This window comes from Quercus suber, unplaced genomic scaffold (genome assembly GCF_002906115.3).
Source record: "Quercus suber isolate HL8 unplaced genomic scaffold, Cork oak 2.0 scaffold_91, whole genome shotgun sequence".
NCBI lineage: Eukaryota > Viridiplantae > Streptophyta > Magnoliopsida > Fagales > Fagaceae > Quercus > Quercus suber.
This window is the reverse complement of record NW_027069556.1, coordinates 929,709-1,001,797: the sequence shown is the minus strand read 5'-3', so window position 1 is coordinate 1,001,797 and position 72,089 is coordinate 929,709. Positions and strand designations below refer to the sequence as shown.

General features: G+C 34.3%; 4 protein-coding genes and 1 pseudogene across 4 annotated transcripts in view; 2 read left to right on the top strand and 3 right to left on the bottom strand.

Annotated features, from left to right (window-relative positions):
- LOC136067923 (uncharacterized) overlaps positions 1–5,349 on the bottom strand; it is a 9,418-nt gene extending 4,069 nt beyond the window's left edge. The window contains exons 1-8 of the mRNA XM_065774378.1: positions 4,893–5,349; positions 4,743–4,781; positions 3,520–3,611; positions 1,936–2,185; positions 1,623–1,742; positions 1,474–1,549; positions 864–1,072; positions 568–676 (exon numbers count right to left, since the gene is read on the bottom strand). Coding sequence (XP_065630450.1) covers positions 568–676; positions 864–1,072; positions 1,474–1,549; positions 1,623–1,742; positions 1,936–2,185; positions 3,520–3,611; positions 4,743–4,781; positions 4,893–5,042 — 1,045 coding nt within the window. The 5' untranslated portion in view covers positions 5,043–5,349. The remainder of the gene's footprint in view (positions 1–567; positions 677–863; positions 1,073–1,473; positions 1,550–1,622; positions 1,743–1,935; positions 2,186–3,519; positions 3,612–4,742; positions 4,782–4,892) is intronic.
- An 11,422-nt stretch (positions 5,350–16,771) lies between these two features.
- LOC112025691 (protein DOG1-like 4) lies at positions 16,772–19,373 on the top strand. The gene is made up of 2 exons (XM_024058372.2): positions 16,772–17,268; positions 18,927–19,373. The coding sequence occupies exons 1-2, from the start codon at positions 16,852–16,854 to the stop codon at positions 19,200–19,202; spliced, it is 693 nt and encodes a 230-aa protein (XP_023914140.1). The 5' UTR covers positions 16,772–16,851; the 3' UTR covers positions 19,203–19,373.
- Positions 19,374–35,180: 15,807 nt separating this feature from the next.
- Positions 35,181–40,002, top strand: LOC112015334 (uncharacterized). The gene is made up of 13 exons (XM_024047719.2): positions 35,181–35,588; positions 35,678–35,751; positions 35,862–35,942; positions 36,782–36,910; positions 37,006–37,092; positions 37,380–37,433; positions 37,594–37,684; positions 37,771–37,841; positions 37,936–38,005; positions 38,237–38,289; positions 38,658–38,751; positions 39,232–39,329; positions 39,659–40,002. Exons 1-13 carry the CDS (start codon positions 35,324–35,326, stop codon positions 39,746–39,748), a joined length of 1,257 nt encoding a protein of 418 aa, XP_023903487.1. The 5' UTR covers positions 35,181–35,323; the 3' UTR covers positions 39,749–40,002.
- A 2,206-nt stretch (positions 40,003–42,208) lies between these two features.
- On the bottom strand, positions 42,209–59,547 carry LOC112015331 (peroxisomal fatty acid beta-oxidation multifunctional protein-like; annotated as a pseudogene).
- Positions 59,548–62,749: 3,202 nt separating this feature from the next.
- On the bottom strand, positions 62,750–66,810 carry LOC112015340 (protein PEROXIN-4). The gene is made up of 6 exons (XM_024047728.2): positions 66,704–66,810; positions 65,877–65,915; positions 65,407–65,526; positions 65,208–65,336; positions 64,234–64,363; positions 62,750–63,057 (listed from the first exon to the last, which is right to left on the bottom strand). Exons 2-6 carry the CDS (start codon positions 65,880–65,882, stop codon positions 62,969–62,971), a joined length of 474 nt encoding a protein of 157 aa, XP_023903496.1. The 5' UTR covers positions 65,883–65,915; positions 66,704–66,810; the 3' UTR covers positions 62,750–62,968.
- Between the last annotated feature and the right edge of the window lie 5,279 nt (positions 66,811–72,089).

Here is a 72,089-nt window from a genome sequence, read left to right as displayed (position 1 = left end):
TGCTGAGACATTGGAGCTTTAAGCTTTAAGCGTGCTTTTAACAACACTGAACCAAACTCCCTTAAGGATTATTGAAATGACACTCCCTGCCCAAACTTTTTTATATATGCCACTGCCCCCTTGTGGTTTCTATAAATGCAACAGTTAAGTTCATTCCCTTATAGTGTTACTTCACTAAAGAATATTCCTTTGTTTTTTAAACAAGATTCCTACTCATTTGTACAAACCTCAAGGGGCAGAGTTTTATTTATACAAAATCTCAAGCACCTAGTTTCATTTCTCGTCCATGGTATGGGTAGGACTCTCTTAAAAAAAAATGGAATTTTTTTAAGAATGTCATGCATGGGATTATTTGTCTCATTTATACAAACCTAAAGGGGGGAGCGTCATTTTGTCCAACATTTGGGTCAAGGGAGGTTGATGTAATTGATCCCCACACCACACCCCCTCCCCCCCTCTCAAAAAAAAAAAAAAAAGAAAAAAAGAAAAGAAAAGGGAAACCCAAGCACACAAAATAATTGCGAAAGAAAATAGAAGTACAATGCATTGGAAACCACAATTACTTACCAGGAAATCCACATATGATATCAGTTGCTATCTGCATCCCAGGCACAAGGTCAGTCAAGGTATCAACCACAGTCCTAAACTCACTCACAGTATATTCCCGATTCATTGCCTGAGATAATAAGAGTATTGAACGGTCAATTGTATAAAAAACCAACATGTACAGGAATTCTAGGCAATAATAGTTGATTAACCTCAAATTTATAAATACAATTTTTTGAAGGGGGAGAGATCTCAGGGAGAAATATAAGCATTAGCAGCAATAAAAAAGATGGTGTCAATCTTCTGTTAGGATTTACATTCAAGACGGCATCACTCCCAGATTGAACTGGTACATGTAGAAACGAGTACACACATGGGTGACGCAAAACCTCTGCTATCTCTTTCAAGTGCTCAAGAATAAAAGGAGGATTTGTCATCCCAATCCGAAGCATTGTGCTTGCATCAGGAGGAAGCTCAGCAACAAGAGCATTCAACAAAGTTGGAAGATTGACCCCAATGTCACGGCCTAAAAATTTTCCAGAAACCATGTTATTCAACAAAAAAAATTATAACTGGTGTCTTAATTTTTCTTTTAATTAGGTAGTAATTTGTCTACCTCAGGCCTAAAAGAAGTCTTATGATGTTAAAAATGAAAATGGACATAAAGAAAATGTTGAGTATAGCATTCAAATAAAATTCTCTGCGTAAGCATTTAACCTGGAACGCTATAGCTCAAGCAATGTAACAATTGCTCCATATTATGTGAAATTTACATATCATTTTACCTATGATTAATACAAACTACTTTTAAAAACTCCGATATAATCTTCATGAATAGACTCTGCAGAAACAGAACTTGCTTCATATTGGCAAATACTTTCACATGGTTACACAAAAAATGGTGATAGAAAGATCACTACAAATTACCGTAGGCTCCAGTATCTTCACTGCTCAACCATATCTCCTTAACTCCATCAGCTATTACAGTATTTACACGCCCGACCTGCCGCATTAAACTTCATATAAAATCTAAACCTAACTCAAATAAATAATGAACACCCATGTCATGAACTTACAAGGCTATCAATCGTGTAGCTCCCTAAATGACCACGAGCATGCTTTGTCTTGCAATAAGTGCAAGCACCTAAACAACCAACATTAATTGGAAGAATCTCGACAAACTTGTTCTTTCTCACCTGTTAAAAAAATTAAGTTAAAGGCTACTCTCTAAGCCAATTCAAGGGAATTGTAACAGATCCAAAGCCAGCCTTTTAGGAAAACAATGAAACCAAAGAAAAGCCAACAATTTGATAGAAATGGATTAAAATAATTAAAAAAACCTTGAACACAATAATGTGATATACAGCAATAGAAATCTACAATTCGCACCTTTGGAAGGTCAAGAGCAGGCAATGTCTTGCGGTTCAAAAGCCGCACCTCATGACCTTTCAGGGTCTCTTCCACAACTTCAACCACACGGTCAATTTGCTGGACTCCAACTATGCTGACCCCTTCAAGCTCTTTCAAGTCTCGACTTCCTTGTGGTACACATCCAGCCACCACCAGGGGCTTTTTGGCATTTTTGCATTTTGCTATTAGAGTGTCCATGGCAGACTGACTTGGGGATTTAACTGTGCATCTGCATCAGTTAATGTATATCAAAAGTTTGGTGGTTACAGGCAAAGTTTAATTTTTTTTTTATTGGAAGGTTATATATATATATATATATATGGGCAATGAGCCAATAATCTTACCGTCCACCTTACTCTTATAAGGGGAGGTGATGATGCCATTTGAGGCAAAGCTCATTGGTGGTGGTTCCAAGCAAATTTGACAATAAATGTTAGAATCTCAGGAATCAATCAGTTCAAACAAATATTCCTACTTATTGGAAACTTTTTTTTTTGTTTCAATTTCTCCCAAATAATGCCCATAATTAGTATTTCTTTCATATTTTTTTGAAATACATTCAAGTACAAATTGCATTATATGTACCTATACATTTGCACATATGGATATCTATGTTGACTATGCATGTATAAATGCTGATCAACCCTTTTGAAGTTCCAACCTTATCATCACATTTTTCTTTATTAAAGTTTCCTTGAAATTCATCAAATTAGCATAGAACTCTTTCACATGATTGTCGATTGTCAATTCTAAGACCATCCACAAGCATTAAATCATTTAAATAAATCACATGACTATTAAGTAGGTCATGTGACTAAAAGTACACATAGATAGTTTTTTAAGGTGACACATAGTGCATTGGAGGAACTATCCTCCAACCACACAGCGACTATTTTGGAGGAAAACTCTGCCCTGTCCTTTTGTATTTGATTTAGGGTTTCTGCTCTGCTCAGCACCATCCCTTCTAACCTAATTTGATGAATTTAGGTTAGAAGGGATGGTGCTCTGCTCAGCACCATCCCTTTTCTATTTGATTTAGGGTTTCAGCTCAGCTCAGCTCAGCTCTCTCTCTCTCTCTCTCTCTCTCTCTCTCTCTCTCCAAGTTAAATACATGTGTTAGTAATGCACAAAATATATTACACTTATTTCTACATGCAAGTTTTAGCTAAAATTGATGCATTGCAAATACCAAGTATGTCTACACAGTAGTTGCAAATGCCAGTAAAAAGATATTTGATGAGATAACATTAACCAAAGTTCCACTAGGAATAATATATACACACACACAAATGTATGTATGTATGTGTTGTGAAAGGTGAAGTAGTGAGCAAAAAATCCTTTGGGTGGTTCTGTACTAAATTTTCCTAATAAAAAATATTAACCATTTGACAACTAAGACATATGACCTTGATGATTCTTTATGATTCCAGCAGCATTCAACCACTCTTTGAAGAACTTAAGGTTTGCTACAAAATATGAAACTTATAGATATCCTCAGAAGAATTGTAACCAAAAAAAAAAGAAGAAGAAGTTAAATATGAGGGGGAAAAAAATGATGCTCACGTATTAATCAGCCACAGGTCTGCTTCCTCAGGACTGTCGCTTAATGAATAACCAAATGCAGCAAGTTGACCAGCCATATACTCACTGTCACTCTGAGACAGCAAAAATAATGTAGAGAAAACAATTAACAAGATTTAAAAAAAAAAAAAAAAAAGAAGTCAGCACAAATACTTGTTGATGAATGAAGTAAATGGAAGTGATACCAACTTTGATCTCATTAAGATATCATTAACCTTGGTGCATATATATATATATATATATACATAGATAGATACCAGTACTACAAGGCTGGTAGGAAAAAAGGGAGATAATTAACCACTGGAGCTAATTTATACATGAAGTTACCCTTTTCGTGCATTTAAATAAACACTTTCTCTACTTTAAAAAATAAATAAATAAATAAATAAAAAAACATGAATTCATTCATTTGCAAAACCTAACATTTGTCTGTATAATATCTTTAAAAATAATAATAATAAATAAACCTTTTATTCAAAAGGCCCTACCTTGGTGAGGTTCCACGTCATTAAAAAAAAAAAAATCTATAGTTTGATTTGAGACTACATAGATTTCGAACCATTATCACCTAGAATATTTCCTTGCACGTACTCCTAACAAAGACACAAATGTTTCTCTAATCTTTAATATCAGCTATACCTCTTTCCCTCCTTCACAGATCCACGAAATGAATGCAGCCAGCAGCAGTTTCCTTACATTTTCCATATACATGACCAAAACTGCTTTAAAGAACTTCCACATACCCACCAAAAGTGTTCTCAACTAATTCTCCTTGTCGCCAAAGAGCCTTGTAGCTCATTGGTTGGCACCTCCTGGTGTTTCCAACAGAAACATCCAGTTTCAAATCCCCCAAACCCCCAACCATTGAATTATAAAATAAATAAATAAGTAACTACTTCTCCTGGTCACCTGATAATCTTACTTACTAGTTCCACTACGTGCCCAAAAAAGTTCATAATAGTAATGACATTTTCTGATACTTTATCTACAATTAGCTTTAGAATTTTTCATAATGTGAAAATATTTCATTTCTGATAATCAAACTGCCATGGGCTTAACACCACCTGCTTTCCTCCAATATCTTTTCCATCCAGTTGTCTCACAAAAACATTAAGGCCCTAATTACTATAATTCAACAGCAATCTCTCCTGCAATTAAAAAGGCCCTAATTATGCACTTAAGCAAGTGGGTCCAAAAAAAAAAACCTGGTTGTGTGAGCACCCAAAGGTCTTGATATATATTGTCTGCAAAAAAATAAAAACATTTTAAGAAAACAAAACAGGAAAGATTTAATTTAGATAAACGAGGTTATAGTAAAGATAAATAGATAAGAAGAGAGAGAGAGAGAGAGAGACCTGAATGCCAGGGATTTGAGAGAGTTTAGCATTAGGTTTGGTGGGGTTGTTGTTTTTCTTCTTGGGCTTGAGTCCAACAGAAGACAATGGCAATCGAAAACCAGGAGGAGCACCACCGGCTCCGACGACCAGATCCTCTATGTCTTCCATTATTTACTGTGTTAATTGTTAGGCTTACGTTTATATTTATTATATATATGGCTCCAAATTGGGCTCAGTTGGTGACTTTGGTTTAGCTCTCAAACCCTTACATCACTTGAGTCGAGCCTGCCTAACTTATATGCTGGGTTTGCAAAATCCCAAAAATAGCTTTCCACACGTTGGGTCAGAGTACAATTTTTTTTTTTTTTAATAATAATTTGATAGTTACTGTATGCTGGTCGGATTAGGCAGGGTGATGAATTTCGACCAATCTGCCATTCGCAAGTTCGAAAATTTCCAAACCGCAACGATGGTTTTAGAAAATTTTCTTAGGATAGTTATTAAAATACTTAAATTATACAAAATTTAATAAAAATAAGACTTGAATTTATCAGCATAAAAAAATATAAAATAAAAACACGCAAATAGATGAAATTTTATAATTCCTTATACTAACAAATTCAAAATGCAAAATCTAATTGATGAGAGATAAAGTGAGAATTGAGAATGTTAAAGTAAAAGAGTATTTGAAATGATGAGAGAGAGAGAGAGAGAGAGAGAGGAAACTTATTGCGAGTTGCGACTACGAGACGAGCTATTATGATTGCAAAACTAAGGAGCTAAGGAGAACTTTTTCTCTTTTTTTTTTTTTTTTTTTTTTGAGAAACAAACACACACATACACACACAAGGGAGAGGGTAAGGCACACCACAACTCCACTCAAAAGCCATGGTAACTTTTAAAGGAGGGTGGAGTAAGTTATACTACACACAACACACTCTCTTAAGCAATGTGGGACAATTACCCCTTTTTTTTTTTTGAGAAACAAACACACACACACACACACACAAGGGAGAGGACAAGGGGTTCTGGACTATTTTTATGAAATTGGCTGTACAAGTTATGGATGTGAATAATTAGAGGTTTTATTTTTATTTTTATTTTTTTGAATGGGCCTTTTGTTGAATATTTTATTCATTTGTAAGTTTGGGCTATTTTTGTTGTTCCTTGGGCTAACTTTTAGAGTTAAGCTAGGGACATAATAAATTGTCACAACATTTTCACAACAGCTTAGATGTTAGTCCCTCATAAATCAAAATAAAATAATAAAATATTAGATTGAGACCAACACAATTAAAATGAGGGTGTTGTGAAAATGTTATGTGGTTTCGTTGTATCCATAGAATTTTGTTGTTATTTAGGATTTTTTTTTTAAGGGGTTAAGAATTATATTTGGGGAGTTAAGATTATTTTGTTGAACAAAAATTCTTGGAATTCTCAAGTCAGAATGTTCAATATTATTTTTAGGGTAGACAAAACATGTTGTTTAAAAATAAATTCAAATCCCATTGGAAAGAAGGCGTAGTGTCTGAGAAATCAAATCATAAAGCAATGATAGACATCTTGAACGCCACATTATTGTATGTAGAACAAATTGTGATAACATTTGAAGTGCCCTATGAGTCCTCAAAATGGGACAATATAACAAAGGCAGGAATATTATTTTCATCCTTACATTTTGACCCTATTTCCATTTTAGCCCATACTTTTTTATTTTACCGCTTTTAATCCCTAAATGAAAAAGGCGTTCTATTTTGGCCCCTACCGTTACTCACTTAACATAAATATCCTACATGGCAAATGGAGTGCACTATTTGCACAATAAATACTGACATGGCTAATAAAATAATAATAAAAATGCCATGTCAACCTCCCATTTTAAAAAAGAAATTAATTTATAAATTTTAACAAAATAAAAAAGAAAAACAAAATTAAAATCCAAAAAATTCATGAATTTAGATATGAGTTCATCTTTAACAATAACTCTAAAGAACACAAATCTAGATTTAAACATAAGAACACGTGCCTAGATGTTCTAGCATTTTCTTGCCATTTCTTATCAACCAAACACAAAAACACAAACACAAACCGATTATAGCAAGAACACAAACCCAATAACATATCTTTCTTGTCAACCAAACACAAAAACATCAAACACAAACCCAAACATCAACAAGAATACAAAAACAAACCCAGTAATCCATCTTCAAAAAACCCAAATTCAAATCCAAACACAAACCAAAATCTGACCCCACCCATCACTTGAACTAGCCGACCACCAAGCCACTACCTTTCTCTGTTCACAACCACCAACAACCTGCAATTAAACCCATTTCTAGTAAACCCAAAAGATTTAGAATACCCACAAAAAGAGCAAACCAAAAAACACATCAATCATCAAATCTCAAAGCTTAAAAATTCCAAAACCAAACTAGAAAATTCAACCCAAAAGCAACCCAATTTGCTTACCTCTAGATCAAAACGAAGAGATGTGTGTGAAGGACTCGGCAAAGAGGAAATCGGAGAGAGCATAATCAAAGAGCTAGCCACCACCACCACTATCAAAGTGTGGCAATGATGTGGTCGACATGGTGGAGCCTCCTTACTTTGTGGTGAAAACACTGGCCACCAACACCACTATCTCTCTCTCTAATTTCTCAGATCAAACCAAAGAGTTGTGTGTGCTGTGTGCGTGTTCATGGGTATGGGTTGGTTTCAAGAGAATTTATGGGTGTCTAAGTGGGTTTTGAGTGCTTGTTGTGGGAATGGATTTGGTATTTTTGGTTAGGTGTTTTTTATTTGACCGTGGTTTGGGTTCTGTTAGTTGACTGTGTTAGAATTGCTGAGCTTGATCATAGTTTTGTATGTGTTTTTGTTTGTTTGGTTGCTAAGAAAATGCAAGAAAAGAGAAGAAAATCTTGAATTTTTAATTTTCTAGGCAACCTTGTTTTGGGAAGAACACGAAGAATAATCAAATATTTTTTGAAGAAGAAATGAAAATTTTATTTTAAAATAATTAAAGAAAATGAAAAATAATGACATGGCTTTTTTTAATATTTAAAATGTTGACCTGTGTACTCCGTTTGTCATGTAGGCTATTTTTGGTTATTGAGATAATGATAGGGATCAAAATGGAACGATTTTTTATTTTGGAGACTAAACGCGGTAAAAAAAAAAGTAGGGACTAAAGTGGGAATGGGGTGAAAATATAGATACGAAAATAGTATTTCCACCTATAGCTCAAAAATGTGTGAAAGCTCTATTTGCCTTTGCCATTCCATGAGTCTTTTCCTTTTTTTTCATATGACATCGCCACTCCTTTTAGCTACATATATATATATATATATATATTACTAGTTAGTGTAAAGCTGCCACTACCGTTGGTGATCCACTTACCTCCAAAAAGGCAAGTTGGTTGAAAATTTGAGCAGTTTTGGCTCAATAGATTGGATGGATAAGTTTTTCTTATGTGTTGTATACTTTTGAGGTATAATTTTTCACACCTGCCACATGTGCAAATCCTATTTGATCTCATTTATCCACTCACCAAAGATACCCCCAATAAACTCCATAAATTATTTTTTGGGCCCCCCACAAATATTTTTCATGTCATTACTAAATTGGGCCACTGATTAAACCATTATCATAAAGCCCAAAACCACTTACCCTATCAGCAAAGCCTAACAAACATGTTCCACTTTATCCAAGCCATGCCCAAAAATCCATGGCAATCTTGGCAATATTTATCAAAGCCCAAGATAATCACTTGGCAACATTTATCGAGGCCCAAGATAATCACTTGGCAAGATAATCATTTGGCAATATTTATCAAAGCCTAAGATAGCCACTTGGCAACATTTATCAAAGCCCAATCTAGCTACTTGACAGCATTTATCAAAGCCCAAGACAATTACTGTTTGGCAATATCTAAAGCCCAAGATGATTACTGCATAACAATATTCAAAAGCCCAAGACAATCACTATTTGACAAAAAATTATTTAAAAGTCCAATATCATTTGGCAAATATTATTATATAATCTTAAAAAGCCCAAAGCTAATAATCTTTGGCAAATTAAATTTGCTAGCAAATATATGTGCCCATGGAAATTATAGACCATGGCAATTATTTATATCATATTATTTATGCCATGAAACTTACCTCATAAAACCATGGTAACTATTTATTTTATGTAAGACTATTCATCTTTTCAAAACTCGTGGCAAACATACATAAAGCTCATTGAGAATTATGCATTTGTGTTACTAACATCTAAGCCCATAGAAATTATATTTAAACCATATGGCGATTATATTTATTTTACGAACCCATGGCAAACATATAAAAGGCCAATGGAAAATTATATTATCAAAGTAATTATTTATTTTATAACTACACTAAATAGTAAAAGCCCATGTATATTATAAACCCATTGCAACATTATTCAATATTCATTTTGTAGGACCCAAGAAGTAATATCAATGGTGCAAGCCCAAACCAAAAGCTCACAAGGACAAAGCCCAATCGAAATATTATAACCCATATGTCAAGGTCCAACAAGATGACCAACAAATGGCGCCCACGCATGTAACTAAAACAGCTGAGCTAGTTGCTACTTAGTTTCAGCATAATCAGATGACAGCTGTAACTCGTTGTAGGCATCCCATTTAGCACCTATTGGAAGAGGGCAAAATGATCTTGAGATTTCAATGATTACAACGATATGTTCGTTTTCTCAATTGGATGGTCGGATTGAAAGATATCGCAAGATAAATTTTTAATGGTTTGCATGCATTTAATTAGGTGAGACCCATCACACTGGATTAATGGAAATTAATTTTGATCGGTCACTAGTTAATTTTAATTATGTGAATTTTTGTGATTGGTTAAGTCTTTTTCTTAAGATGTGATTTGTTGCATGAGATTCTAATAAAAGGCTGATAAATATTAAATTTGGACTGATAATATGATTTTTAAATTAACTATCATTGAGAAAATTATTTTAAAAGTTGAATGATCATTCTAGAATAAAGTTTCTCATGAAAATAAGTTCAAAACATGTCCAAATACATTTTCAAACTCAGAAAAAAGCTGAAAAAGTGTCAATTTTTTTTTTTTTTTGGAGGATTTAGCACTTCAAGAGTGCCAATTGACACTTGTGAAGTACCGATCGGCACTTTAAGAGTGCCAATTGGCACAACTTTAGCTCATTCTTTTGGGTTTATTTATCCAAATTTTTTCTCACCCAAATCCATTTTTTGAAGATAAAATTCTTCAATTTTGTAGTTGCTGACTTTTTAAGCTGAGTTAGCTTAATTTTCAAGATAAAATTCATCTATTTCCAATTGGCACAACTTCAACTTATTCTGTTTGTTTGGATATATGTTAGGTTTGAATACATTCTAAGCAACCCATATTGGACCCAACCTAGCATACCCAATCCAATTCCATATCCAAACTCAATTCTCTTGGAACTCGATCTATCTTGGCTACATTTCGATTGGTTTTGCATTTTTCAGTCCGTACAAGCCTATATATTTCAGCCAACTCCATTCCATGTCTCTAATCAAGTTTTACTTCATCCTATTTTATCATTTATTGAAGATTCTACTTGTTTGTGTGCACCATGAAAACTCAACCTAAGTTTCTCTCCTTCATAACTACTTTGAGCTCTCCCATGACATCTGTAGGGATAAGGGCCCAGAATTATGTATTAGGCCTTGGGCCTTATTCGAGGACGTTGGCATGTCTGAGAAGAGATAAAAAGTTATGAAGGGTTCCAGTTTAGAGTCTCCTAAATAAGAAATGAGTGGAAGATGGTCTGAAGAGGAATTCCTTCTCGAATATGATAGATATCGCTCAGATGTGTACTCCAACGATTAAAGTAACCTCCATAGAAGCCTCAGTGATAGGAACGTGCGTCATGAACATACGAGAAAGAAGAGAACTCAAAAATATCTAAGAAAAAGTTTGCTACCACTGCATTAAATGCACTGCAACTACTTTTCCAGTCGCATTTATGGGAGAAAATGGGCAAATGCCCCTTTCAAAAAAAAATTCAACATTTTGCCCCATTTTTTCAAATTAATTAGGAAAATGCCCATCTTTTGAAACTAGATTTTATTAAAATTGAGTTATTAAAAAAAAAATTCTGAAGCTCTATAACGGCATTTTTAAAGAGCCTATAGTAACGTTTTAAAGGCCTATAGTAATGTTTTAAGGACCTATAGTGGCGTTTTGTAACTCGATTTCTATAAAGTCGAGTTACATGCAAATTTTTTTCTTTTTTTAACTTATAACTCGACTTCATGGAGATCAAGTTATAAAACGCCACTATAGGTCCTTAAAACGTCACTATAGGCTCCTTAAAAACGTCGCTATAGGGCTTAACTTGATTTTGAGAAAATCGATTTTCAAAAGAAGGGCATTTCCCTAATTAGTTTGAGAAAGAAGGAAAAATGCTGGATTGTTTTTTAAAAAAGGGTAAAGACCAATTTTTTTTCCTGTATTTATGTGGAGAAGACCCCTGACCAATGCTGCTTTGGCTACCACAACTCACAGAAAGCCAAAAAGGGTGTCTAATGGGATGAGCACTCAAGTAAGGGCTCAAATGATCAACAAGTATAGGATCAAGATGGTATAAGGGGAACTATATAATGTAAGAAACCTTCCATGAGGAAGGGATCGGAAAAATAAAGAGAGAGTACTGTAGCAATCAAAATTGTATTTGTACCCTATTGTTATTGATTTATATAAAAAATATCTCCTCGGATAGTGAATAGATCTAGCTCTATTTTCCTTGTTCTTGCTTGATCATCTTTTAAATCCATACTATCCGTTGTCAAATTCATTAGAGCCTAGTTCTCCAACCCAAGCTCTACAAATTTATTGTACTGGGCTCACTGGGCCAAGATCCCATACATCTTGGGTTTAGGCTGCAAAATGTGTCCCTACAACATCTATTAAGTTTCTCTCCTTCATAACTACAGTGTGCACCATGAAAGAGCTTATTTGATCACATTTTATACAACTAGTCACTATCTTCTCCATCAACAAATAAGGTGACTAGTCCTGACAGGTCATCTACCATTCCTATCTCCACAAATCAAAAGGACAATTTGATTATTTCTTTCATGCTCTCTAGTATCAAACCTAGTATAAGGACTACTTTGTTGCATCTGTAAGAATAAATGTTCCTATTTGATAATGTATCCATTTAATAATTTCATATATGTTATGGTTTAATAAGATATTACATGTCCTTAAAATATTGATTAATGAAAAAGTAAGTTTCCTAAGTAACTCCAACTTTGATGGGCAAGTGAAGGTTATAGATACAAGGAATTCGTCCTCTCTCTACCTATAAAAGAGACATTCAGCTATCCCATCACATACACTGAATAGTTAAAGAGAAAAGAGGGTCAAGTGAGAGAAACCAATCCTATAAGAATTAAGTAACTTTTATACTAAGACTTGATCTTAAGAAAAGTTCAGTAATAGATCAAGGTAAGTTTTATAATTAATTTGTGTAGTTGTGAAATCATGATAATTCAAGATCCTAGAATTTATATTATAGTTGTTTACAATCTAACAACATAAAGAAAACATTTACACATGGTATCAGAGCTTGTGTTTTAGAATTATCATGTTTTCCATTAAAAGATTTATAAACAATTATAGTTTCCATTATCATGACTGTGATTTTGGATTTGTGAAAGCAATTAACATATTCTATATGATCATAGATCAAGTTTGGATAATATGAACTTTGTTTTTAGTTAATGAATTTGGGGGATTACAGATTTATACAATATTTGGTTGTAGTTTATTTAATTGTTTCTTTAAAGATTAACAACTTTAATGTTTAATATTAAAAACTCGAATCTTAAAATTGAGAATATAATATCATCTAACACTCATGAATAGTTATGGTATAAATTCTTTTATACTTTGAGATTGTTAGTTATTGTTCATTATTAATTTTTTCACCTTATGCTCACTTTTAACATGCAATGAATGTTAAATTGCTAAATTTAGTTTATTTAATGTTGTAATAAACTACTAATTTTATCAAGACCATAACTTACTGTTCTATCAAGTATTTCATTGATGTCTTTTATGAAAGAAGAGACTTATTTGTTTCAATGTAAACATGTATGGCACAAACTTTTATATTTGTATTATGGTAATGTATTCCATTAATTTATTGTTTATGCAAGGTCATTAATTTTGATTTGGAGTCTGTATTTTGATATGTTTTAGTAGTCACCAAAGTGGCCCAATAAGAAAGACGCATAGATAACAAGTCAAAATAAATGTAATTTAACACATATTCCCTAGTGTTAAAAATTAGTGACTTTCAAGTGATTAATAAATTGGAATAGGATAGTTGATGGATATTCATGGTTGAGATTGGAACGGATACCCAAAAGTAACAGACCAACTTAATTATGAATATTTTATTAATTAGTCCTATTAGGTGAAAGAGAATCACCATAACTGTTTAATAGTTTACCATAAGAATAGCCCAACAGTGATCATGGTAATACAATTTATCATTGTTTAAACATGTGTTTCATTTTGATCATTCAAAATTCTAGTGGGGCCAGTAACTAAATTACTCTTTAATTTAAAGATAATTTCTTCTTTTAGTCCTACCGTTAAAAGGGAAATTTTGAAAATCCAGGGGCGCTGGCCCCCTAACTTCGCCAATGCACATGTATATTGTCCAATTTCATGGTCTAAATTATGTCAATTAAAATAAAGGTGGGGTTTTGGGAATTAGGAAGGTGGAAGATACAAATTTAGCCCCCTTGTCCAAACTAGGCTGGTCTATGCAACAGATTTAGATAAAGTTTAAGTGTACATTCTCAAATCAAAATATTTGAAAGGCAAACACTTTCTTAAGACTTCCTTGTGCAAACAAAACTCTTCGTTATGAAAAGGGATTTGAAAAAGATTAAAAAATGTGCATGCTATTACTAATATAAGGATTTCCTAAACTTAAATCATGATATATGATTATAACAATAACTCTTTCCATAGCCTTTATTAAACTACTATTATTTAAGTGGCTTCCTTGATTTGAATTCCTCATTTTTTAGTTCAAAAATACCCCTTACACTCCTATGTTTAAATAGAGAGTAAAGACAAAATTAAAGGACAATCCAGTAAAAATACAACTCTAACTCTCACTAAAATATTGCCTAAAAATAGGACAACTTTCCTATTAATTTTCAAATTGATTTATTCACTTATAAATTAGATTTTCAAAATAAAAATTATATATATATATATAAAATTAAAAAAAAAAAAAAAACAGTTTTTTTTCTTCTACAAAATAGGACCACTAAAAAAAAGGCCTCATCGCACCGCAAAGCACATTTGATGAGGCTAGTTTTCTATAATTTGTTTATTAATACTTGTGATTGGATATAAAATTTGCCCAGACGTGGGGTCCAAACTCGACACACAATTAAGTAGTATTGAAACAAGTTTTGTTTGCATGAAAAATGTCCAAGAAACGAAGGTGGAAAGAGCAAGCACCTTTAAAGACAACAATCAAATTGAAAATCTGGGTAATTAATTAGGAAGGTGCGAGGAAGCTCCAGGGTATCAGAGCCTTGTGACTTAAAACGGTAACACCAGTTAAGAAATTTGTTCGTTCCAGTTAAATTAGCATTTCTCGGTTTTACTTCCATGCATGAAATTTACGGCTATTCAACACGTTACACATGAAAGTGTTTTGAACAGCAAACAATGTACAATATGTAGTGCATACTAACAGTCTTCAATTATTGAACAATTCAAAGATTTATAGACACTGACCTCCGGCCATTTGCAGAAGTGGGAAAAACCTTGATCAAATACCTGAGCAGGCCATGTAAGCAACAGGGCAAAGCCCTTGAGGTATTATAGTTTTTTGACTGGTAGCCATATGATCTATATATATCTCAAAAAAGACATCTAATTCGCCACATATATAAGCAAACATAAAAATCAATTGACCCCTTTTCACTTTCCTCAAAAAAAAAAAAAAAAAAAAAAAAAAGACCCCTTTTCACGATGCAAGCTTGGGCCAATTGGCCCAATTATTCAATGTCGCCACTACTTCTGCACATACTCAGCATGAATTTTCTCTTTATCACACATTTGAGTACAATTTTTAATAAATGCTTGCTCTTTTTGTTTATTTAATGTGTGAGAATAAATTGGATTAATTTCACGTTATTTGGGGGAAACCAAGTTTGGATGATGAGAAATAAGGCCACTTTTGAAGAGAGGCATTGTGATCCAATACCAATGGCATGCGAGAGAGGCCAACGGAATCTTTGCCATCCAAAAACAAGCAAGGAAATTACGACAAGAAACCACTCCCAATCCCTACTAAATGGAACCTTCCACTCTATAGGTTGGATCAAAATTAATTTTGAGGTGGCTATACGAGAGTTCTGGGTGGTATTAGTGGTAGTTTGTAGTTAGAGATGAAAACAACAAAATCTCTCTCATGCTTGGACAAAAAAGAAAATCCCAAAAGGAGACCCTTTATGGGGGACAACGGCGCTCTATATATTTGCAGATGTGTGCATTTGATCTAGGTTAGGTTGTAGATAATTAAGGTTATATATAAGGGGATGCAGTCAATGTTTTTCTTTCTAACAAGAATCATTTGAACCTGCCATCTTGGACTATATTTCCCATAATTGATGAATTTTCTGTTATGTTAGATAGTTTTAATTATTGGTCCATCTTTTTGTTAGAAGAGATGCTAATTTTGCCACCCTTTGTTTGGCTAACTGAGCTTTTCGTTGTAACAAGTTTGGCTCCTTTATTCTCTCTCAGCTCTCTCAAGAATTGTTTATGAGAAAGCTAGTTTAAGATCTAGAGTCTGTTTGGATACAATTGATTGCTGAAAATTAAAAAAACTGTAGCAATATAATTTTTTAATGTATAAATAATGCCGTGGGATTTAGTTTTAAAAAAAAATTTGCTAAAATCCGAACTTGCGGGCCCCGTAAACAATATACAGAACCCACACAAAAACAGCAAACGCCAGCCATGGGAAAATGCAAACGCTATCCAAACAAAGGCCTAATCTTTCTTTTGTCTTTATAAATGCATTTTTATTCCGGAAAAAAGAAAAGAAACTCACTTGCTAAAGTCTGGCATAGAAAGTTGTATGTTATAATTAAAATAAATAAATAATAAATATGAATGTATAAATGCCATTTTCAAAAAAAAAAAAAAAAAAAAAAGGAGTAGGGATAATCATACACTATGTATTCGGTTGGAAAACATGATTTCACAAATTGTGTGGACAACTATGTGTAATAAGCCGTATATAACAATAATTAACTTTCAAAAAAGGCTTATTTATGTTTTTTTTTTTTTTTGGATAAATAAAGATAAAATTTATGTCGTGTTCAAGTTTATCACTTTTTATTACTATTAAATTGTAATTTTAGAAGGATATAACATATCAAATTAAAAAAGTATTAAAAGTTAGTTAAACTCATTTTAGAATATGATAATGAAGCCACCCAGTTACTTTTTTGGGTACAGAAAATTGTGTATTTGCATGCTGTGGCAATGTGGCATTGATGCATTATCATGCTAACACGAAGAGGAGTATTGTGGTGGTGGAGGATTACTGTAAGAGCAACCTTAATACTGTCTCCAAAATTCCGACTGGTCGTTTATTCAGTTTGACTCGATATCTATAAATTCTGTTAGTACTAAAACTGCTCTAAAAATAATAGTGACCGATGCTGGAAAGTGTGACCATTTTTCTCTCAACCACGTGGATCTCCAAATCATGCATGCATGACAAGTGTTTACCCAACGTGTAGGCAAAGAGCTATTTTATACTTTGTAGTTTTCTTCTGCAGAATAGAGAATAAAAATTCTTTATCTCTCAAAATAAACAGAAACACTAAACTGAACGAAACCTAGAAAAGAATTCTTCAAATCCAGACCAAATGAGCAACTTCACATTCACCCACTTCTACGAAACCTGGTTGGAGCAATTGCACAAGCTGGTGAACCAGTTGTCCTCAGCTCCAAGACCACCCTCTAGCCCAGACCAACACCAACACCTGGTCCAGCTGGTTCACAAGGTGATGTGTCACTATGCTGAGTACTACAAGTTGAAGGCACAGGCAACCGAGCGCGATGCAGTGTCGGTGTTGACGGCCCCATGGGCGAGCTCGCTTGAGCGATCGCTGCACTGGATAGCTGGGTGGAGACCCACCACGGCGTTTCACTTGGTGTACACTGAGTCATCCATTCGGTTTGAGTCCCACATCGTTGATATCCTCCGCGGCTTACGCACTGGTGATCTCGGTGACCTCTCCCCCTCTCAGTTCCGCCGTGTCAGCGAGTTACAGTGTGAAACCGTACGTTATGTTACTTTATCTGAGTTCATTCTTGCTCAACTCTAGGACACACCCATTATGCGATATCAGGGGCGGCTTTACGTAGAGGTCAGGGCGGTCACTAGACCAATCTGACCTAAAAAAATACAATTATTATTTATAAATTTTAAATATTTATAATTTTTTTATCTTTAGAATAGCTATGTGGTCACCCTAAATTTTTTTCTTAGGCCCAATATAATTAAATTCTAGACAAAATTTGGTTACGCTAAATTTTTTTCTTAGGCCCAATATAATTAAATTCTAGACAAAATTTGGTTACGCGCATGGTTATATATTAAAGCTACAACTTTATTTACATTTTTTTTTTATTGAACGTGAATTTTAACAAATTTACTATTTAATTACATTTTCTTCTTAAATCCTTCTTACTTGCAACATTTCAAGAAGATAAAAAATCTATAGTTATGTCGTCAATCAAATATTTAAATTTCAAATTTTTGTAATCTAAAATTATACATAAAAAATAATTTTATAGATCGAATGACAAATAACATCCTATTAGCATGAAATTTTAACATGTTTTAAGAATATAGAGAACATGCAATTTATCGATTAGATTTTCAAAATATATAACAATGTTAATTCATTTAGTGAGAGTGATTACAACAAAATTTGTAGCCAAATTTTATTCTTAAACTTTGGTCTTCCTAACAATATATTAGTTCCTTACAAATAAAAATAAAGTCCAAGAAAAATTTTATTTAACTGAACTTTTGAAAAGATGTAACTTGCAATATTGATAAAGAGACTATCAAGTAACAATTTCAAAATAAAAAATTTGTAGAAGAAAATTATAAGATTTTATGCGTTTGTTTGTTTTTTTTTTTTTTTTTTTGGGTGTGTGTGTCAAGGTATGAAATTCTCTTTTTATTAGATTTTGTATAATTTAAGTTTCTTAAGGACCACTCTAAAAAAAATTCTTGGAGCCACTATTGTGTGACACTCTAATTTCTCGTATTTCTGGTGGATCATACCAATTAAACTACTTTTTTTTTTTAATCTATCTTCCTGATAGATCCTACCCTAAACTTAATTAATAGATCTATTGTGAATGCAAGAGGAGTGAAACAATATCACGTCATTTGTACTCCAACTCTCCAAAAGTACCACATCATTCTAAGTCCAAATCCACAACATACAATATGCTTTAGTGTTGGCGTATAATTTTGCACCCATTTCTGCTTTCTCATCAAGTACCTGAAATGGTCTTATATGTCAATGTGTTATAATTTAATCATAAGTTGACACACAAGCATGTTTTGAAAAAATGAGTGTAGATTTAAATTAAATGAGAGTATGTTTGAGTCAAGTTAACACGTACGTAAGCATGTTTTGAAAAATAAGTATAGGTTTGAGTGTGCTAGATATATAATAATGCTTTATTATTTAAACTAATTATGTTTGATTAATGTGTATGAGTGAATTTTCCTTCTTCTTCTTTTTTCTTTTTTTTTATACCAATTATTAGTAACTAACCTATTAGAACCCTTTCCCCTCTCTTTTCTTAAAAAAAAATATATATATATATATATAAATTTAGCTGTTCAATCAATATCTTTGTGAGTTGGTTTGGTAATGGTTGGGGTAATTTTATTAACATGTCCCAGTTGAATTAGGTAGAGGAAGAGAATGCTATAACGGAGGAGCTATCAGAGTGGCAGGATGGTGCTAGTGAGGTCATTGGCGAGTGTGGTGATGAGTTCGAGAAGAAGATCGGACGGTTGGTAAGTGTTATTAAAAGGGCTGATGATCTACGGCTGAAAACGGTCCAGAAGGTGGTTGAGTTGCTTACCCCACAGCAAGCTGTTGAGTTCTTGATTGGAGCCGCTGAGTTACAGTTTGGGATCCGTGGCTGGGGGATCAATCATGACCGGCGGCGTACCAATTTTTGAAATTCCTTTTTCAAATAATTGTTCTGTTCAAACTTCAAAGTGAAAAGTGATCGATATTTGCGGCTATTCTAATTCAACAGCATCAAAGTGTTTTGTACTGCCGACAATGTTTACACTGTGTGTACTACCGGGTCTTCAATTGAACAATTCGAAGATTCATAAGATTTGATTTGCCTTGTAATGAGACATTTACAATTGACAATGTCCTCCACTTTCAGAAGTTGGAAAAACCTTAATCAGTATCTGAGCAGATCATGTACGCAACAGGCAAAGCCTCTGAGGTAGGGATATTCAACTGGAGACGATATGATAGTATATCTTTTTGATAACTACGGGGAAATATGGAGAATAGACGGATGTCTTTATTAAAAACATTAAAAGGTGCCGGTTGAACATCATGGCATATGATAGATATATTAAAAGATATCTAAAACACCACATTTATAAGCAAACTTAAAAATTGACCAAAATTTACTTGCTATATAATCTACAAAGATTGTATAAATGCTATATTCAGAAAAGGGCCCTAGTTATGTTGATTCTTCAACCAAAAACATTTCTAACAAGGTGACCTAGGTTCAACTTTCTAACCTAGGGGGAAACTGCAGCTGCATATCACTGAGACACGTTAATTTAATTTGAACTGTTTCTCTCAGTAGCTACAACTCTCTGTCAGTATTTGGTTTGATCTTCTCCCCATTCCCATTGGGCAACCCAACCTTCGATGACAAATCTTTGTTATCAGAAGTGACTGGATGGGCTCTTGAAGACGCTTCAGCACTTGCCGTAACTGGAGACTTTGTAATGCCATTGCCATAAGCCTCCTTGTGACTTCTCGCTTCACTGCCAGATTTTACATTTCCATTTTCTACAGGTTTTTGTTGGCTTCCTGTACCATTTTTGGCCACCGGCGAAGGCATTGTTTCTGCATATGATGAAACACAACTGTTCTTACTTTTTATTAGATTAATAATAAAAATGACAGATTTATCTATTTTAATATATAAATATCCATAATTGATGTGGAAATATCCACATTTAAAAAAAAAAAAATACAATCCAAGTGGATGTAAAATTAAGCATTAAGTTAAAAAAAAGTTAATATCTGTGTACAAAACTCTTCACTTATACAAGGATTGAGAGAAGTCATGGTAAGTAGTCTTACCCTTAATTTATTGGAGAGATTGATTTTGAACTCAAATTCGTGACATGTTGCTTATGGTAAAAAGCAAGGCTCAACCTCTAAAACTAAGCTCCAGCTTTAATAAAACAAAATTCCTGACCTTTTATTTTGTCTAAAGGTCATTATAAAGTACTCAAAACACCCGAAAGCTCTAACCTATAGCTATACAGAGACATTTTTTTCACACATTCATTCAATTTACAAAGGAATGTTGATACTCGAATTAAAAACCTTTTAAAGCATTCACATCAGTCTGTGTATAAGTATGTATAATAGAAAAAATGCTCAAATTTACACATTTTTGTTCAAAAACAGTCCACATCAGTCCGTTAAAATCTTGCAAAATCTTCTAAAATTATCCACGAGCTACAGTACCCGTGTAAATTTACACGAGCACTGTAGCATGTGTATATCATTTTTTAATAGTTTTTTTCTCTCTTCCTGGTAATGTAGCATAACTTTGCCTGGCACTGTAGCACTGTAGCATTAGGTTAAAGAAATAAAAAAAAAAAAAAAAAAAAAAAAAAAAAAAAAAAAAAAACAACAACAACAACAACAATACAAAGAACCAAAAACAAAAGTAGAATTTGGCCCATCCGTTGGCCCATTTGCCAGCAACAAAATAATTTTAATCAAATCATAATAATATCAGTAAATAACCAAATATATTATTAAAAAACAAAACCCTAAATCCCTTCTACATGAAATTTTCTTAAATTAGCAAAACCCTAAATCCCTTCTACATGGAATCTTCTTAAATTAGGGATACAAATCCTCTGTACTACTTTTTGTATTCTATTTTATGTTCTATCAGTTACAACTTGTCATATATTTATTTTTAGCACTGCTCCAAATAAAAAGAAAAAAAAAAAATCCTAAACAACCCCAAAACCCATGGCTAGTCCAAGATTGACCATCAAAGACCAGTTCAGTCTCGCCTCCATGGCTTCCTTGATATTTATCTCTCTCTATCTCTCTCCGTGTGTAGTGCATGCATTATATTCAAGTTTAGTGCATGTTTGGGAAGCGTGTTTCTCAACGATGCGTTTTTTTAGTGAGTCTTGTGTACGGTTTATGGAACCTGCAAGTACTTTTTTAAGCAAAAATAACTTTAAGACTAAGTCTTATGACACTATTCACACATTTAAAAATTATTTTATTACAATATTTTCAATTCTCAGCAATAAGCATATCCAAACACATATGATTACTACTATTCCCAAAACATAAAAAGTTTCAACTTTCAATGACTCTTTAGACTGTAAAGTTAGTGAAGTAGCTCATGGGTATTGATACGTGTAGTTCAATTAGACAATAAAGATTAGAACGTGTAGTACTATAGTGGGATTCAAAAATAGAAAATAAAAAAAGATGTTAGTGTTGTAGAAGCTGACCAATAGCTTACAAAAAATTGGATTGTTACTTAGCATTTTCCTTGTTTAATTATAATAACTTACTTATATATATATATATATACTCATTTTTCAAAATACTTTACATTAGATTATCTATTTTATACTATATTTTATTAAAATATTAATTTTTCTTGATTTTTTTAAAATTGTTTTTTCTTTCTTCACATATAACAACTAACATCTACTCTCTTCTTTTACTCTTAAAATACATAAATAAAGAACAAATTTATTCATATAGCCGCATTTAACAAACGTGGCTAAAATATGTCCTATAGCCACATTTAAAAAACACAGCTAAAATTATCCCTATAGCTATGTTTGTAAAAACGTTGCTATATGTTGTAGATTATAGCAGCGGATTGTAAACACGGCTAAAATAAGGTCTAGGGTTGCATTTCTACGAATTTGGCTATAGGTCTACAACCTATGGCTGCGTTTGAAAAAACACGGCTATAGACCTAGTGGTCTATTGCCATGGTGTATAGACCATGTTTAAAAATGCGGCTATAATTGTTTATAGCCGCATTTTAAAAATGTGGCTATAGCTTGTGTTTTTAGTAGTGAAACAACTAAATACAAAATGAGTAGTGTTAGTGTAAATTTACACAATTATACACAGACTTATGTGGTTCATGTTTAGGCAAAACCATGTAAATTTTACATATTTTTTAATCATACACGGACTGATGTAAATGCTTTATATCAGCAAATTGCTTTATATTTGAATATAATAATAGTGTTTCTCTATTGATTGTTTAATTGAAAGTATTTGCTTGAGCAATAAATTTAAGCCATTGTTATAGACTTGTTTATTAGTTATATACTTATATTTGATAATAATAATTTAGACACATTTACTTCAATTGTTTGGTTTTATTTGACAGCATAAACTTTAAGTGTTTGCTTTTTTTTTAGATGCTATAAACTAGATTATTAAATTTAATATTTAGGTTTTAAAAATATAAGTAATTTACAATATAATTAATGCATATTTTAAAAGAAAACATGTTCAAAATTGACAAATTACTGTTCAATGTATTAGTAATTTATGGGGAATATAGAGTATCTCAAAGTTTGGTCATATCACACATAAAAGTGAGAATTATAAACCGTCTAAAAATGAAAACCATTGTCATAGATTTTCGTCTAGTTGGTTTGAGAAGTTTCCTTCATAGTTAGTATGTTATCACACTAGTAAAGCTAATAGGATTGGGTAGCAGGACTTCCCCAAGTTGGCCCCACCAAGAAAAAATTTCTGACTTCACCACTAGTTACAATTTACAAGGCTCTGATAATTGGAGCTTCCTTGCACCTTCCTTACCCAGATTTTCAATTTGATTCTTGTCTTTAAGCCATAAGGTGCTTGTTCTTTCCACCTTCATTTGTTGGACATTTTTCATGCAAAGAAAACTCGTTTCAGTGTGTCGAGTTTGGACCCCACTTCTATGCAAATTCTATATCCAATCACAAGTAATAAACAATTATAGAAAATAATATCTAGGTATCATATTAAAGATTTTGGATAAAATCTTATTAGTTTATAAAGGATGAAATGGATAAGAGTTATTGTTAATTATATCGTGATTTAATTATCAAAAAAAAAAATTATACTGTGATTAAAGTTTAGGAAATCCTTATGAGTAATAGCGTACTCCTTTCTTAATTAGTGATTTTTTTTTTCAAATCTCTTTCCATAACCAAGAGCTTTGTTTGAACAAGGAAGCCTTAAGAAAGTGTTTGCATTTCAAATATTTTGATTTGGAGAATCTGGACCCAAACTTTATCTAGATATGTTGCCATAGACCAACCTAGTTTGAACAAGAAGGTTATTTATTTATTTATTTTTCTTTGTGAGGAGGAACAAGAGGGTTAAATTTGTATCTTCCACCTTCCTAATTCCCAAGCTCCCACTTTCTTTTGGTTACATAATTTTGACCATGAATTTCGACATTATACATTTGAGACTCTCCAATTTACCCCATGTGAATTTTTTGATAGCAGTGTCTATTTTGGTCTTGGAGCAGCCAATTTTGAGAGATAGATAGAGGGTAGGTCATAGGTGTATGAGGAAATGGTTACTAAAACTCATGGTTTTAAAAACCGAACCGATTAAAGAACTGTAAAAGAGACTGTTTACTAGTTTTTAGGTCCGATGGTTGAACCAATGATGTAATAAATAATTTAATTAATAAATATATAATTATAAAAAATAAATTTAAATAAATAATAAATTTATAGCTATCAATATTTACTAAATATATATATATATATATATATAACATTTTATAATAAATTTATAGCTATCAATATTTACTAAATATATATATATATATATATATAACATTTTAGAAGTATTTTTATGTCAAATTTAACTCAAATTAAAAGAAATTAACTAAACAAACTATCAAATAAAAATGGTTATGGTTTTCAAGTTTTATGAAAACGGCACTCTTGATTAATCTATTCATTTCTACATTTTTCAGTCCAAAAAAAAAAGTTTTATGAAAACGGGTTTAAGGTTTTATATTCATATATAATTTTCTTTACTTTTAAGTTTTAACAAAATCATTATTTATTTAGAAAAATACTAACCAATGTTAACATAATTTCACACCTAAATATTTCTCCCAAAAATATTTTATGCTTGTCTTGCAAAATGCAACAAGCCGCTGTTGCTGTTATCTACAAAGTGCAAATAAGAATATGGGAGTCACAAAATGGTCTCCCACCTAACCATCAACGGGGCCAATCAACATCCAACCACGTTGATGCTAAACTTTTAGGGAGAGGCTCTCCTCCAATTTGAATATCTCCAATTTTCTCCTATTTTTAAGTAGATGAGTGACACGTGGAAAAATAAAAATTCAATGGTTAGAAATAAAAACCATTACTTTCTCATTTTTTTTTCTTGCCTCTCTCCTTCACAACAAATCACAGAGTCACCGGCAACACAAATCCACCACTGTGACCCATGAAGCTGCCAAGTCTCTGCCGATGCCAAGTCTTTGTCGTGTCCTTGCCACCATTAAAAGTGACAGCCGTTGCAAGTACAATCTGAGCCTCCCATCAGATCTATGAGTTTTCATAATTCCCTTCACAAAACCAACACCACAGATCCCTTAACCAACCTCTGATATGCAAAACCCAGGAATCCAGTCCCCATGTTCCACTTCACGCGCCGCCACGTGTCGCCCGAATTTACTGACCACCAATCCACTCGTCGTCGCCCTTAGCTGCTGCTTCAGTGCGTCATTCACCAATAATGGCCATGGCGAATCTCCACCACTGAGGCGCCTGGATCTATTTGTTTTGTGCTTATGAATTTTTGTCTCCAGCAAATTCCTATGCTTTGTTGGTGGTGATATTGGAGAGAGAGAGAGAGAGAGAGAGAGAGGAAACCGGAAAGAAAAAAAAAACTATGGTTGACGTGTCTTTTTTAAGTCCATTAGATGTTTTATTTTTCCATGTGTCACTCATCTACTTAAGAATGGGAGAAAACTGGAGATATTCAAATGGGAGGTGAGCCTCTCCCAAACTTTTAAACAAACTTAAAGGCTTAAACAAAAATAGATCTAGAAAAAAATAAGAAAATTGCTCAGAGCTCTCTTTCCCTCCGAAGAAGTAGCAGTGGCAGATTTAAATTGCTCTTTCCTTCAAGCCCAGATCGACAGTTCATCCTTACTCCTCGCCCAAACCAAACAGACCTGTGATATTTCCTAATCATTTTCTCACATTGGTTCTCGCACCTCCTCAAACAAATATGAGATTTTTTCCAAAGTAAGTGTCTCCTAAATCTCCTTTTATCCTAAATCTGAGATTATTCAAAATAGAGAAGAAAAACTTGCCCTTCCCAAATCTCCTCTTACTAAAGTGATTTTACTTTCCAAGCAAGGCCTATTTTTATATATACTTGTTGGGTCAAGATTCGTAGCCCAAGCCCAAAAGATCTAGAGTATGAGCCCAATGAACCCAAGACAATGAATTTGTAGAGAGTGGGTGAAAAAGCTGGGCTGGTTGTGAATTAAACAACGTTCAAAAATGGTTTTACTGATGAATCCATGTAAGAACAAACTTGAAACTTGAATATATTCATGTCCGAAGAGACAAACTTATACATGTATTATTCTTAAAAATCTTCTAGACCCCCTCCCCTTTGGGAGACCTCTTACATTATATAGTCTTTTTTTAGATCATCTTGATCGTACACCTGTTGGTCATCTGAGCCTTTCCTTGAGTGTATATCCTATCTAGCATCTTCTATGGTTCTCTGTGAGTGATGGTGGTTGAGAATGCACTGTTCAGGGGTCTTCTCCACATTAATGCGACTAGAAAAGTTGTTGCAGTGCATTTAATATGGTGGTAGTAGCTTTTTCTCTAGATATATATCCGTTCTTATCATCTCTATGCATGCCTGAGGTTTATCCTTATCATTGGAACCGTCAGAAAGGTCGCTCGAACCTCCCAGGTACTTGCTTAACTGAGATTCTTTATATTCGAGGATAACACACTCCTCAGACTACTGATACTCTCTTTGGACTATGCTCCCCGATTATTTCCAGGTATATCTCCCCCACCTGGGGTCTTTCTCAGTCATCTATCTCTCTTCGGACAAACCTTTAGTCCCTAAATAGGGCCTTAGGCCCAATATGTAAATTTGGGCTTTTACCCCCACAATAGCCCCTTAAAATTTTAATTTTTCCCTCGCATCCAAGAAGAAAAAATAGGATTTTGATTTGTTACAGAGAATAAAAGATAAAAATGCGAAGAATACCTTAGTTTACACGTGTGAGTGTAGATCTAGGCGTTTCATCATTGCCACTGTTGTTTCGGTATTTACAAAGTGGTATTAATTGCTCCAAGCGGCGTTTTGTCTCTTGCATTCAACGGTGGATCATCGATCCTATGGATAATGTTTTTCCTCAGAATTTGGGCAGGATAACTCCCACCCACTTTTTGGACCCTATATATAAAGCCTTAAAGAAGACTCTCTCTTTTACTTTGCGATTTCTTACTCTCCAGCAAACTTGAGCACTCAAATCTAACAAGTTCTTCACAACATCATTTCTTCCAAGAATCCACAAGAATTCCTCTCCGGATTCAAATATCATTTTCCAGTTTAGTTCGTGTAAGCTCCCATTTCTTCAAATCTTTCATCTTCTCTTCGGCTAGCTTCTTCGGCCCTCAAATACTCACTCCCCAGTTATCATGTTTAGTACTTCTTTTGTGCTATATTAAGATGGGTAGATTTATGTATATGGTGGATAGTCTTGCCTAGATAGAATAATTTAGGAAAACATATCACATACCTCAAGATGTAGGTTTGAGATATTGTCCTCCAGAAAAACTACTAACAAAATGAAGGACGGGCGAGGTTATAATCCCCATCATCGCCTTCCTAGAAAGGGGAATGACAATCCTTATGGGTCCCATTACCAGAGACTATCTCCGAAACCATAGACTTAGCCCTAAACAGTGTGCGCCTAACGTCTTTAGAATCTTAGGAGTAGTTGAGGATTTGAATCGTCATTTAGGCTTGGAACTCACCTGGCTTGATGTAGTACATATGTACGAGTGTCACAGCCAGAAAAGAGCGGGATATTACCTTAAATCCCGATCCAACATCGTTAGGCTAGTCTCCTGCCTTCTCAAGTCTAACAAAGGAAAGACGACTATCTAATCGTCTCGGGTGCGTAGCATGACGGTCTTCATTGCCCAACCCAACTAGGAGATCCAGGTGGGACATCCTAGATTTAGGACTTCTAACAATAGATTTAGGACTTTTAACAAGTTTTTCTTCTCTTTGTATCAGTATTTTCAAATTTCTAACTATACTTGATGCTGTGGTATTAACAGATAGAGAGCACGTTACTCCTCGGCTTAGCCTTACCAACGTTGCTGCGCTCAACTATTTACTAAGATCAGAAATTTTTGTGAGTGAAGACGGTCAACTCCGGTCCATTCCTCCTATTCTTGGTTACGATCCGAAATCAACAGACTTTCAGCCAGTTGGCAACGCTATAACGTGAGGAGACTACAGGCTTAACCAAATAGACGTCTCTCGACCTCACTTTCTAGCACCATTCGACCTTGCCCCTGTGCCACATCCGAATCCACAGGGTGTGCCACAGCTCATATAGCCAGTCCAACAGATTCCTCTGGAAGCGACTGTAGAAAGAGAAAGAGTTGCTTCCTCAACATCTTTGCTTGAGGAGCAAATCAACAAGCTTACATTTGAAGGAGAGGCTTCAGGAAGGGTTCAGGTCATTCAGGTTTCGGAAGGCGAGGAAGAGACTGATAGGCAATCTGGTGTTCTCCCTCCTTTCCTGATAACTGCTTTTCCAGACGATTCTTCAGAAGAGGAAGACATGGCAAGTTTGAGGGACTTGATGAAGAACATAAATAAAAAAAAGTTGGGGCCAAAGAGACCAGTACGTCTCAACCAGTTATTAGTCTTTCTCCACCTCCTCAAGTTCCTTCTGATCTCGGCTTAAAGTAATTGCCAGATCCGAAGAAGAAAAGGCCCCTTGTAGATAATGAAGAGAGGGAGGTGGTGCCTCCAAAAGGGACCAAGCAGCATAAAGTGGTCAAGGACTAACGGAGCAAAAGGGCTTCATCTACGGACAGCCAAGATGACTCTCTTGCTGCTGAAGTGCGCCGAGGACCGCGCACCTGGTTCCATAAGCTGGAACTGGACGGTGCTTCCATCTCCTAGGATACATCCCTTAGAAATTATCACAAGGGGAGGATAGGTTTAGTTGCTAAAGCCCTGGAGCAACCCCTTCTCCTTCCAAAGGATATGGAGTCCTACAGGCATTTCAGCCAATACGAACTCTTCTTACCCTCAAAAGGGATTTAGCCATGGTAAGTGAATTAGTCCACTTCTTTAATTAAAATATTGGTCTTCTTTTTTTTATTATTATTCTTTCCTTTTTCTTTGCTTTATACTGAAATTCTTCATTCTACTATGTAGATTACCCAGCAGGTTTATGTGGCCGAAGAGTGGAATAAAAGGACTTACAATGAAGCCCAGGCCAAGGCCCACACTCAGTCTGAGGTTGAAAAGTCTCTGGGTAATCTGAAGGAAGATTACTCTCGGCTGTCCAAACAGCTGAAAGAAGTAACCAGTCAAAAGAACAATCTTGACGCTGACCTGAGGATCGTTGAAAAGCAGGCCAAAGACCAACGCAAGCAGTTGCGTATGACTGAGATCAACCTGGAGACAGAGCGAGAGTTGGTCAAAGGTCTACGGACTGAGCTGCAGACCGCCAAGGAAGCTGCCTGATTGGCTGAGAAGAGTGCTCAGCTGGCCAAGGAGGTAGTCGAGCCCGAAAGGTAGGCAGCTTTTATGCTCGGGGTGGAGGAGACCCAACTCAGACTCATTGAGGAGTTTGCAAAGGTCTGCAGAGAATATTGCGAGGTGACTTGGGATAAAGCCCTTAAAGCTGCTGAGGTCCCTTCAGAGGCTGACTTGAGGCAACCTAGGAGTATTTATTACCACCCAGACATTTGTGAACTCCTAGAAGCGTCAGAACAGCCTATAGTCGACCAGACCCTTCCTGATCTTATTGAAGCATCCAAAGAGTCTGGTTAGGCTGGTGGGACGGGTAGGCAATCTAAGGATGTTCAGGAAAAGGGTGAAGATCTGAAGAAGAAAACTCCTGAGCTTAAAGATCAAGCCCCAGACGCTGTTGCTACTCAGCCTAGCCAGACAGTTGACCCCTCAGCTATCCAGACGTAGATTTAGATATCTAAGAATTTTTATTTCGTACCTGTGTTTTTTTTTTTTTTTTAGATGTAAAGGATTGCAATGTACTTTCTTTTTAATCAATGAAATTGTTCTTTTGTTTTCTGTCTTCGTTGTATATGTTATGAAATTTATAATTATTGTAAATAATTAATTTGTAGTTAATATAACATATGTAGACTTACAAATGATATTGTATTAATGATACAGACAATTTACTCAAATACTGGAAGAAACAAGTTGTATAAGGATCATCAACAAACAATAAGGGCACTGAATGATATGAAGGTCTCACAGGCTTTCTCGATTACTTACGAAGAGTACTATTGAGCACTAACTTTGTACTGACTTTGTATAAGGGAGTGTCAACTAACCCAAATCATCTGGTCCGAGGACTGCAGGCATGATTGGGTTTAAGTTTAAACACTTAGGAGAACTGTAATGGAGTGTTAACTAACTCAAATCATCTGGTCTAAGGACTTCAGGCATGATTGGATTTAAGTTTAAACACTTAGGAGAACTGTAATGGAGTGTTAACTAACCCAAATCATCTGGTCCGAGGACTTCAGGCATAATTGAGTTTAAGTTTAAACATCTAGGAGAACTGTAATGGAGTGTTAACTAATCCAAATTATCTGGTCCAAGGACTTCAGGCATGATTGGGTTTAAATTTAAACACTTAGGAGAACTGTAATGGAGTGTTAACTAACCCAAATCACCTAGTTTGAGGACTTTAGGCATGATTGGATTTAAGTTTAAACACTTATCCAAAAACTTTATATAATAAATTGGCATATTGATCAAAGAAAAGATTCGATTAATAATAGTACATTTTAAGGTTATTTACATTCCAAGGGCGTAGTATTACATGACTATCTAAATCTTCCAAGAAATACGCCCTAATGCCAGCTCTTGAGGTAATACGATATGACCCTTCATAATTGGGTCCTAACTTTCCCCAAGCTTGGTTCTTCGCAGTGCCCACAACCTTTTTGAGCACCAAATCACCAGGTTCTAGAGGCCTCAGTTTTATGTTGGCATCATAGCATTGCCTGAGCTTTTGTTGGTAATGTGCTAATCGGACCATCGCATTTTCCCTCTTTTCATCAATCAGATCCAAACTCTTTTCTAGCAGCTCACTATTGCCGGTCGGACTGAACGAACTTGTTCTCAATGTTGGGAATCCAGTCTCCAAAGGTATGACAGTTTCAACCACATAGGTCATTGAAAATGGGGCCTCTCTAGTAGACCTACGAGGCGTAGTTCTATAGATCCAAAGTACGTGTGGCAGTTCTTCCACTCATTTACCCTTCGCGTCATCTAGTCTTTTCTTTATTCCATTTACTATGACTTTGTTAACAGCCTCTGCTTGACCATTTCCTTGGGGATAAGCAGGGGTGGAATATCTATTCGTGATCCCCAACTCGCCACAATAATTCCTAAATACTTTGCTATCAAACTGAAGGCCGTTGTTCGAGATGAGGGTATGGGGAATTCCAAACCGAGTAACAATATTTTTCTAGATAAATTTCTTTGCATCTACGTCCTTGATGTTGGCTAGGGGCTCAACTTCAACCCATTTGGTGAAATAGTTTATGCTGACCAGAAGTACTTCTTATTTCCTGTGGCCTTAGGGAATGGACCCACAATATCTAAACCCCATTAAGCAAATGGCTATGGGCTAGACAGTGGATTAAAGACTCCTTCTGGTTGATGTATGTTCGGCACAAACCGTTGACACTGATCACATTTCTTAACATATTCATGGGCCTCCTTCATGCAACTCTTCGAGGAGTGATTCAGCTGCTTCAGGATGCATGCACAGTAAGAATGGCCCTGAATAAGAGTGTTTGTACAATTTATGGTTCTCAGATAACCAGAACCTAGTTGCATTCCTCTGAACTTTGTCGGCTTCCAACTTCTCTTTAGGCAAAATATCATCCCTCAGGAATTTAACTATAGGATCCATCCAACTGAACTCGGCTCTGATTTGATGAATTTGAACAACCTTACTCCTTGTTCTCGTAGATTTATGCAAGTCTTCGACGACGATAACTCTAGGCAAATCCTGCGCCGAGGATGTGGCGAGCGTGGCCAAAGAATCAGCATGTGAATTTCCACTTCTGGGGATATGCAGTAAATTAAAAGATTCGAACTCTGACTGCAAGCATTTAACTCGACTTAGGTAATCCTGCATTCTTTCATCTTTCGCCTCAAATTCCCCTTGTACTTGTTCGATGACTAGCCTTGAGTCTGAGAACACTTCCACTAACTTTCCTCCTATTCTCTGAACCATAGCCATTCCCATCAGTAGAGTTTTGTATTCAGCCTCATTATTTGTGGCCGTAAAGCTTAGTCTTAGTGACTTTTTGATAACAATTCTCTCTAGAGATATTAACACTATCCCCATTCCAGATCCTTTCTAGTTCACTGCACCATCTACATATACTTCCCAGGATGAAGGGCCTTTCTGGGAGATTACGTCAACCGATTTTCCATCCATGTCCTGTGTTGGTATCAATTCTTCTAACGAGGGCTCAGAAAACTCAGCTACTAAATCTGTGAGGATCTGCCCCTTTACAGAGGTGCAAGGCATATACTTGATGTCAAAAGCCCCTAGGATAGTGCCCTATTTGGCTATTCTCCCTATGTAGTCAGCACTTCTGAGTATAGTTTTGAGTAGAAGTTGGGTAAGAACAACGACCGTATATGCTTGGAAATAATGAGGCAGCTTCCGAGTGCCGAGCACTACTGCCAAGATGGCTTTCTTTAGTGGCAAATATCGAATCTCGGCCTTATGCAATGATTTACTCATGTAGTAAACTGGCCTTTGTACACCTTGGTTCACTTGTATCAACACCAAACTCACAGCATAAGGAGCCACAGCGATATAGGCAAACAAGACTTCATCTGGCTCAGGACTGGACATGATCAGTGGTCGAGCTAAATAGTCTTTAAGTTGTTGGAAAGCCAGAGCACACTCTTCAGTCCACTCAAATCCTTTCCATTTGTTGATCAACAAGAAGAAAGGTTTACACTTATCTGCTGATCGAGAGATGAATCGGTTCAGAGCAGCTGTCATTCCTATCAGTTTATGAACTTCTTTGGGATTCCGAGGAGCTTGTAAATTGTTGATGGCCTTTATCTGATTGGGGTTAACTTCAATTCTCCTGTGAGTCACCATGTACCCCAAGAACTTGCCTAATCCGACGCCAAATGAGTACTTAGAGGCATTTAAATGCAATTTGTATCTTCTGAGAACTTCAAAAATGTTTTCAAAATCTTTCACATGCTCTGAAACAATCTTGCTCTTCACCACCATGTCATCTATGTAGATCTCAATACTCTTACCTAACTGTGGCTCAAACATCCTCGTCATCATTCTTTGGTAGGTGGACCCTGCGTTTTTCAAACCAAATGACACACTTTGTAATGGTAGTTACTAATAGGGGTGATAAAAGCAGTCTTCTCCTGATCATCCAGGGCTAATGGTATTTGATGGTAACCTTGGAAAGCATCTAGGAAACTCATCCGAGGGTGGCCGACAGTGGCATCTACTAGCTGATCAATTTTTGGCATAGGGAATGGATCTTTTGGACAAGCCTTATTCAAGTCAGTGAAATCTACGCATACTCGCCATTTCCCATTCTTCTTCTTTACCACCACAGTATTTGCTAGCCACTCAGGATAAAAAACTTCTTTGATAGCCCTAACTTGTTTGAACTTTGTTACTTCTTCTCTTACTGCATCAGCATACTCCTTGGATGGGCGCCGATGAGGCTGCTTCTTAGGGATAATCAATGGATTGACTTTCAGATAGTGACATATGAATTCTGGATCCACCTTTGGGGCTTCGTAGGCATTCCAGGCGAATACATCAAGGTTTCTTTTAAGGAACTCTATTAGCTCCTCCTTCTCCTGCAGAGGTAGCTAAGATCCAACTTGAAAGAATTTTTCTGGATTATCTCCGATAGTAACTTTTACTAAATCTTCGCACCTAGTGCCCTCAGCTGGATCTTCGGCAGGTGGTACCCGAGGCTTTAACTGCTATAAACCCCTTTCAGCATGGGCCAAGGACTCAGTTTAGGGCTGATGCCGGATGGCAGCCATTAAGCATTATCTGGCCACGGACTGATCTCCCCGGATTTCACTAACTTGTCTTTTAGATGGATACTTAACCTTCTAATGCAAGTATGGGGCCAGAAAATCAGGCAGCCTCAGCCCACTTCAAGCCAGGCCCAGAGGCCCGCGCCGAGGATGCATGAGGGGTCCGAGGATGAAAGCGCGATGTCCGGCCCCCGAGGAACATGTCCGAGGATGACCCCGTCCTCAGACATCCGAGACCTCGGAAGAACACGAGCACCACTTCACCAAAGAGGGGTCTTCTTGAATATCCGAGGAGGAGAGGGGCTAGTGCCACGCGTCGGCGAAGGAGCAAGTCTTAGGCGAGCTGTCACCTCCACATTGAATGCCCTCAACTAACGTCCTGGCCGCATTAATGAGGACAGGACTCCTGAACAGTGCTGTCTTGGGTGCTGCAACCCACTGGGGGAATGGGGATGCGGTTGATGGGACAGGCTCTCAAGTGGTGGCCTGGCTGATCAACAAACGGAGGGTTAGGATCAGTTTAGAGAGGTATATAACGTAAGGAGTCTCTCTTGAAAGAGGGAGGGAAGATCTGCATTAAGAAGTACTGTAGCAACTTGTGTCCTCTCGACCTTTGTAATCAATCTTAAAAGAAGTAATAAAAACGCCAAGCTTCGAAAGACAAGTCCGAGGAGCATCATTGTGCACCCCAATTCATGTTTAAGTTGATAAACCCACATGCAACCATGCAGGGCAGTTGCATCCCTTACTAGGGCCTAGTTCTTGAGCCCACTCTCTATAAATTCATTGAAGGGCAAGCTGGGTCTGGGCCCACTCTCTCAACTTGAAGAAGTGCCCAAATCTGGTCCCTACAATTGGCGCCGTCTGTGGGAAGAACTCGTGCGTCAGTAAGGACAACAGCAATGCATTTAATGTAGTGGTAGTAGCTTTTCCTCTAGATATTTATCTGCTCTTATCATCTCTATGCATGCATGAGGTTTATCCTATCATTGGAACCGTCAGGAAGGTCGCTCGAACCTCCTAAGTACTTGCTTAAGTGAGATTCTTTACATCTGAGGATAACACACTCCTCAGACTACTAATGCTCTTTTTGGACTATGCTCCCCGATCATTTCCAGGTATATCTCCCCCACTTGGGGTCTTTCTCAGTCGTCTATCTCTCTTCGGAAACCTCTAGTCACTAAATAGGGCCTTAGACCCAATATGTAAATTTGGGCTTTTATCCCCACAATACTCACTAAAAAAAACATTAGAATTGGGTTAAGTTTGGTTAGTTTTTTTTTTTTTTTCAACTTATTTTATTATTCATGTTATATTTTTTATTTTATTTATGCTTCACTTTACTTGATATTAACTTTTATATTTATCTATATTATTTCTATATACTTTCCGTAAAAAAAAAAAAAAAAAAAAAAAAAAAGCTAATCGGACCTTGGAGGTGAGGGAATTAAATAATTGAATTTGAGTAACAAAAATGTCCAAGACAGACAAGCCTCACCAGAATTTTTATTTGTCTCTCTCTGTCTCTATCTAATTGAAGTGAAGAAAGGCACCACAGTTGACCACACGACAACCTTCGCACTTTCCAAAATTTCAATAACTATTTCAAATCCAATGCTTCCCTCTACTACTTCTTCCTCGTCAGTGTCTGGGTTTGTGTCTGTGCTTGAGTATGAGCCTGACCCTCATCTCACACGTGCCACCTGCGCTTGCCCACATCACGGGTCTTAGCCACGTGGCTCCAAGCGTGCGAACCCACCTTCCTAATTCACTTCCCTATAATAGTAATACTCAGCTTTCCCAGTCCCATATCAAAAACAACAACAACGTAGTAAAAACCTCAGCAATCGCTATCAAAATGGAACAAGAATCCATCGATTCCGGCGAACTCCGCTCTCGTTTCCTCCAAACTTTGCTTAGCAGAAGAACCGCCCGAGGTTTAAACAAAAACCCAGAATTCTTTGACTTTGATTCATGCACCAATTATGTTTATTTTGTTCATTTTTTTTTCTTGTTTTTGTTTCAGTTCCGCTATCAGTTGAGGTTGCAAAACCTGTGGCCAACCCTTTGTTTCAGGATGATCCCCCACGTTCTAGTGAGGTTCAGATTTTTCTCTCTGTGTTTTGTTTATGTTTTTTAATTCTAACTATTCTCAATTGGGTATTCTCTGTTTTTGACTATTATATTGTTGGATGTTATTAACAAACTAGGCAATGGAGTCTTGTCCAAAGGCAAACATTACTGGGTTCAAGGATTCACTCAAGGAGGAAAACCTTTACTTAATTACTGAGGTAATGTATAATTAATTGGGACTTAAACTCATTCTTAAGCTTACCCAATTGATTTTTGGTTGTGTAAATGCGGTGCTTGTCTTTGCTAGATGAATTGTGTTACTGTTAGAGCTTCATCTTGTTTTAACAAATTCACTAAAGTTCTTCCTTAAATTGTAAAGACCCGTTTTTTTTTTTTATAATTTATAAGTAAACCCAATTTCATGCATCACAAAGATTTTTTAATTTAATTTTTATTTGTGGAAATGTGGTGCTTGTCTTTGCTAGATGCCTACATGATTGGTGTTACTGTTAGAGCTTCATCTTGTTTTAACAAATTCACTAAAGTTCTTCCATAAATTGTAAAGACCTATTTTTTAAAAATTTATAAGTAAACCCAATTTCATGCATCAAAAAGATTTTGAATTTGGGATAATTTACAGTTGACCAAATTCACAAGTTCTTCCAATATTATCTCTCTCTCTCTCTTTCTTTCTTTTTTTTTTTTTTTAAATGAATTTTTTGCTTCCTGTTGTTAACAACATTTGGAAGGGAGCTAAGGTGGACATGATTTTACAAGACTAACTGAAGAAAGTCAATATAAGGGCAATGGGTGATCAATATAAGTTTTCAACACATAACATACACATTTAATATCCCTGATTTAGGTCTATTTCTGATTTGAAATCGAACTTTTTGGTAGTTAATTGTTTATTTTTACATGTTTATCTATTTTCAGGTATTTTCTTTTTCACAATCAACTACATTACATTTATGCTTTTAGTTTTCTGCTATTACACTTATTTAAATCAAGGAATTCCATATAGAGGTCTTAGTTAATTCCTAAGGATCATTTCTAGGCAGGAGAACAGGGACGCTTGCCTTTGTTGATTTTAAGCATGAAGGATAACAATCATCAAAGAAAGCCTGCTGTTGTTTTTCTTCATAGTACAAATAAGAACAAAGAGTGGGTGAGGCCATTGCTAGAGGTAAACTACCTTAATGATATTTTCCAGGCATTAAGTCTTCATTTTTTTTTGCTTCATTGGGTTGGGAAGTTGGTGATTTGTTTTGCTTGCCTCAGGCATATGCTTCTCGGGGATATGTAGCCATTGCCATCGATTCTCGTTACCATGGTGAACGTGCCAGCAGTAAAACCACCTATCAAGATGTGTGCATTTTATACCTTAACTTTTTTTTCTTGTACACAGTTCAAATTATTTTTTCCATATGATACTTATGAATTTTGCAATTCTTTTATATGGACTATGGGCTCATAAAGAAAAGCTCTTGACTACAAAATAAGCTAGCACAATAGTCAATATTTTTTGGGACATTCTGTCATGAGTTAGAGAACTAATCTGCTGCAAGAACAAAAATCCTAGTGCCTCTTGAGCAGTAAAACAGTATTTCCTGTATAAAGTTCATCCCTAATGAGGTTAGTTTATTCGAGTGCAGGCTCTTATTTCATCATGGAAAAAAGGTGATACAATGCCATTCATATTTGATACAGTAAGTCCTCCATTCGTACTGTTGTTGGATTCGTATGGTTTATAGTCAATTCTTACCTAATAATAGGAGAGTTAATGAGTTGATGTAGTTAACAGAACGTTTTGTGTTTAGTTTTCTGATTATCTTGGTTTTTAAGAAGGGACAGTTTTGATTCTCACAGGCCTGGGACTTGAAAAGACTGGCAGATTATCTAGAGAACAGGGAGGATATAGACCCTGCTAGAATAGGAATCACTGGTGAATCACTTGGAGGTTGGTTGAACGAAATTTTAGAGGATGGCATATTAGAAGTGATGATTTGACATGCAAACTCATGTTGGCATTTTGAAAAAATGCAGGTATGCATGCATGGTTTGGTGCGTTTGCGGACACCCGCTATGCAGTGGTTGTTCCTATAATTGGGGTTCAGGTGGTCTCTCTAATTAGAAATTTAAAATTATGTCTACTGTAAGCTAATACTTTTTATTTAGTAACTAGCTTCATTTTGTGCAATTCAATTGTAGGGGTTTCGATGGGCCATAGAGAATGATAAGTGGCAAGGTCGAGTCGACAGTATAAAGCCTATTTTTGAGGGTAAGAGAAACTGAAGAATAATAAAACATATGATTGAAGTTATCTTTAACATGATTAGGTTTTGGTACTTATTTTTTATCACATTGTTTTCATTTTAATTGTAGCCTGCATTGTTTGTTCATGCACTTAATACAAAGCACAGATCTTTTTGAAGCATACCTCCACTGGGTACGTCTCTTTTGCAGTTGCCATGATATTTGTTTCTCTGATGTCCTTATTTCCTTGATGCAGAAGCACGGATTGATTTAGGAAAGAGTGAGATTGACAAAGAAGTGGTGGAGAAGGTTGGTTACATTCTGAGACTGTAAATATGTTTTATTATGTGGATATTGCTGTATAGCTTGTGGTGTTTATCAAAAAAAAGTTGCTGTATAGCTTGTGGTGTGATTGTCACTAAGCTTGAATGGGATGTTAGCCTTTTACTTCCGATATGATTTTTCTAGTATGCAACTACATTCATAAAATGGTTTTTCATACATTATTGTATGGATAATTCCAGTTGTGCTGTTTAGAATTAACATTCTGATATAGCAAGACATATCCAGCATCATTTTCTATGTTCCATTCTTCTAAAATCAAATGCAAGAGGTTTCTCTTTCACAATGTGCATCTCAAATTGAATTACATTTGATGAATTTATTTCACTGACCAGGTTTGGGATAGGATTGCTCCTGGTCTAGACTCCCACTTTGATTCACCTTACTCAATTCCAGCTCTTGAGCCACGCCCTCTGCTGATTCTCAATGGTAATATTTTATCTTTCCCTTCAACTATATGCATATAAATTTTGTATATCTTTGCGCCCTTCCACGTGTGGGAGTGCATGTGCGGGTGTTTATGTGTGCATGTGCCTGTCTGTTTGCTCACATGCATTTTTTTGCATGCACATGCACCTGAGCTTGTTTGCATGCATGCCTGTTTGGTACAATGATCTTATACCCATAATCTTTTTGAACATCTGGAAGATTCAAATATGTGCTGTATAATATATAAATATAAAATAATGCACTTGTTCCCAGATTCTAGCACATGGTTATCATCCCTTTCATTGACATGTTTGTAGATTTTCAACTGACTTTTGACTTTACTACCAAAATTTACTTGGCTACAAGACTAGTGGTCCTCTAGGCTGTTTTTCCTTCAATTGAATTATCCTTGAGGTTAACATTTTGTGTGGGTATATCTTCACAATGTGTTGAAGCATATTTTGGATTTTGAAAATTTAGGTGCGGAAGATCCACGGTGTCCACTTGCTGGTCTGAAAATTCCTGAATCAAGGGCAAGCAAGGTTTATGGAGAGGCCAATTCTTTGGATAAGTTTAAGGTTTGACTTGCAGCAGATGTTGAAAGTTCATAAAACTGCAAACAATTTTCAGATTACTTAAACTTCATGGAAACCCTTTGAAGTGGAAAAACAATTAGAATTCATTTCATGGGAAATTCCTTGTTGAATGTCCTTTGCAAAAGCACAATCAAGTGGTCTGTTTTCCTCTCTCACTCATATTTGACTAGATAAACATTAATGTGAGGATTCACCAGCAATGTGTTTTTGTCTGTGGAGTTCACAGATATGGCTGTTGCAGTGTATTTTTTTTTTTTTCTTTATGTATGTCCCCTTTTATAATTCTCTTAGTGCATTTCCTTGACATGCAGTTGATTGGACAACCTGGAATTGGCCACCAAATGACATCGCTGATGGTAAAAGAAGCTAGCGATTGGTTTGACAGGTTCTTCAAGAAATAAACTGTATTATTATAATTATTCTGTATGTGGTATCTCATTATATTTACTTTGTCCTGTCTTTGGAAATGTATTTGAAAACCATTGAGCTTTGGCTCAATTGGTTCGAGTGATGTATGCATTGTGTGTGGGGCCTGATTTTGAGTCTTGTAAATGTAGTATGGCGTTTGTACTAAAACTTAACAATATTAGTAATGAATATTTCTATGGATCTCTGCTATTTATAGCTGAATGCTAAAACTACTCTGCATTGGTGATGCTCATGTACTGCTGGAATGTTGCTTGCTATGTGCGTACTGCTGTGTCTGTTAGAAAGCTCAGTTCACCTCTTCATCTAATTATGTGCATAACTACCCAGTTTTAATTGCTTCACAAAAGTGTTCATGTATGAGGTTGATCAGTCAAGTCACTGGATGGCATTAAAGAGTAGGGAAGGTGTAGATCAGACGTAGGTTTGTGTCATTTGTGATTGAATGTGATAGTAATTTTCTTATAAATTATAGTAACTTCTACCTTCAGAAATAGAACATCGAGTTAACGAGAGAATGAGGATTGAAGGAAATACTCCAGGCTACAACAAACAACTGTATGCTGTTATGCCTTAACGCTTCAATAAAATCCATGTCCATTTCTACTAGGATAAGTCTACTAGAGACTTGTGCAAGTAGGTCTGCCTATGCATGCAAGCAGCAACAGGCTTTAAATCGATAGGCTATATTCACTAGCCAGCATGTTTGAGCTCACTCAAGGACGTATCAAAGTTCAAGCTAAGATGTCCAGCAAAAAAATAAAGATAAAAATAAAATGCCATGATATTTGTTTACTTCACTAACAAACCTAATCAAATCCTTCAAGACTCATTAGCTTTCCTAATCATTATAAATTCCTTTAAAACTCTTCGTAATCACCTATGTTGTCTCTGTTTGAAGAACCTGCCAAGCACTTAGAAATTGAAGTGTATGATGCTGATCAATAAAAAAACGCAAACTTAAGTATCATTTGGATATTACTTATTTTGTTGAAAACTAAAAAATAAAAATACTGTAGCAAAATAATTTTTAAATGTATAAATAGTGTTGTGTGACTCATTTTTAATGAAAAAGTAACGGAATAAAGAGGTTTGTAGGTTTCGTGAACAGTATACAGGACTCACTGACAAACAACTTTTAAGCTGAAATGCACTTCTCCACGCAAAAAAAAAAAAAAAAAAAAAAAAAAAAAAAACGCAGATGCAAATGTGCCTGGTTTCATCAGTACCCAAACGCCACCTTAGACTACATATTCAGCTAATATAATTTCATACTGTTAGGTCAATACTCAAATGAGCAAAACCTTCCAAAGGTACTCTCGGCTTACTCTAATAGAAAGCATTTGACACCCAAGATCCAACTTGCAATAATAACATAAAAATTACAAATGGATTCACGCCAATGCAAACCGCAATTAATTCAAGCGCGACAACAGGACTTGAGTATGTCAGGGAAAGTGATGCCTCAAAGCTTATCCTAGAGCAGGTGCATTCTGCAAGACCATGGAATTTTTTGCCAAAGTTTAGCATGGATCACACGAGTTGGTAAATGAATTAATAATATGCTCTCATAAAACTTCAACTAAGTCGATGAGTCTCTAAATATAAAACATTGATTTTGTTCTATGAGATATGTTAATGAAGATCTATAAGAATGCAACTTCTTTTTACTGGGATTAATAAAAATTCTAGTTAAGAGCAAATCAGGGGGGCATTCTGAATTCTGGAACTTCCTCCTCTAGCTGAATTTGGAGCCAATTGTGTCAGCCCAATACATAAGACCTCCGCTGTAAACCAAAGTAAAAGAAAATGCAATATAAGCTTTTTTACTACGACGGTAGTTATCCTTTTAACTTACTTTATATTTACTTGAATTTGGTGGTTCATGTAAGGTTATTTTGAAAAGATTACTTTGTTTTAATTTTTTTTATATATCGCAAAAATAAGGTAAATGGTGAGGTCATGAGTTCAAGACCAATTACATGTGTGCGAAATTATCAACTAAAACAAATTGTTAAATTTAAATTTTTATGATTAAAATATGTTACAATTTCTTTTATCTATTGCTACGAAATAGTATAAATTGAGATCCTAGGTTTTGAGTGAAAAAGTGTAAAACTGAAAACTGTGGTTTAACTCTACTTTTGTGATTCTCTTCTGACTCTTGCGCCAGCTGGCTGCCCAAGATTGACAAATGAAAAACATCCCACCCCAAAGTAGAAAAATAAAAGATGTGCAATAAATACTACATTATATATTTGCGTAAATTTGTTTTTTAATAAGTTATAGAGGTCTGAGTCAAGTTATTTTTTGTGTTTTGATTTTGCTGTTTTTTTTTTTGGTAATGAATATGAAATTAATTTTGTTCTACCTTAATCTTTTTGCATAGTACTCTTCATAGGAACAGATATATAATTAATGCCCAAATAAACTCCTCACACAACGTCAAGGTCAGAAGCTTGAGCGACTATTCCTTCATCTATAACACGGCATTGCCTCATTCACCGCCGGAAAGAAAACCACTTCCAAGATTTCTCCGTCACTCACACATATAGACTAACGAACACATATCATGAAACATGTCAAAACCAGCCTTTAATTTACAAAAAAGATATGTTAAGGATTGCATCTACATTACTTTTGTGAGCATAAATTAAGTTAATGTGAAGGTTGCTGTATGATTGTGTATAATGATTAAATGATAAGCGACAAATGAGCCTAGTGGCCTACAACCACCGTGAGAAAGTCTTTGACAGCTATATATTATATTAAGCATTTGTGTTACAATGAACCCAATATAAGATTTATATACTAGAGAATACTTGACTAACTCTAAGCTAATTATAAACTAACCTAAGGTTAATATGCTTGTTCTACAAGTACATGGGCCTCCAATTGATATGGGTCACTTGGGCCATGATATATTAAAGTGAGCATAAATAGGGATGGCAATTTTGTCCCGTCCTACTTAACCCACCCCTCCCCACTTCGGTCTGTGCGGGTTTTCTCCACCCCACAAAGGTGGTGAGGTGAGAATGGGGCAAGATTTAGTCCCGCCCCTCCCCATCTCCACCCCACCCCACGTTACTAAGAATTATAATTGTAAATTTTTCATACCTTAAAACCCTACTATTTAAACAAATATATCAATGTTAGCTTATTTTATTCTATCCAATGTGATTCTCTACCTTTATTTTGTTATGTGTTATACTATGAGATTTTTTTTTTTTGGTGATTGTCTTGTTAAACACTTGGATATATTATTCAATTTTTTCTAAAAATTGATTTGATTTAATGGGATAAATTTAATTGTAATTTCAAGTATATTTTTATTAATGAAATAAATTTCATTAAAAAAAAAAATTGTACTAGTTGTAAGACAAATTAACAAAAAGTGGAGTTTTATGGGTTGGGGTAGGGTTTCGCAGGGCCCTAAGGGGCGGGGATGAGGTGAGAGTTTTCTCCGTCATGCGGGGCAAGGTAGAGATGGAGCAAGATAAAACCATGCGGGGTGAAAACGAAGACCCCATCCGTCCCGCCCCGCCCATTGCCATCTCTAAGCATAAATTAAGTTAATTAATTTGCAATTTATATGACAAGTGACAAATTGATATATAGTCGTAAATGTTCGAAAAGATGGAGATGATTGTGAAAACCAAGTATGTGTCACTAACCTTTTCTTCATCAGGAATGATGTTAGCAATCCTCTTAGAATCCTCAGTAATTGGTAGCACAGATGGGTCAGGTTTTTGTTTGCTCCCCTTCTCGTATATGTAATATCCTTTTCCATTGCTTTTGCGTACAAAATCAAAAACATTCAGTGGAACCCAAGAAAGATTATATAATAGCATGACAAAAATGGGTAGATGATGCATGCATGTTTCATAGTTGTTGGGTTTTTGTCTTGTTTTTAAAATCTTTTTGAAGGTTGCAATCATATATTATGGATTATAACTTGAAAGTGAAAGTGCAGGTCTTGGATATATATATATATATATATATCACCCCTAGCCTTTATTTTGATGTGGGAAAAGATATTTTCAGTAGTACCATTGCGGCCATTTTTTATCATGAGTTCAAGAAGGAGACTGGTATGTGCGATCTGTGAAGGATGTAGCATGCTCTTTCCCGAAAGCTATGGCTATTCCATATCCAGTAATATCATGAAGCCTGAAAATATTTTTGTGTGTTAATTAATCCATATGAAACACCACTAATAAACACATAATTACTTGCATAAAATAATAGAAGACATGAAAATTGCACATGATCAGAAGTCAAAACCATTAGAGAAACCATTTTCGTGTTTTAAATCAATACAAAATTTTAATTTTGAAAAAAAAAAAAAAGGTTCATTTGGTTACCTTTTGCTGTCGAAAATGTCTAAATCATGTAGAAACAATATATATATATACATATATATATATAAAACTGTGAAAATGGTTGTTTTATTAGTTAACGTGTATAGTTCTTCAAATTGAGGAACCCTTATTGCCAAATGTTTGAACCTCTTTCGTGAGTGTCACATTTCAAAATTTGGCCTTAAATAAATGGTGCAGAGAGTCCAGTATCTCAACGTGTTTTTGACAAGAATTTAAACTTCAGTAGCCTTATCACTATAAGTTATATATATTTAAACGATTGGTAAAAAGATCAAGAAAATAATTGTAGTGCACTAACAAAATTTGATGCAATAATGTGTACATAGAGTCATTCACACAAGTACACAAGAATGGAATAATGGTTGTAATAAAAGTGCAAATAACTCAACTTGAAAGGACCCATTGGCATGCCAAAGTCGGTGATTACTCTGTCAATTCTGAAAATGTCCACACCTAGGTCAGCCAAGAATAGATATATGCTCCAAGTACATATGGGAAGAAGGTTCGGTTAACAGCGAAGCCGGTGCAGTTTCCCACAAGAATTGGAACTTTTTTAATCGTCTTCCCAACTGTCATAAGATCAAGAATTACTTGCTTTGAAGTTTTCTCGGTGCGCACAGTTTCCATGAGAGGCATCACCTGAGCAGGACTATTCAATTGAAAGAGGAAGCACTATGAATAAAATTACATGTGTATTATAAATATAATCATTTTCTAGTTTTATAGACCTCGTAACATACCTTTAGGAAAAATGAATGTAAATTGGACTCTATAAAAGTTATATTGTCTTTGAAATATACTTGAATAAAAACACACACACACACACACACACATATATATATATATTCACAAGAATGATATGGAGTGACCTGAAAAATTGAGCCCCACCATGCGGTCTTGAGATCTGGTATTTTTTCTTATTACATTCAGATCAATATACCAGATGTGCCCGATGCCAAGATGCAGTGAGCAGGACAAATCTTCTCAACGTCTTCAAATACTGATTGTTTTAGTGACTCGTCTTCATAAACAGCCTCAGAGAGAGAGAGAGAGAGAGAGAGAGAGAGGTTTAGAGGCTTAGGCCACAGTTCATTATTCACATAAGATGTAAATCATTTGGTGGCAATAGTCATATACGGCTTATTCAAAAGTTTACTTATAGATGATATAGCTAGAGCATTTAATCAAAGGCCATATCTGTCTATCTTTATATATATAATAGAATACATAATGGCTCACCTCTATGACCATATATTGACATCTTTAAAGTCTGAATAATCTAATACACCTTTAAGAATCGAAAGAGCTTTCTCCATCCCTTTCAGCTCAATCTTTCCTTTCGTCACTAGGCCTTGGAGATTATCCGAAGAACATATATATTGAACATTAACTCAAAAAGCACCGAGTCTTAACGTAAGAAACATGAAGATTGAAGAACTTAACTTTATATACATGCACGGACACTGTGTTCTATATATGACTTGATAGAATGTTTCTCATATACTTTATACCCCAACCCAGCTACATAGGCAAGAGTTCCACGCATAAATTATAGAATATAGATGGATGAAAAAACGAACCTTCAATCCTTTTAATCCCTTTCTGCAGGTAATCGAGATTGATTTCTTTGAGAACAACATGTATGTTGCCTATAAAAAGAGCTGTAGCAATACACGAACCCATCAAACCACCACCAATAACTCCAACTTTTGTTATTTGCCGTGGTTTTAAGCCCAGCATCAGTAATACCAGGTACCTGTTTTAGTACAAATTAGAAAACAATCGCAACATAATGGCAGAGGTGTCTATGGCTGAAGCTAATTTGAACTAGAATTTTAGATTATTTTTACATCCTATTCACTTCTTTTTATTTCAGCTTGAATGGGTACTTGATATATATATAAGCTATGTATGGAAGGCGCTGGTAACTTGTGTAACAATTGTATACCATGCTTCTATCATATGGGCCTAGGGATGAATCTTAGACTTGTAGAGTTCATGCCAATGTGAGGATGCCGTCTGCACTTGTTACCCTAAATAATTTTCCAGCGGATTCCTTGTTTTTGTGTATTGAAAGAAAAATAATTGCAACTTTCAATACAAAATCAAGCATAAATTATTTTCAAGATTTAAAATAATATGTTGAGTTTCATATTAATAAATCACAAATGACTGAATAGAAATATGTTAACTTATATTTTCATTTATATTTTTTGTTAATATTGAATGGATTTAAAAAATATATATTAATCTAGTTGTGAATTTTTGTATATATTTTTTATTCTTAAATAGTCTATTTTTTATGCTTTGACTCATCCAAGAAAAAATCATGGTCCCATCCCTTAAAGCATGCAAAGGAGAAATGGTCTAAATATGTTACACGCCTAATTAAGGGGATTCATGATTATAAAATATAACTATACATGCAACTGTTCTAAATAAAACAATGTAAAGGACGAAATGCAAATCATGACTTAGGTTTTCATTCTAAAATAGTTGGAGTAAAATATCTCTCTATAAATGAATGTGCCTCCTCTCTTTTTATATTAACAATAATTGTACCTTAGATATTGCATGTTGAGCAAAGTAGATGCGAACAAGTCCTTTTCCAGTGCTTGACAGCGCGCACTAACTCCTTAAATATTTTCCCTTCCTGCATTCAATATATATATATATATATAGTCTCGTATTAATTCAAGTTGTAGTTGACGATGCGAGTTCATAATCCTGAATGCGAAAGGCAAGCCAACAAAAAAGGTCATGCTTTTTATTTTATTTGAATAAAGTCATGCTTTTTTGTTTGTTTTATTATTATTATTATTTTTTTGGTAAGTCATGCTTTCTCTTTAGCTATTCCAAAGCATCACTTTTAAATCACGAGCACTTTTCACTTTCTAAAAAATAACAGTTAAATAATACAAAATGCACACGCACTGCCCATAAGTTTAAGTTTAAGAACACAATAATTTTTAAAATATTTTTCATAATTATTAAGATGGCTGAAATGACATATTGAAATTGGTGTTAATAAAAATGATATTAGTGATAGATTTATGTGAAAATAATGCTGCTTAAATGCTAATTTATCATATTGACTGTTGTAAAAAATATCATAAATAGTATGCCTAGCATTAGGGTTTTCACTCTCCCATTTGTCTCATCTTTCTCTCTCTTCCTCTCTTGTAGTTTGTGCATGTTTCGGCATCTATATGGGCTAAGGACTAAGATGAAATTTTACCTTAAAAACACCAGAATAACCTCCAGAAACAATGCCTTCTTCAATCACATCCAAGCAAGCCCTCTGCTGAGGCAAATTTGAAGCAATTTTCATTACTCTTTGTCGAGAAGTGTTCAATGTGTCTAGTGCATCAGTGATAGAGCCAAGTTTGTCAGTTCTTTGAAGAGTGTTGATACGGGGTCTACGACCTTCTGCAATATCTAGAGCCCATAGACGTGATACTTCTAACAATTCTTCAAGAGAAGCATAGCATCAACGAGCCCTAACTTCAATTCCTTTCTTCACACTCTATCGATTCAGATGACTGGATTTTTAGTGCCATGCAACCAGCATCATATAGCACATGCATTTTGACAGTTGTTAATAAACAATTTAACAATTTTATTAATGAATACCAGAAGCTAATTAGTGCAAATTGCTTTTAATCTAAATTACTTTAGGAGGTTCTCAGCTAAAAAAAAAAATTACTTTAGGAGGTAGTTCTATATATTCATTTTAAGTTATGTTGTAGTTACTAAACTATAAAACGCCTAACAACAAATTCTTTTTTTATTAGATCATAAGAATAATGTTAAAGATACTACAAATTTTACCATATAAAGCTTATGAATTAATGAATCATCAATCATAGAAAAAAAAAATTCAAACATTCATTTATTAGCTAGGTAATTGAAACCCACTAATCGTTTGTATGTTTTATATAGTAAAATTTATAGTAAAATATTTTCAGAAGAATATTGGCTAAATGTAAAAATAGTACGCTCCATACCTAGTGAAGGTAATGGGTTATGATAAATAAGTTTAAATATTATATGCTTTTGGCTTGATTTGAACTGTGAGTCTGAAATTGTGCTATTAAGCACTAAATGATGTTTGCAGGACCACTATTACCCAAAAAATTAAATTAAATTACTGGCATCATTTCCATAGCCTTTGGAACCCCAACCAGCCTGGGAAGACATTGAGTAGTGCCTTAAAAAGTTAAATTAAAAGATATGAGTAAAACTTATTACACACTAACGTGTATTCATATAATTGTTAAATAACACTAATTAAAATCATGAGTTACACTCACAATTTTAATTGTGTGGTGTGTAATAAACATTACTGTCCTAAAATAAAAACCTTAGTTGCCATTTCCAATTGTAGGTACGTGAAAAACTAGAATAAAGAAGTGATATAGGATACCTCCAAGTCCAGGAATAACTCCGATAGTTGCAATTCTGGTAAACTAAGCTGAGTTCCTGGCGTGGCAATACGTGCTGGCATCCCTACCCCATATCTATATATATATATATATATATATGTCAGTAGGGGAAATTAAATGAATTTTGAGTTTAATTAATTAGTACTTCACAAACTTGTTAGTTAAATATTAAGGAATTAATGAAGTTAATTGGAGAAATAAATAAGATCAATATTCCAACAAACCATTGCCATTTCCAAGCCACCTCCAGCTCCAAGTGCAAATCCTTGAATAGCAGCAACACAAGGCCCCTTCTTGCCACCTAAGACCAAAAAATAATAAATAAATCTGTTTTATACAATAACGAGACCTTGTTTTACTAAAACATTTCGTAGAAATTCTTTTATTGTGATCTAGACCTTCAATTGCGTTTTGAACAAGATCATGAAAATCTTCCACAAATGATGAGAAATTCCCTGCCGGGCAGGTAAATGAACTTTAAATGGTCAAAATTGCATTTTATTTGTAAGAGTTGGAATTGGAAATGGAAATTAATTTTATACGATATACAACCCAAGTAAACAGGTTCAATTTTTTTTTTTTTTTTTTAATAGCTTTAGTACTACCAGTGTTTTGCATATTTCACAATAGGTTGAAGTCCAAGCCACCACAAAATTTACTGCCTGCAGCTTTACAAAAAAGAAAAAGGAAACAGTCATGACTCATGAGACATATCAAAGCAGAATATATATTAAATAAATTTGACAAATAATAAGAAACTATATATGCAATAAAAAGTGAAAAAATATAGGAAAATTCTAGTGTCTTTTGTGTCTTTTCTATAATATTCTGTACATGTAGGCGGGAAAAAAAAGATATTACGTTTATGAAGCAAAATCTTGTAATATACATGGATATAAATGAAAATGTAATTGTAACTATTTCAAAAAAATAATAATAATAATAAATTGCCTAAGACAAAATATATATATATATATGTGTGTGTGTGTGTGTGTGTGTGTGGATGAAAACGTTATGAGAAAACAAAAATGTAAAGAGATATAAAGATCTGAGATTTGTACCTGGAAGGCTTAACGCGTTACAAATGGTGATGACTGCAATGCCATCGTTGCCAACCTGCATATATATATGGTGACCACTATATTTTTCGCCATGCCATGTTATACCAAACTTAATAAAAAACAATTGAAAAGTGGTTTGTAAATTTCATATAGTTTATAGATAAGTTTCATATGATAATATGATGATTAGCAGAATAAAGGAGTAGTGATTTGGCATTACAAACGCGAATTGAGAAGTAGTGGTTTGTAAATTTTTTATTTTCTATTTTAAATGAAAAAAAAAAAAAACCAAATTCCCCTCCACCGCTTTCTGACAAAATATATGCCCTGTTTGGATGTAAAAAAAAAAAAAAGAGGAGGAGTAGACTTTCCTAAAGTAATTAAATTAAATTAATTACTTTGTTTGGAAGTTTTTTAAAGAACGAGGGGAGAAGTTTGGAGTAGACTTTCCTAAAGTAATTATTTGGCATTTTTTAAATGCCACGTCAGTATTTTAATTAATAAAAAATTAAAACAAAAAAATTAATTCCTCAATTTTAATTTTAATGTTAAAAAATAAAAACAAACAAAAATTTTACTTTTTTAGTTTTAAAAGATTTTTTTATTGATCTAATTAAATTAATTAGAAAATTCAAAAAAAAAATTACCATTAGACCATTTTAGTGGTAATAAGTGTATTTACTCTTTTTTTTTCTTTTTTTTTTTAAGTGTGTTAGTCAAAAGTGTATATACTTTAAAAATCATCAAACCATTTTTTTTAATTATCATTAGAACATTTTAAACCTATATAAATTATTAAAGGTTTTAAAGAAGTTATAATTACATATTTCAACTAATATGTAATCTTTAAGCCCAAATAATAATAATAATAATAATAATAATTATCAGTTCAATCATTTATAAAATATAATAAGAGTAATAATATGAAAAAAAAAATCTTGATGTTAATATTAGAATTATTAGTAATTTTTTTTTTACTAAAAATGTAGAATACTTTTATTAAAAAGAATAACCATATACATGTAAAAGAAGGTCCAAGACTCTCATAGACTTAACAGCTAGCTTAGCCCGTGTACAAGATATTTATCATTAAAAAATTCCACAAAAACCACTAGTGGGTTCGTTGGTTAGCCATTAACATTTGTTTGTGGCATTGGCCGATATTATTGGTAAAACACATAAAATGTTTTAATCATTGGCAAATTGGCATGTAGCTTAGATTAGATGGGCCTTGGATAGATATGACAATCTACCAGAAAAAGAAAAGTTGAGCACCTATGGTTGAGTTTGAGCATATCCGTACCTTTTGTCAAGTTATTCCAAATTGCACAATTATTTTATTTTTATTTTTTTTGAAAAGGAAAATTGCACAATTATTTAATTCGCTTCTTTGAACCGGACAAAGCATCCAACTATGAAGATGCCGGGACTGATTGGGCAGAAAAATGAGTACCTTTTTTTTTTTTTTTTTCTTTTTAATTTCAATCTTTATTGGAAGAAGGAAAGACTAACAGAGACAGTCACCTGCTAGTCTCAACTATATAATATAAATAGAATAAAAACGCCTGTAAAATAGAATAAAAAATATTAAAACGCCTGTAAAATAGAATAAAAAATATTAAAACGTCTCCTTGAAACCTATAATATCCTTCACCAAATTTAAAAACTTAAATATTGGAAGATCAATCATCATCTGAGTCAGTATTCTCCTTCTGAGAGCCATCTGAGTCATTTGAGTCAATATTTTACCATTTTCGATGGCTTCATGTTTGTCGCTAATTCCCTTTTTTGTATTTACGATGGAATCATGTTTGTCGCAAATAATAACACCATAAAAAATATATATTTTGTATTTTCAATGTACAAAAGCTGTCACAAGTGTTAATAGTGTCGACGGTGTTTCTTCTGTCGTCGTAAATAATACCCTCTTTTATATTTACGATGGAAGATAGTTTGTCGCAAATACTAACACCATAAAAAAAAAAAAATTTGTATTTTCGATGTACCAAAGCCGTCATAAGTGTTAATAGTTCCGACGGTTTTTTGTTTAGCTGTCATAAATAATATCTTACTAGCGACAAACATTTTTATGCCATCGTAAAAAGTAAGGCGGGAACATTTCCCTCCAAAAAAATCACATTTTCGACAAAAATAATAGGCATTTTCGACAGACTCATTTTGCCGTCACAAATGTGTTAATATTTGACGAGTCATTGTCGATGGAAGAGACTTGCCATCGAAAAAGCTAGTTTTTACGATGACTTTTTGTAATCATCGAAAAAGTTTCGTCGCAAATAACAATCTTTTTTGTAGTGAAATGAAAATTAATTTTATACGATATACAACCCAAGTAAACAGGTTCAATTTTTTTTTTTTTTTTAATAGCTTTAGTACTACCAGTGTTTTGCATATTTCACAATAGGTTGAAGTCCAAGCCACCACAAAATTTACTGCCTGCAGCTTTACAAAAAAGAAAAAGGAAACAGTCATGACTCATGAGACATATCAAAGCAGAATATATATTAAATAAATTTGACAAATAATAAGAAACTATATATGCAATAAAAAGTGAAAAAATATAGGAAAATTCTAGTGTCTTTTGTGTCTTTTCTATAATATTCTGTACATGTAGGCGGGAAAAAAAAGATATTACGTTTATGAAGCAAAATCTTGTAATATACATGGATATAAATGAAAATGTAATTGTAACTATTTCAAAAAAATAATAATAATAATAAATTGCCTAAGACAAAATATATATATATATATGTGTGTGTGTGTGTGTGTGTGTGTGGATGAAAACGTTATGAGAAAACAAAAATGTAAAGAGATATAAAGATCTGAGATTTGTACCTGGAAGGCTTAACGCGTTACAAATGGTGATGACTGCAATGCCATCGTTGCCAACCTGCATATATATATGGTGACCACTATATTTTTCGCCATGCCATGTTATACCAAACTTAATAAAAAACAATTGAAAAGTGGTTTGTAAATTTCATATAGTTTATAGATAAGTTTCATATGATAATATGATGATTAGCAGAATAAAGGAGTAGTGATTTGGCATTACAAACGCGAATTGAGAAGTAGTGGTTTGTAAATTTTTATGAGAAAACAAAAATGTAAAGAGATATAAAGATCTGAGATTTGTACCTGGAAGGCTTAACGCGTTACAAATGGTGATGACTGCAATGCCATCGTTGCCAACCTGCATATATATATGGTGACCACTATATTTTTCGCCATGCCATGTTATACCAAACTTAATAAAAAACAATTGAAAAGTGGTTTGTAAATTTCATATAGTTTATAGATAAGTTTCATATGATAATATGATGATTAGCAGAATAAAGGAGTAGTGATTTGGCATTACAAACGCGAATTGAGAAGTAGTGGTTTGTAAATTTTTTATTTTTTATTTTAAATGAAAAAAAAAAAAAAACCAAATTCCCCTCCATCGCTTTCTGACAAAATATATGTCCTGTTTGGATGTAAAAAAGAAAAGAGGAGGAGTAGACTTTCCTAAAGTAATTAAATTAAATTAATTACTTTGTTTGGAAGTTTTTTAAAGAACGAGAGAAGAAATTTGGAGGGTTTCAACTACCTCTAACCCCTTATTTTTAATTACTCTAAATTGAAGAAATTTGGAGGAAGAGTGGTCAAATAAATTTTCTAATATACCTTTTCTAAATTAACAAAATTACAAACCGATTATATAAATATATATATATATATATACATACATACAAAATTTTCATTTCCCTTCACTTCTTTCTCAGCAACCAAACATAGTTTAAAAAATTAGTAACAAAAAAGCTACAGAGACAGAGAGAAGAAGATTCACCGCTAAGTGTAGACCATTTAGATCCCTGAGCAGAGACCAGAGGTGCTAGCAGCACTGAGTGAAGAAGTAGAAGCAGAGAGCTTGAGCGCGTGAGTTATACATTGCCGGAAAATCAATACAGTTGGTCGTCGGAGACTCAGTACGGAACTTCCGGCGATCAGGTTTTCTCGGAAAATGAATTCAGATTCGGTACTATATAAAGAGAGTTTTTTTTTTTTTTTTTTTTGATAGGGATATAAAGAGAGAGTTGAGCTTTGAGCTCTGTTGCTTTTACGAGTTGAGCTGACATATATTTATAATTTTATTTTTATTTTTATCTTTGTTGTTAATTTAATATATTTAAACTAGTTCATTAATGAGAAAATAATGGGGTTTTGGTAATGAATGAGAGGGACGGTGTAGTTAAATACACGTACCCACACTGCGTGGGTCTGACTTGTATGTGAAGCAGTGAAGGAAGGTTTATTTTTTTTTTTCTTTTTTTTTTTTGTTATAATTTTTTTGAGGTAATAAAAATTATTTTATAATAGTTAATAGTAGTTTTATACTTTTATTAATGGCATTTGATAGAATGAGAATGTTGATTAAATAATTATTTAATCTAACAAATTAATTATAGGCCAATGTTGCAAGTCTATTTTTAAATAAGGGTAAATTTGTCTATTTGAATCATTTCCTCTCCTTTACCTCCTAATTTTTAAAACATCCAAATAAGAGAAATGACTAATTACTCCTTTCTCCTTTACTAATTTTAAAAACATCCAAACAAGGTAGAGGATAACCATTTCCCTCTACTCTCCTCTCTCTCTAAACTTCCAAACAGGCCAGTTTATAGGTAGGTTTCATATTATCGTATGAATAGCATAATAAACAAAGAGTAGTGATTTGGCATCACAAAACGCGAATTGAAAAGTGATTTAAATTTTTTTGCTTTTTTTAAATGAGATGAAATTGGAGCCAAATCTGATTTAGCATTCTAAAAAACAAAATAAAAATTGCCCCTTGTTGACTACTCGCCCTTTTGACACTTTTATTCATTAGTAAATGAGATCGGGATGTTCAAATATTATCAATTAAAAAAGAATGTGTCATTTTTAATAACTTTATAGTTCAACTGGAACTTTCGAGTGTTCACAACAAAAATATTTAGGATTTAAATATCTTTTTTCCTACTATCCCATTATCAAAAGGAAAAAAAAAAAAAGTGTTTTCATGAGTGTTTTATTATTACTCATACTCAAATAGGGACATTTCCTCTGAAATATATAAGGTGATTCAAATCACATTTTACATCTATTATTTCACATTTCTTGAATTGTCTCATTTCTCTTAAGTCACTTAATAATAAATAACATAAATTTCTTACTTAAGATTAATTAATCACATAAAACTCTAATTTTTTACACATATTATTTATTTAGAAAAATTATTATTTAATTAATTCATTTTAATCATTTTAATATTTAAATGCTTTAATAGTTTCAAAGCTGTATTGGACTATTTTTATGCATCTACGTCTCCTTCTCTTTCCTAACTCACCCCAGCTTTTCCCTTTTTTAAGAGAATCTAACCCAACCCAGCATGGTAAACAAAAAAACAAAAAAGTTTGAAATAATGAAGTACATCTTAGTTTACTTGATTTTTTAAAGATATAATGATCTAGATATTTTGGCGACTTGATGATCAAGTAAGATGCATAATATATATATATATATATATATTAATAGGTAGAGAAAATCCAATTGGATTTTAATGGAATTTTCAATTTTGCGTCAAGTGTCCCATTTAATTTTTAATTTTGTGTCAAGTGAATTATTAAGTGTAAAAATCAAAGAGTTCAAATCCAATTAGATTTTAAATTATATTTCAATTGGAGTCCAATTTTCCTCCATGTGTCCATCTATTTTTTTTAATTTTGTGGCAAGTAAATTATTAGGTACAAAAGCCAAAAAGTATAAATCCAATTAAATTCTAAATTATATATATATAATGAGAAACTATTACATATTTTAGACATGTATGGTTTAAAAAAAGTATGAGCTAATACTATGTATGATTGTTTTTAATTGTACACTAATTTATTTAATCAGAGGAATCACATGTACAAAAAAAAAAAAAATTATTGGGTTTCGTTTAATGACAGACAACCAATGTTTGAACGCAAAACCAAACACGTCGTGTAAAGTAAAACCACAAAATAAGTAAAGAAAAAAATTAAGAAGTTAAGTGGTTGGTAGTGTTACACATATTAACCCTTTTTTTTAGAGAGTTTCAACCTATAGCGTCTGCTCTTAATGATATCTAATTATCATCTGACCAAGACACCAATTAGTTAAATTTAAGAAGTTCGTTACTCTTTAAGAAGCAAAAAAAAAAAAAAAAAAAAAAATCCACTCACCGGCTACCTACAAAAACCATCAGTAGAAAAAAAAAAAAAAAAAAAAAAACTACCTTAGGTTGATATCACAAGATTGAGATTAGGTGCAACTAATGCAGTAACTATGAATAGATGAGATTTAAAGTTAGAAAAAATAACTTTAAATCTCAATCATTGAATTAAAAAAAATGTTGTAAGAAAGAGGGGTTAAATGTATACCAAATCTTAATTTGATATAACATTCTTAAGAATATTGCTATTTTTATATAGACTAAAGAAATAGAGATTTGTACTTTGGTTTGTTTAAAATTAAAATTTTATTGTTCGATAATTGGTGTCACATCAATAATATAATAAATAAAAATTTTAATTATTTTTTTATCCATATTTTAAAAGTTAACTTATCAGAAATAGGAGCAATATAAACAATGTGATTCACGTTAAATAAGGCTTGAGAAATGAGAATTGAAATTTGAAATTGCAACCTTCTAACAATTTGTTGATACCCATTTTCGCAACACATTTCCTACAAGCCCGATTCAACCAAGCTCAACTTCCTTATGGACTCGATTCATGTATTATGTTTTATTTATTCTTTTAAGCATGGCCTTAGCCCATGCAACATATGGGAGAAATTGAGAAAGTGTGGTTTGAAGGGTATGGGTCAATTTCTTTCAGACCTTTTGCATGAGCCCAGCCCATGCGTGCTTCCAAGTGGGTAAGGGACACTGGTAGCACCTCAGGCTCATGGAAGAGGTCTTGTATCCAAAATTTCCACCCCAAAACAGCTTTTATGCTCTGTGTGACTGTGGCCCAAAGTTTCTGCCCAAACCATTTTTTTTTCCTTTAAACATAGTTGGCTTCCATTGGCTAACTCCATCTGCTAGCCCTCACTGAGGTGACCCTCCCAATGGTCTGAAATTTCTAACCAAAGGCAACCAATTAAAGAAAACCCACTTTATTTCCAAAATCATGCTAAAAACATATCAAACTCTTCCCTAAACAAAAGCAACCCAAGCCAAAACATCAAAATAGTATCATAGGGGATAAAAGTCTCTTCCACTACTCAAAAACCAGTCACTTAGAGCACCCCAAGTTCAATACAAAAGGCCCCAATCAGATTCAAAAGGGGGCAACCACGTTCTATTCAGATACCTGAACCTTGAGAGCCAAACCCTATTCAGCCAGTCAACAATCTCACAATTCTAAAGCTTGGAGGTGGAAATATGGGTACAAGGGAACCTTCTCTCTCTTCCTCACAACCTCTATCAATTCCCTCTTTTGTGTGACTGTGAGTCAAAATTTCAAACCTGTTATGTTTTATGGTTTTCTACACTTTTGTTATAAGCATTTTGATTTTTTTTTTTGGTCAAAACACCATTAGCCTTTTGTTCATTATACATTTGGAATTTTAGGCTTGATTATCCACAATAAACACCTCTAAATAACCCAAGGGGAGATTTGGGTCATTCTCGCATTTTCGGTCCTTGTCGCAAAAACATCCTCAACACAATTCATATAATTTCAATAAAATATTATTATGCCAAGTTCAATAGGACTCAAACTCAATACTCGGGGTAGAGACAAAATCTTTTGGCATTATTTTGTGGGTCCATCTTAGGGCCCATTTAGATTGAGGGGGAAATGAGGGAGAATAGAGAAGAGTAAAGTAGAGTTAACTAAAAATAAGCTAATTATGAGCCAAATTTACTCCACTCCCCCTCCATCTCTTCTCAATAAAAACAGACCATTAGTATACAAAATGTGGGCCCATTCGGCTGCAAAAATCCCCTAGTTCAGCGAATCCGAATCCTCTCCATTTCAAAGTGAAATGGAGAGTATCTAGTTAAGGGACATGATGCATCTAAAATAAATCAAAGGTGTAAAAACTGCCACGTCAATTAAAATTTAAAGCACTTAACTGTGGTTAAACAAAAGGGTTAACTCAGCAAACCCATCTCAATCTCTCTTCTCCATCATCGAATATATCAAAATCACCAACACTCAAACCCATCTTATTTTCCTTTGCCAAGCCAAATCTTACCCACTTCTTTCTCTCATATCTTCTTCTCTCATGTCTCTATTTCGCTGATGTAAATCCTTTGGTGGTGGCCGGTGGGTTAGCAAATTTTGATGGGATAACTGGGTTTTTTTTTTTTTTTGGTTGTTGTTGTTGTTGTGGAGAGAAATTGGATTTGGGTTTAATAGTAATATTGTGATGGAATTTTGGACCTTGGTCCTTGGCTGGTGTGATTAGGTCAAGGTCATTTGGGTTTTCATGGGTTTCTTTGTGAAAGAGATGAACAAATTCCTTTTGGTTTTCTCGGCAACCAAACACTGAGTAAACGAGTCTAAAGTGCAGATGAGACTATATGGGTTGTCCTTTTGATATTTTGGCTACTTATTATATTTAGGAATGAAGAAGATTTATGGGTTGTTCTTTTGATTTTCTTGGCTGCCAAACACAGAATGGGGAAGATCCATGTGACTTTTTCTTTGGATTTTCTTGGCTACCAAACACAAAATTATTAATAATTTTATTTTAAGAAAAAGTCTAAGAAAATCGTTGGTGTAGTGTTGATGAAACACTAGGAAGCACGGGTGCGTTTCGGGACTCGGGTGCGGGTGCGGGTGCGGGACTCGGCAATTTTTGAAAAAGGTGGGTGCGGGTGCGGCGAGACTCGGCGATTAAAAAATTATTAAAAAATTTTTTATTTATATTTTTAATATATTGCTAAGCATACTTTATAAGTAGAATAACAATACACACAAATCCCACCATCGTTTTATTCATTCAATCAAAAAGATATTAGTATTACAATAGGCACGACAGAAAATTCAGTAACTAGTCCACACTCAAAACAAAAAGCAAAATACAAAAGGCTAATAAAAAAAACTAAAAACAGCAAGTGGGCAAAATTTTATGAATATTCTAAATCTAAATATATTAGGATCAATTAATTCCATGTGGGCGTTTAAGATATTAGCAAACACAGCACAGAGAAGAGAGAGCACACCTAAAGGAGAGAACACGGCAGAGAGGGAGAGGCCGGAGGCGAGCCGCGGAGAGCACAGAGAGAAAGAGAGAAGAGGGACGGAGTGAGGGAGTATTTTTGAGAAGTGAAGAGTGCGTGAGACTGTGAGGGTCTGAGGGATTTTTAGGTTAGGTTCAAACGGTGCGTTTCGTACCCTTTTTTTTTTTTTTTTTTTTTTTTTTTTTTTTTTTTTTTTTTTTTTTTTCCCCGCGTCCCGCCGTGTCCGACTCCGGTGCGGCTCCTCTGGAGCCGCGTCAGTGCTTCACAGATGAAACATGAAATGGTGTGGTGCTAATGTCCCACTTGCTTCTTGTCATTGACTCATTGTAGTCTTCCTTTAGAAATCTCAGGTAGCTTTGCACTGGGAGAGAATGCACAAACAGCCTTACATGTCATTAATGTTTAAAGAACCAAATTGGACATTTTAAAGAAATTTTGTTATGTTTGGCTTAATTCTTCTATTTCTCGGACCATTGGTGCCACACCATCTAGCGTGGATTCTAAGCATTTGAGTTCAGATTTGAACATGATGATTTCGCCTACCACATGCTTAACTGTATCGTGCAAAATAGCAAATCCCTCTCCAAAAGTTGCCCCCACAACACCCCCTGAAGCAAGATCAGCCATATCTTTTTGGAAACTCAATTAAGAAAGAAATATAATACGGCGATGGAGAAGAGAGATTGAGAGAGCAAAGCACGGCGTTGGTGATTTTGATATATTCGGCGATGGAGAAGAGAGATTGAGATAAGATGGGTTTGCTGAGTTATCCCTTTTTGTAACCACAGTTGAGCTGAAGTTAAGTGCTTTAAATTTTAATTGACGTCGCAATTTTTATACCCTTGAATTATTTTAGATGCATCTTGTCCCTTAACTGGACACTCTCCATTTCACTTTGAAATGGAGAGGATCCGAATCCTAATTCAGCCTGAAAACAAATGTCCAAAAAATGACTGCATTTGGTCTTCTGTTTTTTGCCATTAAGGAATGTAAAAATCACTCATTGACCTCAAGTATATAACAAATCCACTTGATATCAAATTAATAATAGATTGCCAAGAATCCCACACATGGTTCTTCTTCTTTTTTTTTTTCTTTGGTTTTTCACTTGAAGAACATAGGTGCCGATGTCTTTTCACTAGAATCGTCACTTAGTATAAACAAAGAGAGTAGAAACTTGATCAAATTAAATCTTTAGATGTGAACCGGTTATTACTCTATTAGTGTCATACAAACAACATTCCTCCATTCAAACAGGGTCCTCAATTTGTCACATTTCAGCCATATTTCTTAACTATTTTCATGGATGTTCTTAGAGAATACCTTCACATTCACAGGTTGGATTCCATCTAGTGTGTAACTGCAACTAAAACACACCACCCGAAACGGGCTATGGATCCATTAAGAGCATTGTGCTCAACCTCCCAAATTGCAGTTAGCACTATCTACACCATAAGGATGAACCTAGAGCTATAGTTCTCTATAATAGTTTCATGCTGCTCAAATGCTTATAGACTTGGCTTAATGCCCATCCCTTTGATGTATCCTCAATTGGCTTTATAGCTAATCCCTTAGTCAAAGGATCTTCTAAATTCTCCATTGGCTTCACCAAGTCTAGGGATATATCCTGTCACTACTTAGCTGAATCACAATATTACTTCTCAGACGTATTACGTATGTCTAGTTTTGCCATTATACAGTATATACTGTTTGCTCGAGCAATTGCAACCTATCAGTCACAAACTCAATGTATAGAAGCTAGAACCGATTTTACTCATATTAGCTAAATGATCCCTCAGTCATTCTGCTTCTTTATCTGCGTAGTCTAGAGCAATGACTCTATAGTTGATTGGGTTTTACAAGTCTGTCTGCCAAAGAAACAATGTATCTATCGGTGGAAATTGTTTGGTCCATATCAATATTTGGTTAGCAATCATAATAACCTTCAAATAAGATTGCAGGATAGCCAGAGTAACATATACCAAGAATCATAATCTACCCTAAGCATTTCAATACTCTGGATGATGCATTCCAATGATTGCTGTCAAGATTGTGAGTATAAATGTATATTCTCTTAGACTAATGGATTGTATAGAATGTCAGGTCAATTATAACTTAATAGATTTAATAAACAGGCTTAGACCGGTGGCTTGTGTAGAATGTCAGGTTAGTTATAGTTCGATAGATATAATAAACAGGCAAGGCTTCAATCTAGTGCACTAGACACAAGCCAAATCATAAATTATATATGATCCAGTGGCGGCGCCACGTTTAGTCCAGGGTGTTCTTGGGGAACACCCTGACCTAAAAAAAAATTATATATAATAATTAAAAAAATTTTATTTGTTTACCCTTTAAAAAGAAAATTAGGAATACCCTCAAATAAATAAATAAATAAATAAAATTATTTGTTCTACTTTCAAGCAAAAAAAAAAAGCCAAAAAAATTTTTGAACTAAAATTTGAAAAATAATAATAATAATAATAAAATAAAATTAAAAAAAAAAAAAAAAAAAAAAAAAAAAAAAAAAAAAAAAAAAAAAAAAAAAAAACCTAACCCAATATACTGAAATCAGAAATCAACAGACGACAACAACCAATGGACAGAGATCGGGCCTCAAACTCGAGCTCCAAAACAGTGGAACACATCAAATCAGAGATCAGTCTTCCTTGCCTCGACGTGCTGCCCGATGGCGCCGCCCCTCAATCTCAGGCCTCTCTACTCCCTCAACCTCAAGGTATTTCATCTTTACACTTAACTTCTCTCTTTTTCTCTCTTACATATATGGGCTATTGGATTTGGGTTAATGAGTTTCTCTCTATCTTAGTCTCTCTCTCTTTAGCTAAAGAATGAAAGTGAAATGAAACAAGACTCTCTCTCTCTCTCTCTCTCTTTAAGAGTTTATCTAATTCTCTATTTCTCTTTGAACTGTGATTGGCTGATTGCTTTTGCTTAGCTTTACTTTATAACTTTATTAATATTTGCCCCTGTTTTTGGCTTTGTCTGTTGGTATTGGTGAGATACAATTAATTGTCTTTTAGTATATTGTGATTTGTGATTGTGAATTTATCTGATTGTCTCTTGTGATTGGGAGCCATGGGGCTTGTCTGTTGAGTGGGGGGTAGATGGGAGCATGGGCCAAGGTGGGATATTTGAATGGAGAGAAGTAAATGCACATGGGGTGTGTGCTAGTGCAACTAATAAACAATAATTTAATTAACCAATAATTAATTGGAAAAAACAACTAATAAACAATTATTAATAATTTAATTAACTAATATATTATAAAAGACAAACAAATTAAATCATGTTAAGCTAAAAAATTAATAATTTTATAATTAATAAAACAACAATATAACAAATTATAGTTTGTAAAAGACAAACAAATTAATGAAACAACTAAACAACAATAATTAATAATTTTATTAATATTTCAAATGAACTTATAATTTATTGTTTATTCTTTTTCTAGAATTATGGACAAATATTTAATAAGAAAACCACTGGATGAATTTCTCTTTTTATTAGATTGTGTAATTTATGTTTCTTAATGAACACTCTGGAAAAAATTCTTGGAGCTGCCACTGGTACGATCCTCACGTGTTCATGTTGAAAAAATCTTTTACCTATGTTTTTTGAAAGATGTAAACCTGGATCATATAGTATTTTTATGAGTATAGCTTCTGTCAAGTGCTCCTATATATTGAACGAGACGCTAGACCGACATGTGTCATGTCTGTGTCACCTCCAATGCACAAGTTCACTCACACAAGCTAAACCCTGTTTATACTGGTTCACAGTCCTTATATCCAAATTTTTGCAATATATATTCTCAATAAAATATGGCCGTGACAAAATCCGACCACTTTCAGTTTTGGAGATTTTCATACCCAAGATAACATTCACTTGTAAGCATATTACATGTACTACGAAAAAGAAAAATAACAAGAAACAATTGCCATCTGGCATCAATTGCATTTAAGGTTTCATTGCACAATAGAAGCAACACTGCACTAAATGCTATGAGAACGAACAGCACTTGAGCAATTCAGCCTTTCTTAGGCATGGCTGCCAGCCTAGTATACATCTTTGCCATGGACTGGAATCCTCTAATATCCCCGGAGCGTAAAAGATTACCTGGCCCAAGCAAATATAATCCAATTGAAATAAAAACCATAAGTGAGTAATACCTCATGGTTAAATGAATCATGCCAAACCAACAAAATATTTTCTGCACTGTCTTGGTTGAAATAACCAAGTGAGAAAAGTAATCAGATCTACTCATCTAGATGTCAAAATCACAAGAAAAATATCCCCACATAACTGAATTCTGAATCTCTGATGTACCGCTACAAGCTTAAATTGCACCTTCTATTTACTTCTCTCTCTCTCTCTTTTATGACATGGAATCTCACCAAGACAAGACCCTTTGAATTCACTCCTGGGGAGTAAACCACAGATACACGACCCCTCCCACCAAAACTGTGTAGATCAAGCAATCCAGGGAAACTTCTAGTGAGGATCAAACCCGAGAATATGTTTGGGTCATCCCAAGCCTCCAACCACTAGGCTGCACCCTGACAAGTGCATCTTCTATTTACTTTTATCTAGTTGAAATAAAAACATCTTAGGCTGTGCTTTTTTCCCCCTTAGTTGGGGAAGAGGAGGGGTGTGGGGGGTGTGGAATTGCCATGTAAAACAAAAAAGGCCAATGGAAACTGGAAATTGTTATCCTAAAAGATATTGAATTTTCTCATATAAAATAACCAAAGTGGGAAAAGAAATTGCATTCATTTTCTTAATAACCAAATGGCAAAAGAAATGGCATTCACTTGTCAAAATCGCAGATAAAACTACCATGTGATCACACATAACTTGATGACTTGCACCGTACATAATTTGTCAGGCTCTACAAGGGGATTTGCTATCCTGGAATATATTGCATGCGAATTTGACAGGACTTCCAAATACATTAAAACAAGTCAAAGGCAAATACTGCTAATAACAATTCCACATCCTATTCAGTATTCAGAATAACCAGACATTCCCCACTCCCTTCTTTTTCTCCCCTTTAACAAAAAAATCAATATCAACTTCCTCCACCCTACTACATCCCAGCTACCTCAAGACTGCTGGACAAGTATTTCAATCTTTGATAAATGCACCCCTCCACCCCCCACCCCCCCAAAAAAAATCACTCTTTTGGTTCTAAGCAACTAAAAACTAGGCACCTCATAGCCTCTTAACATTTTAGAATCTGATGGTTTCATTTAAAAAAATGTAAGAATAACACATAAAATTACAGAAAACTACCTGAATCACAATTAAGTGGACTGTCAGGTTCCGGGTGGGCCATCAAAGCAATTATAGCCCTACAAACAGATTGGAGTGTCCAAGCTGGGCTCCATGCATTTTTCAAGATATCAAGGCAAATCTCTCCTGTCTGCAGGAGAAACACATTATATAATATAAATGACATTCAATTACTTATAGAAAAAATTAACGCTCAGTTAACCATTTTAGCAACATTGTATTAAAAATAAATATTCAGCATCTGTTATTACCTTTTGATGCTAACAACTCACCAAAAGGTGAGACTAGTTCAAATTCACCAATCAGTAGGCCAATTTGGATTTTAGATTGGCCTCAACTCTATCTTTTGTAAAATTAAAATATATTACAGATCAATAGTATTGAGTGAGATTTGTTTAACCTATCAGCTGAACATAAACTGTTATTTTGGTTTTAACTGAATTTGTTTCCAGGAATTAAAGGTGATTATCCTCACATCACTTCACCAATATTCCACTTCCAACATTCACTCAACAACAAATTCATTCATTCAACAATGAAGTCCTAAACTTAGCATATTTCAAAATTTTGACTATTTTTAAACCTCTGACACTGTACTCTGAAATTTTTGGTAATTCAACAAAATAGGTCATAGCCATGCTCAAAACCTCACAAGCACTTCAGCATTTTCTGGTAACAGTCTTCTCTGTGCGGTAATCTCACATGTCCACAAGCTTGAAACCCTATTTTTAGCATCTTCCCAGGGCCTTTTTACGCACATGGAAAAGCTATCAAAATTAATACATGAATGCAACTTTAAATGAAGCATTCATGCATACAAAGGATCAATATCACTGTTTCTCCATCATACATTTTGGCTTCCCATTGTGTTTACAGCGTAAAGGAACCCTCTACAATACAGTACAAGTTCATATGTATGCAAGTACCTATGTATCCTGAAGTTATCATGAGAGGTATCATACAAAAAATCATACCTTAAAATGAACGTTTGGATGGAAAATTTTTGTTAAGAACCTCACTTGAGGAGGTTGCAAAGGATACTGCTCAGGAACAGCAAAAGCTAGCTGGAAGACACCACCCTCATAAGGAGTCTCTGATGGTCCCTGAATAAAGAAAATCAATCAAGCAACAACATGGTACACCAGATTTAAAGGAATCAAAAACCGAGCATACCTTGATAAGAGCAGTCCACTTGAATATATTTGAATCATCACAAGCTAATTGAATATCTGGATCAGCTGTTTTCTCCCGCTGCACCTCTTTGTATTCCTTGAAAAGCCTTGCCCTTGATGCCTGAAGACAACACAATCCATAATAAAAGTTCCTGCATATGAGCTAAACCATACAACAAATCTGTTTAACAGACATACTAGTCTAGATCCATATCTTCTACAAGTTCATGTAGAGTGCAACTGCGCTGCTCAACTAGGTACATGTCTTATATCAAAATCAATGTTTCAACTCTCAAAATCTAATCTAGATAATGCATAACAACAAAAAGAATAACAAACAACTACTGGTTACGACTTCAATATCACCACCTATCAATCAAGATATATAATACTTACACATATCCACCAAAACAGACAACATAAAAAATAAAAAAAATAAAAAAAAATTTAATCTGATTTAAAGCAACTAACCTGCATTGTGTGCCCTTGTCTATAAAATTTCCGTCAAATCTGAAACATAGCGGTAACCGTTTCAGTATATGATAGAAAATTAATGAGTTGGCAATTTATAATACTCAACAAAATTAGGTAGTTCAGCTATTTGCAAGTCTTATGCACAGATTAAAGTAGCAGCCTAGGAAGCACGGACACAGGTACATGTACTACACAGCGATTCAAGCAGTTTCTAATAAATTATAACATAGACATAGTATGTCACGGATACAATGCCGGTACAGCACCCCAAATGAAGTATCCATGGTTCCTAGGTAGCAGCCATTGTTGTGCATAAGCCGTTATGGATAGACTATAGAGTTCAGTTATAAATAACGCACAAACAATGTTATCTTTTCCATGGCAATATAAATTCAAGCCTATCTAAGGAACTATACCTAAGTTTTAGCCACAGACTAAAATGAATTATCAATGTACTTATGAGACTTCTATCAAAAAGAGAAAAAGAAAAGTGCTTATGAGACAATCTTAACAGTTAACACCACAACCACAAATCACAGCAACAAAAACCTTCTTCCAGTCGCTTAGAAACAAATTTGTGCGTTCGGGATCACTTTTTTTAACCTTAAAAATTTGTCATCAGCTAGGACTAAAATAAAAACAAATTTAGACCCAATTCCAATTTCTAGTTCTAAACAACAACAACAATAATAACAGAAAATTTGGTGCCTTTTAGAGGGAAATTGACCCAAACAAGAATAAGATCGAAAATCTACACAACAAAGTCATAATATACAGCGGATCCATCAAAAGTAATATGAGAGAGACAGAGAGAGAAGACTTACCAATTGAAGTAATCTAAGAGCGAGAGAGAGAGAGAGAGGCTTTCGAGATTTGGTATATAAAGCCACGATGCGCCTCCCCGTGGTGAATAATTTTGATTACGTGTAGCTGTTACACGCTTTTATATATATATATATATATATATCAATGTGGATGAATGCCACGCGGAAACAAAACAATCCCAAGGCCAAAAAATAAGCAAGCAAATTCTCTCTCTTCTTTCTCCACTCTTGTGTTACTTTCACTTGGAATATTATTTTCATTTAACAATAAATATAAAAAATTTAGATAGTTGTCATGTTTCAAAACAATGTTAAAAAGTAGCGTCTCGAGTGTCTAAAACTCGATTTTTTAAGTCTCGCTTTGTAAGAGGAATGCTCCGAGGCGGAAAAAAATTCAAGTAAAAATCGAGTTTTAAAGACTCGAGTTCTCAAAAATGCCGCTATAGGGACTTAAAAACATCACTATAAAGCTATAGGGCTCACTGTATGACACTTAGAAAAAAAATTTGCAGGAAAACGCCGCTATAGGGATATAAAACGTCACTATAGAGCTTAAAAATGCCACTATAGGGCTCCTTGAACTTAGCATGGTACTTATAAAAAAAAATTTTACAGGAAAATGCCGCTATAGGGCTTTAAAACGTCACTATAGGACTTAAAAACGCCACTATAGGGGTGATCGCACTAAAAATTATTTTGCATAAAACTCGAGTTTTTAAAACTCGAGATTTGTGTGGCATTTTCACCAGCAAAAGCGAGTCTTTGAGACTCGATTTTTAATATGGATCTCGAGTTTCTAAAACTCGAGATGCTATTTTTCTTAATTCTTAAACACGTTACCTAACTTACTATTTACTCCCCCCACACAGAGCCATTCTGCCCATTCCCCCCTTTCACTTGTTCTCTCTCTTTCTGCTCTTTTTCCTCTCTCTAAACGGACCAAACCTGAGCATCATAAGCATCAAAATGAAAGGGACAGATGATGTGAGTTCTGTGCAACCCAAAGGAAAAAAAGCCATGAAACAAATCTAATTTTTTATTTGATAATTTTTCATATGGAGCTAAGTCGGCACGAAGATCAGAGCTTGCTAGCTGGCTAGCTGGAGAAAATCGGTGCTTGAGGAGACCAAAAAGGAGTTAAAGATCTCTATTCTCTCAGGGGAAGCCAAGGAAATACTGCTGTGTAAGGTGGGTGTGAGATTACCATCCTTACCCTTATACCCAATCTGACCACTCTTGCCAAGAATGATAAAATCCCAAGCACAGCACTCACATCCTTTGTTCTTTTTGTTTTGATGCCTCTGATAGTCTGATGTTTAGGTTTGGTCCGTTTGAAAAGAGGGATAAAGAGAGAAAAGAGTTGAAGTGATGGAGAGAGAGGTGAAACAAGAAAGAGAATTCCGTGGCTTTTTTTGTTTTCTTTTTTCCTTTGGGTTGCACAGAACTCACATCCTCTGTCCCTTTCATTTTGATGCTTATGATGCTCAGGTTTGGTCCGTTTAGAGAAAGAGGAAAAAGAGCAGAAAGAGCGAGAGAGAGAGAGAAAAAAAACAAGTGAAAGTAACAGAAGCGTGGAGAAAGAAGAGAGAGAATTTCCTTGCTTATTTTTTGTCCTTTGGATTGTTTTGTTTCTACGTGGCATTCATCCACATTAAAACGGGAGAGAACTGGAGAATAACAAATATATGCATGTATATACATATATATATATATATATATCATAAATTCTTGGGTAAATTCCATATACAGCTAGAGATTTGGACTAATGTCAATCAGGTCTAAGATTTTTCAAAACTAACAAATTTGATCCCTAAAGCTAGTTTAGTCTTTAACACAGTTAAGAAAAAATAACTAAGGATACGTTTGGTACGCTGTAATAGCTCCTGTAATGAAATAGTTATTCATGTGTAATATCAATTCGATCATTTAGTTGTATCTTTATTACATGAATTAGTTATTACATTGGAATAACTATTCTTTAAATTGAAAAATAGTTATTCCAATTTAAAATGGATGTAATAGCTATTTCTTAGTGTATATAATATGTTTTAAAATTAATATATTTTTAAAAATGTAAAGTTTCCTTATACATCTTCTTTTAAAACATATTATATACACTAAGAAATAGCTATTAAATCCACTGCCCCTTGTCAAAATATCATCATTAAACACAAGATCATCTTTAGCAAATTCTTCTACTTCATCTTCTTCTACTCTTCCAATCAACCACTCATTGCTATAATCTACATCTTTCAAGGAGATTGGATCAATTGTGTCACGCAAATTATATCTCCGCTTCAAGGCTCTATTGTACTTAATATATACCAAATCATTCATTCAGGATTCTGCTAACCCATTTCTTTTCTTGCTATGCACCTACACAATCCACATAGCCATATATTAATATGCATAGATGATGATATCATGATAATTAAATCATGAAATAAATTTCACAATTAAGTCCCTAACTTTTTAGTCACTCACATGTTCAAACATACTCCAGTTCCGCTCGTACCCTGATGAACTACAAGCTAGGCTAAGAACTTTTACAGCAAATTGTTGTAAACTTGAAGTTGAAGATCCAAAAGCAGACCACCAATCAGCTGTTAAGGAAAATAAAAAATGGTCTTAACTCTTAAGTATTAACCCTTAACTCAAACTTTATAAGAACTAAATAAATTTTCCATTTAATAAAATGGACAAACTAATAAGTAACAACTAACAAATAACAAAAGCTAACAAAGGAAATACCTGGTGCTTTTTTCTTTCCCTGCCACTTAGCCATTTCCAACCCAAAGAGGCCCTCTTCTCTCTTATATGATGTCAACTCTTCAAGAATCTTATCTTGTTGATTAATATTTGGAACCAACCTTTTTATGCATTTGTATAGGCCAGCCATCATCTCTTCATCTTGCTCAATTTTAGAGCGATTATCCTACAAAAAATTCTGGATTCAAGAAATAGCCAGCTGCATGCAAAGGCCGATGGAGTAGACAATCCCACCTTCGATCTATTATTTCAAAGATTTCTTTGTATCTTTCTTCGATTCCATTAAAAGATTTTTCAATTACTTCTTTAGCTCGATCCATAGCCTCATAAATGTACCCCATGGCAGGCCTTTTCTCCTCATTAACCAATCGAAGCACATGAACAATAGGACCTAACACTTTAAGGCTATACACAACAGTGTTCCAAAATGTAGGCATTAGAATTGTTTAAGCCACCTTTTTTCCAGTTAGCTCCTTTGTCCACTTGTTTAAGCCATCTTTCTCAAGTTTTCCTTTTACTTATATATACTTGATAATGTGAGAAAGGATGTAGCAAATCGAGTTTTAGTGAGCTTAAGCAAGTTCCTTTGCCCTGTAAACTGTCTCATCATGTTTATGAGACCAATACAATTAGATATATACCCAGTAAGCTTAATTTCCCTTTTTATTGTTCTCATGATTGTAGGAAGCTTTGCAATGTCATCCAACATCAAATCCAAACAATGGGCAGCACATGGGGTCCAATACAAATGAGGTCTTTTTGCCTCCAATAATCGTCCTAATAATGTAAAAATATAAGTATGACAATTAGTAACAATTAAGAAAAAAATAAAAATAAAATATGAATACTATTTTCTAATTTCATGAGATTAAGATTATAGTTCTATATATAACTTCTTACCTACCATCACATAACTCGAGTCATCATCGGTTATAACTTGTACAACTTTGTCTTCTCCAATTTTCACCACCATGCTATCAAGTAGTTGAAACATCCTTTCTCCGGTCTTTATATATGAAGACGCATCAATAGACTTGATAAACATACTTCCCTTAGAGCAATTCACCAAAAAATTTATCAAAAATCTATGACTTTTATCTTACCATCCATCAGACATAATGGAACATCTAGTTCTTGCCCATTCTTCTTTATGGCTCTTCATTATATCATTGGTGTGGACCACTTTTTTTTTAAATAAAGGAACTCTCACTTCATGGTAACTTGGGGGCTTCATACCAATTCCATATCATCCAATGGATTGAATTGTAGCATTGAAACTAATTAACAACATTGAATGGAATTGCTGTTTCATACATTCACCTTGCTATATCAACACAAGCCTTTTCTCTTAACTCTTTCTTGTAAGCATCATTAATTATTGTTTGGACCCATTTTCCACTCTTTCCCATTTATGCTGATTTAGGAGGAGAGACAAATGCATCCATAGGAACTACATGCCTTGGTTTCTTTTTATTAGTGTCATTGCCACCTACATTTTGCACTCGTTTGCCATGAGCATCAACTTCAGCAACCTCATCCTCCTCTTCTTCATCAAAAGCCACATCATTAAATTCAGCCGTCAAATTTACTTGCTCTTTTTCTTTTTCTTTTTTTTCTTAGCATATATTGATTAACTTCTTCCTTCACATGTTCAGGGCACTTTTGACAGCCAACAATAGTTCTATAACCTCCAACCAAGTGTTGCTTAAGTCTATAAGCCCCTCCTTTTGCAACTTTCCTACATAAATTGCAAGTTAAATCATTTTTATTGTTTTGATTAGCTAGATACGCATACTTCCATGCAATATCTTTTCTTGAATTTGAATCTCTAATAGCCATAATGCATTAATGGCCTATAACTAATTACTAACATTAGTTAATAATTTAATCACTTAATAAATTTAAGAAAAATTCAATATGAGTCCATGTGCTATGTTGACATCTATTAAAGTAATTAAAGTTACTAAACATACATGTTTTTTTTTTTTTCATGAATGACCCATTTAAGAAAGAGAGGAGCTTTGGGTTTCATTAATGAGGGAAAAAAATGGAACAGGTTTAAGAAAAAAAAGAAGAAGAAGAAACAGAGGAGCTGTGTGACTAGGTCGTGGGTTTTAAAATGAAGAGAGAGAGAGAGAGAGAGAGAGTGGAACAAGCTTAGGAAAAGAAAAAAAAAACAAAAGAAGAAAGAGGAGCTATGTGATTGTGTCGTGGGTTTCAAAACGAGAGGGAAAAAAAATAGAGAAAGAGGAAGAGAAGAAGATTAAGGAATTGGTTTCAAAAAGAGTAAAAAAAGAAAGGTTTAAAAATGAAGAATATAAAAGAGAGAGAGAGAGAGAGAGAGAGAGAGAGAGAGAGAGACGTACCTTTGAATCTTTAAGCTTGATACCGAGAGAGCACTGTGATTTAGAGGGAGCAGTGGGGTTGGGAGTGTTTGATTTAGTGTTTGTTTGTGTGGTTGTGGTTAATAGTTCAAAAATATCTAAAGAGATAGGCTTAGGTGTATGGTAGCACACCACACTATTAGTTTTTATATATTAAATCAATGGCTTATATCAAACATATTTAGATCTAATGGCTAAAAATCAAATTAGGATTATATATATATATATACAAA

What these genes read in the sequence shown, in the direction of transcription:
- LOC112015334 (XM_024047719.2), top strand. Translation starts at nt 35,324, where the DNA reads ATGAGCCTGACCCTCATCTCACACGTGCCACCTGCGCTTGCCCACATC. An exon ending in TAGCAGAAGAACCGCCCGAG is followed by an intron (nt 35,589 to 35,677) that starts GTTTAAACAAAA and finishes TTTTTGTTTCAG; the next exon opens with TTCCGCTATCAGTTGAGGTT. An exon ending in TGCCATTCATATTTGATACA is followed by an intron (nt 37,434 to 37,593) that starts GTAAGTCCTCCA and finishes TGATTCTCACAG; the next exon opens with GCCTGGGACTTGAAAAGACT.
- LOC112015340 (XM_024047728.2), bottom strand. An exon ending in AGTGGACTGCTCTTATCAAG is followed by an intron (nt 65,337 to 65,406) that starts GTATGCTCGGTT and finishes TTCTTTATTCAG; the next exon opens with GGACCATCAGAGACTCCTTA. An exon ending in TCCACTTAATTGTGATTCAG is followed by an intron (nt 63,058 to 64,233) that starts GTAGTTTTCTGT and finishes TGCTTGGGCCAG; the next exon opens with GTAATCTTTTACGCTCCGGG.
- LOC112025691 (XM_024058372.2), top strand. Translation starts at nt 16,852, where the DNA reads ATGAGCAACTTCACATTCACCCACTTCTACGAAACCTGGTTGGAGCAA. An exon ending in GCGAGTTACAGTGTGAAACC is followed by an intron (nt 17,269 to 18,926) that starts GTACGTTATGTT and finishes CAGTTGAATTAG; the next exon opens with GTAGAGGAAGAGAATGCTAT.